Source organism: Canis lupus, chromosome 31 (genome assembly GCF_003254725.2).
Source record: "Canis lupus dingo isolate Sandy chromosome 31, ASM325472v2, whole genome shotgun sequence".
Classification (NCBI taxonomy): Eukaryota; Metazoa; Chordata; class Mammalia; order Carnivora; family Canidae; genus Canis; species Canis lupus.
In genome coordinates, this window is record NC_064273.1 from 3,960,434 (window position 1) to 4,032,522 (window position 72,089).

Here is a 72,089-nt window from a genome sequence, read left to right on the forward strand (position 1 = left end):
CCCATGCATACTTTCAGAGCATAATGCTTTGAAACTCAAAATCAATCTCCAGAATAAATTTGGAAGAAATTCAAACATGTGGAAGTTAAAGACCATCCTGCTAAAAGATGAAAGGGTCAACCAGTAAATCAGAGAAGAATTAAAAAGATTCATGGAAACTAATGAGAATGGAGATACAACCATTCAAAATCTTTGGGATACAACAAAAACCATCCTGAGGGGGAAATACATCACAATACAAGCATCCATCCAAAAACTGGAAAGAACTCAAATACAGAAGCTAACCTTGCGCCTAAAGGAGCTAAAAGAAAAACAGCAAATAGATCCTACACCCAGCAGAAGAAAATTAATAAAGATTTGAGCAGAACTCAATGAAATAGAGACCAGAAGAACTGTGGAACAGATCAACAAAACCAGGAGTTGGTTCTTTGAAAGAATTAATAAGATAGATAAACCATTAGCCAGCCTTATTAAAAAGAAGAGAGAGAAGACTCAAATTAATAAAATCATGAATGAAAAAGGATAAATCACCACCAATACGAAGGAAATACAAACGATTTTAAAAACATACTATAAGCAGCTATACGCCAATGAATAAGCAATCTAGAAGAAATGGATGCATTCCTGGGAAACCACAAACTACCAAAACTGGAACAGGAAGAAATAGAAAACCTGAACAGGCTGATAACTAGGGAGGAAATTGAAGCAGTCATCAAAAACCTCCCAAGACACAAAAGTCCAGGGCCAGATGGCTTCCCAGGGGAATTCTATCAAATGTTTAAAGAAGAAATAATACCTATTCTACTAAAGCTGTTCAGAAAGATAGAAGAGAAGAGATGGAGTACTTCCAAACTCATTTTATGAGGCCATCATCATCTTAATTCCAAAACCCGACAAAGACCCCACCAAAAAGGAGAATTATATACCAATATCCCTGATGAACACAGTTGCAAAAATACTCAACAAAATACTAGCCAATAGGATTCAGCAATACAATAAAAGACAATTCACCATGACCAAGTGGGATTTATCCCTAGGATGCAAGGCTGGTTCAAAACTTATAAAGCTATCATTGTGATTGATCATATCCGCATGAGGAAACACAAGAACTATGTGATCCTCTCAATAGATGCTGAGAAAGTATTTGATAAAATACAGCATCCATTCCTGATCAAAACTCTTCAGAGTGTAGGGATAGAGGGAACATTCCTCAGCATCTTAAAAGTCATCTATGAAAAGCCCACAGCAAATATCATTCTCAATGGGGAAACACTGGGAGCCTTTCCTCTAAGATCACGCACACAACAGGGATGTCCACTCTCCCCACTGCTATTCAACATAGTACTAGAAGTCCTAGCCTCAGCAATCAGACAACAAAAAGACATTAAAGGCATTCAGATTGGCAAAGAAGAAGTCAAACTCTCCCTCTTCGCCGATGACATGATACTCTACATAGAGAACCCAAAAGACTCCACCTCAAGATTGCTAGAACTCATACAGCAATTTGGCAGTGTGGCAGGATACAAAATCAATGCCCAGAAATCAGTGCCATTTCTCTACACTAACAATGAAACTGAAACAAGAGGAATTAAGGAGTGAATCCCATTTACAATTGCACCCAAAAGTATAAGATACCTAGGAATAAACTTAACCAAATAGGTAAAGCCCTAAAAACTACAGAACACTTCTGAAAGAAATTGAGGAAGACACCAAGAGATGGAAAAATATTCCATGCTCATGGATTGGAAGAATTAATATTGTGAAAATGTCAATGCTATCCAGGGCAATTTACACATTTAATGCAATCCCAATTAAAATACCATGACTTTCTTCAGAGAGTTGGAACAAATCATCTTAAGATTTGTGTGGAATCAGAAAAGACCCCAAATAGCCAAGGAAATATTGAAAAACAAAACTAGAGCTGGGAGCATCACAATGCCGGATTTCAGGTTGTAATATAAAGCTGTGATCATCAAGACAGTGTGGTACTGGCACAAAAACAGACACATAGATCAATGGAACAGAATAGAGAACCCAGAAGTGGACCGTCAAGTTTATAGTCAACTAATATTCAACAAAGCAGGAAAGACTATCCACTGGAAATAGACAGTCTCTTCAATAAATGGTGCTGGGAAAATTGGACATCTACATGTAGAAAAATGAAACTGGACCATTCTCTTACAGCATACACAAAGATACACTCAAGATGGTTGAAAGATCTAAATGTGAGACAAGAATCCATCAAAATCCTAGACGAGAACACAGGCAACACCCTTTTTGAACTTGGCCACAGCAATTTCTTGCAATATACATCCATGAAGGCAAGGGAAACAAAAGCAAAATGAATTATTGTGACTTCATCAAGATAAAAAGCTTCTGCACAGCAAAAGAAACAGTCAACGAAACTGAAAGACAACCTACAGAATGGGAGAAGATATTTGCAAATGACGTATCAGATAAAGTGCTAGTATCCAAGATCTATAAAGAACTTATTAAACTCAACAGCCAAGAAACAAACAATCCAATCATGAAATGGGCAGAAGACATGAACAGAAATCTCACAGAGGAAGACATAGACATGGCCAACAAGCACACGAGAAAATGCTCCACATCACTTGCCATCAGGGAAATACAAATCAAAACCACAATGAGATCCCACCTCACACCAGTGAGAATGGGGAAAAGTAACAAGACAGGGAACAACAAATGTTGGAGAGGATGTGGAGAAAGGGGAACCCTCCTGCACTGTTGGTGGGAATGTGAACTGGTGCAGCCACTCTGGAAAACTGTGGAGGTTCCTCAAAGAGTTAAAAATAGACCTGCCCTACGACCCAGCAATTGCCCTGCTGCTGTTTTACCCCAAAGATACAGATGCAGTGAAACACCGGAACACCTGCACCCCAATGTTTATAGCAGCAATGTCCACAATAGCCAAACTGTGGAAGGAGCCTCGGAGTCCATTGAAAGATGAATGGGTAAAGAAGATGTGGTCTCTGTATACAATGGAATCTAACTCAGCCATTAGAAACGAGAAATACCCACTATTTGCTTCAACGCGGATGGACCTGGAGGGTATTATGCTGAGTGAAATAAGTCAATTGGAAAAGGACAAACATTATATGGTCTTTCTCATTTGGGGAATATAAAAATTAGTGAAAGGGAATAAAGGGAAAGGAGAGAAAATGAGTGAAATTATCAGTGAGGGTGACAAAACATGAGAGACACCTAACTATGGTAAAGGAGCAAGGGATAGTGGAAGGGGAGGTGGGCGGGGGGTTGGCGTGACTGGGTGATGGGCACTGAGGGGGGCACTTGGCGGGATGAGCACCAGGTGTTAAGCTATATGTTGGCAAATTGAACTCCAAAAAAAATTTAAAAAATAAAGCATTAATTTTCTTTTAATTTTAGTAATTATTTATATTAGAAAAGAAATTGTCTGAAAAAATATATCTGAATTTTACACTTACTTTAATTTTAACTTTGGGAATGTATATACAAGTTGCACATTTTGAGTACAACTATATTAGATTCTTAGAATACTACTATCAATAGGACAAAAATTTTGTGAAAAATTTTTTTTTATATCAACAAGAAGAAATTTTGCTTCTGTGATGACAAAAAAATTTTTATGGAATAATTTATAGTAATTTATTATTTTTAAATTATCATTCTTCCAAACATTGCTACCCCCTCAATTAAACAAACATGGAACATAAATATCAAATTAAATGATCCCTGGTATTTTGCTGATTTTCAGTCATATAAATATCATAGATTTTTACATAATTTCCCTAATTTATTGGTCTGAAGGTATAATTATGACAGTTGGAAGGGATGGAATATTTTAAAAATTTGTTATATGAATTTATAATTCTTTTTAAAGGATCCCTGGGTGGCGCAGTGGTTTAGCGCCTGCTTTTGGCCCAGGGCGCGATCCTGGAGACCCGGGATGGAATCCCACGTCCGGCTCCTGGTGCATGGAGCCTGCTTCTCCCTCTGCCTATGTCTCTGCCTCTCTCTCTCTCTGTGAGACTATCATAAATAAATTAAAAAAATAAAATAAGTATATAATTCTTTTTAAAAAGATTTATTTTAAAGAAAGAGAGAGAGAGTGGGTGTGTGCATGCAAGCAAGGGGGGCAGGGAGGGAAGACTCCCTCCTCAGTGCAAAGCACAAAGTAGGGCCTGATCCCAGGACCCTGAGATCATGTCCTGAGCCAAAATCAAGAGTCAGCCACTCAACTGACTAAGCCATCCAGGCACCCCTCTAATTCTTAAATATAATTGTCTTTCTTGCTTTTGGCCTCACAAATGTAATGGCTCAATATCCATTATGTTGAAATAATGTGTTTCCTTACTTTCTGTGGCCATTTCAGTAGGAAACCAAACATAATCCCTGTCCTTGGTTAGCATAAGAAATGCAACATTCAAGCAAAATAAATTGTTCTTGGCAAGTGACCATTCCCAGCACAAAAGCACGTTTATGTGGAAACCTTTAATCTCATGTAAGCTGTTATCATTTTAAATTCTAGAGTCCAAGTTTACATTTAAAATAATTTTTATGGAAATACCTCAAGATCCTCTTTTGCCTCACTAAACCTCAGCTTCCATTTTCGGGGTTGCTTTCTTCTTTCTTTAACCCTGGGTATAAGACACCATATGAGCCAAAGTTTATTCCTCAGCATCCTTAAGCATGTGGGTGATATCTAAACAGTTTCCCTATGTGTATTCACCTGTTTCAGGAAAGTGATTGATTGAAATTTATCTTTGTGTCCTTAACACCTAGCTTAGTTCTTAACATACAGTAAGTACTAAATACAGACTTGCTAAGCAATTATATGGATAGACGAATGAATTATAGGTGATGTGACCAACCTCATTTAGGCTACATTCCCTACATGTTTTTGCTTTCATTGTTAGAGTTCTCATTTTAAATGTGAAATATACACAAATGTGCATTGAGAGATTAATAGGCAAGCTGTTTCAGACACTTTAAATGTTCTTCTTTGATAAATGACTAATAGTGCTAGGCACATCTAATGTAAAAAGAGTGAAGAGTTTTGAAAGGGATGTTATTTTTTTAAAAATATTTAAGGAGCACCTAGATGGCTCAGTCAGGTAAGTGTCTGCCTTCGGCTGAGTCATGATCCCTGGGTCCTGGGATGTAGCCCCACATTGGCTCCCTGTTCACCAAAGAGTTTTTCTCTCCCTCTGCCCTTCTGCCCACTTGTGTGTTCTCTCTCTCTCATTCAAATCAATCAAATCAATCAATCAATCTTTAAAAAAAGAAAATATTTGAATAATTCCCTTACAAAAGAACTGTGTTATTTGTATATTCCTTACATAAGCATTTTCCTGAGTTACAGTAACTAACAATTGTATTGTTCTTCTCAGTCTCAGGCCTGGGTCCTAGCAGTTCTACAAATAACTCTTTACATCTCCCTAACAACACTTTAAGGTAGTTACTTTTACTCTCCCCATTTTACTGAGATACAAAGTGCATAAGCAACAAAATCACATAGCTACTCAGGGTCAATACTCTTAACTACTGTGCACCCTGCCTCTCTTCTGTTTTATTTTTTTCGTTCTCTCTCTTTTTCTTTTCCTAGAAGATATGAATTTTATTATACTATTATTCATACAGTGAAGATTCAGGAATTAGACAATAAATAAGAATCAAGAGAGAAAGACTTGCTTTCTCATGTCCAGGCTTTGAGGAGCTGAGATTTCCCAGTGTGGGTTTTTAGTTTGTTAGGAACTTGTAGGCATATCAAAAGATCAGTAAAATAGGGCAAGCAACATCATAATGCAAATAGTTTCAGTTAAAAATCATATTATCCAATTGTATGTATAAGGTTCTAAAATGTCTGAGACTTTACTAAAATTTTCTTTGAGTATTTTATTTTTAGAATTTTCTCTTCTGGAAGTAAAATATGTTAATGAGAAGCTTATGTGTCCAAAATTAGCCCATCATACTATGTGTGACACAGAATAATTAAGGGTAATTCCAAGGAATTATGAAATATAAATCTCTAGACAAGAGGAATGGCTTGATACAGCTTAGAAATGTTCTAAAGATAGCTTAAGTCAGAAAAAAAAACACTTAATTTTGTATTTCCTAAGAAAGGTATCTACTTTCCTTATGCATTTTTATATAAAAGAGACACTTAATTGAAGGAATTTTATTTTTCTGCTATGTAGTTTCACAGGAGAAAATATTCACAAACTAAAAACTTCTAAAATTATGAACAATAATTAATAGTATAGGGCCTTTTAAACCTTCTGGAGTTTATTTTAGGGAAATGAAAAAATATTAAAGAATATTAAGCAGGTAGGTGAAATAAAATTTGTATAACTGACCTCTTTTTACTGAATTGTGGCAACATTGGATGCGGGAAGTCCTAGTAGGAAGATTTGCAAATTTGCAATAGGCAGATAATGAATGATGGTGTCCTAGGCTACAATAGTATAATAGGCATGCAGAGGAGTGGATGAACTTAGGCTACATTTAGGAAGAAGCATTAGAATTTCATGACAAATTTGGTGTTGTATGTGAGGAAGAATGAAGAATAAGGATGACACACAGATTTCTGTGCATAGTGTGAAAAATGTATCGTTTGAAATTTCCATGTGACATGTATATAAAATATTATGGTTGGAATTAGGTATAGACTTAAGGGTAGTCAGCATATAGATAGCCAATCATTTAGTAAATAGCTGTTGAGTGCTGAATGTATGTCAAGCCAGCGAGGTGTCTCTAAGATTACAATGGGCTCCAAATCTAATGCTGCTTTTACCTAGTATTTGTGTCAGCTTTAGTGAGAAAGATACATGCTATATGATATTATGTAGCCCTTAATGGTCAGGGAGGATTTCCAGAAAAAGGGACATTAGGTTGAAACATGTCATTAAATGTAATGTGTATTTATGGGTAGGGTGGGTTGGGGGAAAGGGATGGAATTCATGGAATAAGAAATGGTATATGAAAATGGACATGAACAAAATCAGAATTGGAAATAGAAAGAAATGTATTACAACTGTAGCTCAAAGAAGAAGAGAGGGAATATGATATATGGCTAGAGATTGGCAGAAGCCACATGACACAGGACTATGGGCCATGTTGGTAGCCAGTGAAATATTTCAGCTGAATATATGATTTTATTTTATACTATAAGACTTTAGCTGCTTTGTGAATAATATATTGAAGCCATGTAGAGGTAATATGGATATCCATAACTTACTTCATCTTTGTAGAGGATTGATATCCTCATACCTGCAGTAGACATAAAGGGAGGTGGATAAAATTAAAAATATTTAATATGCAGAATTTATGGGAATTTGGAATGTATTGAACCTGGGAAGTGAGGATAACCTTTTAGAATTCTGATTTGAACTTGCATATTGTCCCTTCTGGGAAAAGAAGCATTTGAGAAGTTATAGATGCTTTGATTTGGTAGAAAAAATGTAAATGGATCCATATTGGACATACTGAGCTCATGGAACTTAAAGTAAAAATCTGATTATATAGCTTTGTATACAAATCTACTGTTCAGTTTTTAAAGGGGGGGATCAATTAAATCATCAATAATCTGGAGGTCCCACTGAAGACATTGATAATTTGAGTGGGAATTCTTTATCAATCAAGATGTCACAGAAGGGAAGATTATGAGTATAGACATTTGAAAGCTTGAGTTAGTGATCTCAGAGGTGTAATGACTTTCAGATAATTTTTTTTCATGGTTTATCATTGACCCTCAGTGTATGGTAGATGAAGGTAAGTAGAGAAAGGATGTAAAAGTAAGAGGAGACTCAGGGCAGAATCCTGAGCAATTATAATTTAAAATGTGGTGGTAGGGGAGGAATCAAAGAAAAACTTGAAAGGAGATGCAAAGTATTTAGATAAAGCAAAGAAAACTTATAAATCAAACAGAAAAAAAAGATATGTAAATAAACAGATATTTATATTGTCACACAAAACAAAGTAAAGGTATTTTGGCAAAGAAAATTTAAAAAGTCAATTATTTCACATATAGCCAAATGAACAGGCAGATGAATTGCAAAGGATAATTTGGATTTTTGACCTTGGTTTATAATTAATTAAATGACTAGGAAGAAGAAATGTAGATAACCTGTGAGAATAAGAGAATGAATATCTGCCACTTGTTAGTAACTATTATTATTATTATTTATTTTATTTTATTTTATTTTATTTTTTTTAATAACTATTATTATTTCACTACATGATAAGAATACACCAATAAATACAACACATGTTATTAAGGATCTTTAAATACAGGGTAATACAACCAGGTCCTTCCTATTTATCAGTGCAATTGAAAGTTACCTGCATAAGACAGATTTTGAAGACAAAATTTGTCTTAGTATTTTGCTCCAGATATTGGAAAGGTTTAGTGTAAGATATTTAAAACATAACTTCAATATGTTAATAATGCTCAGTATCACAGAATTGTACATCTAATCTGCAAATATGTTTATTTAAATATTGATCTCCATCTAAAATAGATATTCATCATTGAATAATTATACATGATGGAAAAGTATATAATAGTATTCTGGAATATACTAATGTTTTCACATAGCCTCCTTCATATAGTGTCCTCCTTTATACATATAGGTATATATTTAATAAATCTTTCTTGTCTAGACAATGGAATGTGTTTCCCAAGATCATACAAGAAATAAAATATAGTTGTAAATAAAGTATAAAAGTTCTTGTTTACCTGAAAAACAGAACATTTCCTTCAGTCCAGATTTTTCATCAAGATACAGTTATTGCTTTTGCTCTTATCACTCATTCTTCTTTACTTTGTGTTGAAAGCATTTGTTGGTATAAACTGTGTTTTCAGAGATGGTTAGGATCAATAAAGGCCAAAGAAAGAAATAAGGTCTCCCAAGAAGAAGCCAAAGACAATACTTAGTATTTTAGAGCTTCCTAGGGGAATTGGGAATTAAGACCACTCCAGGTAGCCCTTAAAATCATCTAAAACTTTCACAGTATGGCAGTGTACTAAGAAGAAAATCATAAAAATTGAGTTCATGCTAGAAGCTTTTTTGTTTGCTAATCTTTTGAAGATTCAGCCCTATTAAAAGAGACTGTGTCCCTTTCATTTAAACAATGTTTAATTACAACCATCTGATAAAAATTCCACATATCATAGAGCCTGTGGTAAAAGTAATTTCTCATGTCCTCATCAACAGTGAAACCGTCAAAGAAGTAAATAATTTCACTGAAGAAGACAATGTATTTACCAGCCCAGAGACTTTGTTCAGTTTCCACAAGCTACTTAATGCAAATGTTGTCACCATTTTATTTCACACAATTGCAGGGAAAAATAGTGAAAATAAGTGGAGGTATATTGTTTTGGCTTGTGAAAAACTGTAGATGTCACCAATAGTTTTTTACTACTATTTACTGCTTAATTTGCATTCTAAACATTTTTCTTTCCTTCTTTCTTTTGGTAGTAGAAAAATATTTTCTTTGGGATTAGATAAAACAGTTCAATATGACTCATTAAAGATAGGAAAAATAAAAAAATGACGTAAGGTAGACTGACACTTTCAAGATATATTTTTTTTATTAAATAAGGCAAAATTTTGATTGATAAAGGTATTGACAAACCTGTCATTCATTTCAAAATCTCAAGTGTATTCTGACACTCCTATCCATCATTAACTTGTTGATGGCCTCTGAACAAAACAAATGAAACAAAAAGTTTTGGAAAGTTTTCTGCCTTTGATGCAATTTTTTCGTTGTTTTTTTCACTTCTCTAATCATTCATTTCATGTCATCATGAAAGAAGAGTCCTTCTTGACTATTTTCTTTTTTTTTTTTTTTTTTTTTTGGATTTTGGATGAGTTGGCTTATGGTTCTTGATTTTATTTATTTATTCATGAGAGAAACACAGAGAGAGGTAGAGACACAGGCAGAGGGAAAAGCAGGCTCCATGCAGGGAGCCCGATGTGGGATTCAATCCTGGGATTCCTGGACCACACCCTGGGCCAAAGGCAGGCGCTAAACTGCAGAGCCACCCAGGCATCACCTGGCTTATGGTTCTTATGCTCCTTCTTTGAACATGTCATAATTATATTCTTTTATATGCATATCATATTGCAACATATCTTTAAGTCAAAAGAAAATTTTCAACAAATATGTTACTCATTTATCATGTATTTAATAGTTGCCTACAGTGTAGTGTGGAAATAAGAGTGAAAACAGATATCTGCATTCTTTGTGAAGGTTTTATGTAGGGAAATCTTATACCTGCACATCATGGCAATGAAGAATTTGAGGACATTATTGAGCATGTTATCATTTCAAGTTAAATCTCCTTAATCAGTTACTATTTAAATATTAACCTATTATAGGAACGCCGCTCTGAAGGAAATCCAAGATGTAAAATTCCAAAATGATAACACAGAGTAATTTACTCCATAAAGTGCTCTTTATCAGATACATTCTGTTATATCATAACCAAAAAACCCTTTCAATTTAGAAATTATATATATATATATAATATATATAATTTATATATATTACAAATATATATATACTAACAAAGCAAGGTTCACCTTAAGTAACAATATTTACAAAGTAAACATTTATTTCTTTTTACAAGTATAAAGATGAAAAACAAACCACCAAGAAAATTAATAGTAAAAACATATCAAGCACTTATAATGTCAGGCAATTTAGTAGTGCTTTACACATATTACTTTATACAATGATTCTCAAAGTGTGGTTTCTAGCTCAGCACTCTCTGACTGAGAACTTGTTAGAAATGAAAAACCTCAGCAGGAACTCAGGGTGGTTGTGACAAAGTTAAAGCTTGAGAACCATTCAGCTAATATTGCTCTCTAACCTGTTTAGCACATGGTCTGCATTATCACCATCTTACAGAGAAGGAAAGAGTCATGGCTAGATAATCTATCTTGAAAGAGTCATGGCTAGATAATCTATCTTGCCCAGAAAGACCAAAAAAAAAAAAAAAAAAAAAAGAAAAAAAAATGAGGTTGAGTTAGCTTCCAAACTTAGAAAGCCAGTTTGATCCTGCCTTTGTGCCTTATCACTAGAATCTTGAACTATAAATAGAAAGGTCTTAGAGCCTTTTTAAGCAAAGAATTAACAGTAGTATAAGAATTTACAATATGGGGACGCCTGGGTGGCTTAGTGGTTAAGTTTCTGCGTTTGGATCAGGGCGTGATCTTGGTGTCCTGGGATCAAGTCCCGCATCTGGGTCCCCACAGGGAGCTTGCTTCTCCCTCTGCTTATGTCTCTGCTTCTTTCTCTGTGTCTCTCAGGAATAAATAAAATCTTAAAAAAAAAAAAAGAATTTACAGTATGGATCTTAGAATCAGTTCTCACAAATGTGATATTTAACTCACTCTCTCCCCTCTCTCTGTTTTCTTCTTCTAGGTAGACATAGTATTTTACTGTGAGTTTTAAATTAGAGGCCATATCTAATACACTTGGCTCTTAAATATTCGTTGTACAAATTTAGTCTCCTAGAAGTTTTGCAGGAAATAGTTGGACAGTCATTAGTCTATGCAAAATTTTTTATTGATTTTCCTTGACTTTTTGCTTTCTGTATTTAATCTATTTGGGTAAAATTCACCACGTTCATAAACACACACTACTTTTAATATCCAATTAGAATAGGGCTAATAGGACAAAGGAGGGTACATTCATTACAGTATTTTAGATATGTTACAGAATATATATTATTAGATATGGCCCCAAGAATGTAATTTAGTACATATCTGACATTATATATGGAGAGCATAGGGCTGTTTACATTGTATGAAGAGCCATGGAAAATCTACATCACTTTAAAAATATTTTTTTCTTTCTTTCTAAACCTGCCAGAAGTTCCACTACATTTGAGTATTTTTTTTAATGATGCTTATGTCAGAAACCTACTACACCAATGTATCCCACTATTACAATATTAAATAGAATCATCTCATCAAATACCTTTTCACATTGACCAGTCAATGAGAATCAGAAACAGCTACTACAGAGAACATATGGCTCTGCCTTGGTGTAAGACAGAGACTAGCAAATGTAGTACAGCCAAGAGTCTGGGAAAAAGAGGAGAACAGATTTGGGTAGATAGGTAGCAACCTTAGTGTGAGGGAAGCCTTTATCATGCAAACAAAATACATCCTATCTTCCCTTAACATTAAAAACCAAAATCCACTTGGTTGCTCCATTCAGCTTAAAGTCCAGGAACTTTGAACTGATGTGAATTGCTGTCGAGTGAGCTTCTTGTGGACCAGGCACTTTATGAAATAAAAGGCAAGTTATAATATTGCTTCCTTATGCCAAATACATAGTATATAAAGGTGGAGCAAGGAGAAATTAGACACAATAAAAACTGCCATCAAAAAAGGGAAGTCTAGAAAATCACAGTGGTAACTGTGGATGGAACCCTGGAAGGCATGTGTGTGTAGTCCATGTGTGTGTAGTCAAGCTACCTTGACCTGACAGATAAGAAAGTTCCTCCAAAAGACCAAAGTCACTCTCCGGAGAAACTTTCTTGATTATTATTTCTTATGGCTCCAGATCTGCCATCTGTGAAGTTCTTTTGTGTCCAATATACTCAGATGACCACATCAGAATTTGGTATCTCAGTGGATGGTCTAAATGAGGGATTGCAACTTTAAAAGCCTGCTTCCTCCTGCCGCAATTGTGCCAGAGTAGCATTTATTTTTTTGGATCACTCAATCAGTCCCAGATTCTCCCAGTGCAGGTTGTGGTAAGTTTGCAATACAGTTTCCTTGAAAACTTAGAAGGCTTCTGATCCTTTCACTTCTAGTCATTCTTTTGTGTCAGTAGCCACACTGTAACCAAATTCTTTTTCTGGCCATGCATATTACATGGGATTTATTTATTTTCTTCCTTGCCTTCATGCCTGTCTTTTCCTTTATGCCATTATCTTGAGACCACTTGAAACAATAGGTTTCAGTAGGATGACAACACTCATGTGTCTATCTTTGCTAAAAGGCTGTGTCACCATAGCAAATATAGGCCATGTTCTTATATTTGCTAAAGGGCTATTTTAGTGTGAAAATTCTTCATGGATCTCATTACTTCAAGTGATTTTTAGCTTTATCTCATCTTTTCATGGTTTAGAAGCAATGTGGCTTCTTTATGTTTCAAATAGGTTTGCAAGTTTTAGCAAATAAAAATTCAAGGTGCCCAATTACATTTGAATTTTAGATAAACAATGAATATTGTTTTATTATACCCTATGCAATTGGGATATTCTCATACTAAAACAATATTTTTTAATCTGCAATGCAAATTTACTGAGAGTTGTATATTTTATATAGTAAGCCTTACTTGTGAAGCCCTTAAATTTTTGGATTTTCTGTATTTCTCCCAATATATCCTTGTTAGCCAACTGATTCCTATCCATATTGTTATAATACCTAAAATACTTTATTACAATACTTTGCTATAAGTGACAAGGAATGATCAACACTTGCTAATATTTTTTTGTTCTTTCCAATAGTTTTGCCTAGACCTACATAATTGGCAAGCATGCAATCTGCCTTCCAAACTAAAACAGGCAATATTTTTGCCATAATACAGCAATAGCCTCCAGCTTTTCACCCCACTATATCTGCATTGTCCACCTGTAGTGTCCATTACCTGGTTTTAAAGCCAGTTCTACGTGTATGTATAGTTATTTGCTTTGGAAGATTTCTACTACAATGTATTAATACATTTATTGGTCAGGATAGACTAGCCACTTTAAAAGATACAAATAACTGAGTTTTATGAACAATGATATAATAATCCAATCAAAAAGTGTCTCCCCTATTTCATAATACAGACTAATTCCTACAGAGTATCCCAGATACAGATATTTAAACTTATTTTCTTAGTCTTTGGACTTGCCATGGTTTAACTTTACTTTGTTAACTCAAGAAAATGCCATTAGACTTCACCTTACATTTTGTATGTTTACCAATAAAATATATGCCCATAGGTGAATTCTCAGTTGGTGTTGCTTACTGGATGGGAAGCATTGATTAGTGCTTCTGTTATGAAATTCAGAGACAATTTGTGGCTGTTTGGTAGTGACTTTTATTTGAGACTAGACAAGCCACATGAATCCAAGATAAAGCCTCTAAGAGAATTCTTTGTCTTGGCCTTGATTGAAGCCCAAAATAATAAAAACAATAAGCCCTATGCTCCATATAGAATCTACAGACTTCGGAGTTTAAAACTTTTGCCTGTAGACTTGGTTGAGACATAGTAAAAGCCAAATCACTGATAATAATTTCCAGATGAGGCTTCACTGAGAAGCTTCTTGCCAGGTTTAACTGCTTCTTCAGTCTAATCTGAAATGTAATAATGCCCAACTGTGTCTACAGCCTATGTTATAAATTCTGCATGGCTGGCTTTACTAGGGTCTCCCTATTTAGTGCTTGCCAAGGCCTGAGCTCAAAACATTTATCCTAAACATATCAAAATCTCAATCATTTTGGTTGCTTTACTCCACTCCTATTTGTCAAAATGGCAAGCCTACTCACCAAATTCTGAGGTGTGTATCAATAAATAGCATTATTTTGCCAACCTCAAAGAGAGAGAAAATTGTGAGATAGAGAACTGTCAAATAAAGATACAATTTCACTGAGAGGGCATGATACAGGATTTGCTTATTATTCTGGCACAAAGTGGAAATCTTATGAGGAAGCGTTGATATGATATACTGTAAACCTTGAAAAAAATCACTTTGGCTATTACATAGGAAATGAATTGAATGGGTCAAGTGTTTAGTGACATTCTTTAGGAAGCTGTTAGAAATTCAGGTAGAGATGTTTGTGTATCAGGGTAGAAATATTTCAGTGGAGAATGAGAAAAGATTAAAGTAGGATTAAATTTAGGAAGCAATTTTGACAGGCCTTGAGGGTGGATCAAATATGAGAGTTAAAGGAAACACTAGCATCAAGGAATACTCCGTGTTTTCTAGAAAATAAAATTCATTTAGTCTAAGCAGGATGATTAGGAAGGCAGCAGATTTTATGTGGGGGTACATAAAGAAAATGAATAGTTCTGTCCCAAGCACATTAAATTTGCAATGCTTATTGGGTATACAGACTGAGAAGTTTAGGCAATTAAATATATGAGTCTGAAAATCAGGGAGTGGTCCAAGACTAAAGATACATGTTTAGGGATAATTAGCATATCGATGTTTTCTAAAATCATAAGACTGATGAGGCCATTTAGAGAAGGTATATAGAGAAGGAGACCAGGTTATAGTCATGATAAATGCTGATGTAATAGATGGAATAGTGGGAGGAACCAACAAAAAACATCGAGAAGAAGCTGAGAGTGAGGTAATAGGAATATCAAAAGAGCATAGAGTCTTGGAATTCCAGATAATTACATGTTTCATCTTGGGGCAGGTTGCAAAACATATCAAACACTGCTTAATGTAAGGTGAGGTCAGAAAATATCTATTGGTTTGTCAAGATAAAAGTCAATAAGGACTTTGATTAAAATAATTTCAGAGGAGCTGACCACCAAACAATTGGAATAGGCTAGAGAGAGAAAGAGAGGTGAGAAGATAAAATAGCAACTATAAACAGGACTGTGAACATTTTCTGATTGGGCAGCAAAATGATCATGTGGCCATTGAGGTGTTCTTTTCTTTTTTTTTTAATCGTATTTTGATGGTTAGTACTTCCTATGTTCTGCTTAAGAAATCAAGGGGCACCTGGGTAGCTCAGGCAGTTAAGCATCCAACTCTTGGTTTTGGCCAACTCTTGGCTCAGGTCATGGTTTCAGGATCATGGGATTGAACCCCTCGTTGGGCTCCATGCTTAGCATAGAGTCTGCTTAGATTCTCTCTCTCTCTCTCTCTCTGCACCTCCCCACTGTGTACTTTCTCTCAAATAGATAAATAAATATTAAAAGAAAAAAGAAATCTTATTAAAAGACAACAAGGCATTCTTATATGTTTCCTTGCAGATGCTTTATTGTTTTTCCTTTGATTTTAAGATGTACAATTCATCTGGAATTAAATTTGGGGTATAAGAGGCAAATTTGTCTTTAGAGATCATTTTCTTTTTCCTTATGTAAATACACAGTTGTGTATGTACATATATATGTAAATTGTGTGTATTTTATATAATTATATATGTAATATGACTATATACATAACATATATACATATATATACACATAACAATAACCCAGAATTCTTTATTGAAAAAACTCTCCTTTCTTCAGTGCTCTATCTATAACTTTGCCCTCAACAAAGTGTCCATTTATGTGTTGTCCTATATATGACCATTGTTTTGGAATTTTTTTCAGGGAATGCATTTTTTCAGTTCTTGCCTCAGGACCACAGTGTTCTAATTTCTCTAGTTTTATGGGAGGTCTTGATATACAGTATGGCAAATAGTTCCACTGTGTTCATCTTCTTCAGGTGTGCCTTTGTTCTTGGCCTATCATATCTTCATATACACTTTAAGTTAATAAATTGCATTCATAATCTCCCCTACTTCCCCACTCCCACACAAATGGTTTTGAGATACCCATATATGCACTACACATATTTTGTGGTTAAAACTTTTAAAGTAACAAAGGCAAAGTCTATCTAATTATAAATACCACATATTACACAATGCAAATCCTACATTAAAATCACTTATTTAATTACATATATCTCTGTGTTGGGTCTTCTGCATAGTTTAGAATCTGATAAATGTTGATATAATTACTCCTTAGAAAAATAAAAATATGCCCCAAATGATGTATGCAAAATTTGAGGATTCAGGACTTTGAAACCCATGTAAGAACCTCTGTTTAAAAGACCTAGTTTAAAAAAATAAATAAATAAAAATAAAAGACCTAGTTTTAGCAACTAATATGTCCTTCCTTCATTAGTTGAGTAAATCAATAAACTGCAGTACATACAAACAATGAAATATTATTCAACACTCAAAAGAAATGAGTCATCTAGTCATGAAAAGACATAAGAGAATCTCAAATGCATATTACTAAGTGAAAGAAGCCAATTTGAAAAGGCTACGTACTATATGGAGATAGTAAAAATATCAGTGGTTCCCATGGAAAATTGTCAGTGGTTCCAAGGGAGGGAGAGATGATAGATGGGAGAACAGAAGATTTTTAGGGGAATAAAAGCAATCTGTATGAAAAAAAAATCTATATGATACCATAACAATGGATACACATTATTATACATTTGTCCAAAATCCATATAATGTGCAGCAGCAAGACTGAACCCTAAAGTAATCTATGGTCTGTGGGTTATAATGATGTGTTAATATAGATCCATTAATTGTAACAAATGTACATGTCAATGTTGGTAGTGGAAGAGGCTATGCAAGTGTGGGCAAGGATATATGAGAATTCTCTGAACCTTCTACTCAAATAGTTAAGAATTTTAAACTACTCTAAAAATGTCTTGTTTTATATTTACTTTTCCATGCCTCACTTCTTTTAATAATTTTCCCTTATATATTTTTATCAAATAAGTATGAAAGTTATTAATTTCCTCCTTAATTTTCTAGCTATAAAGATTACATTTCAAATTAGCCTACAATCAAGATTTGATTCTAGGAGGGCTACCATATAGTTTTGATAAATGTACAACAACAGAAAGAATATATTGTAAGATATTATAGAAAAACTGTTTGTGTCAATCTTTCCCCTGCAATTGAAGGGTCATTGGCTGGAAGGTACAACAAGCCTCTAATCTTTGATAGTTTACATTGGAGACTCACTGAGAGTACAGTACTGTCGTGCTGGTGGGCATTATATTAAGCATCAACATTCCAGTAAAAATAAAAAAATCCTCTGTATTGTGATTTTGAAATTAGCAATACAATGTTTCTCTTAAGCATTTCTGTGACCAAAAGGTTCTCTTTTTAATTTTCCAAATGAAGTAAAAACCTAATAGAATTTTTTTTACTATTAGTACTAAAATTGTACATTAAATTTAGGAGACAGAAAGGTCAGTTGTTTTCAATAATGAAGACATGTTTCATAAATATATCTAAGTCATTTATTATTTGATTTCAATCAATGTATATAAGCTGTTATAGTGTGATCAATAATATCAGAATATAGTAATCATATGTACATATGACCAATTATGTCAAATATATTTATATCCAATGACAATTTCCTTATTAATATAAGGGTTTAGAAATAACCTCATTTAAAATATTTAGGTAAAGTTGCAAAATGCTGGGAGAACTACTGCAAATTCTAGAGATTGGGTAAAAATTGTTATTGTACATATAAGGACAAATCTATATGACCATATGTTTTATATTGTATTAAGAAGACTTAAGATGAGTTCTACCCTCTTAAAATTTGAAGGGAATGATTCATTATTGTTAACTACTGACATGATGCTGTATAACTGATCTCTAGAACATGTTCACCTTGTATAACTGAAACTTTATACCCATTGAATTCCCCACATCCCCCTTCCTTCCTTCCCTGGTTACCATACTCTTCTCTGCTTCTATGAATTCGGCAATTTTTAGATAGCTTATATAAGTGGAACCATGCAGTATTGTCCTTCTGTGACTGGCTTATTTCGCTTGGCATCATGTAGTCCAGATTCATTCAGGGCCATATTTCTCTTTTAAGTCAAGTGCATAAGTAAGTTGAAGTAAGTAATGTAATTTCTATTATTTTATACATTTTAAATATAAAAGAGATTTATGTATAGGACAAAAGTGACAAAACAAACAAGCAATATTTAAACCCATCTCAAGTAAAAACCTAACACAGTGCCTCATGGTCTGTCTCCCACCTTCTCCCTAGAGGAAACCACTGTTCAGTTTCCAGACACTTTATACACATATGTTTCTATATATACTCTCACTATTTTGAAAGTTCTGTTTCATTTAATAGTTTTTACCCATGTTGCAGAAAATATTACACTACATCTTTAGAGTGATATTTGTGTTTATAGATGTATGTGTTTTTGTATAAATTGAATTATAACTTTTTAAGGGAAGTTTTTCAGGATTTCCCAATGATTTTTTTTCTTATGAAAAACCTTTTCAATATTAAAAACACCAGTTTAATCTTTCAAGTTACTAACATAATGAATTATATGACTAGCATTTCTAATATTAAAATATTTTAATTCCTGAAATAAACTGTAATAAGTCAAAATGTATTCTTCTTGAATATCCTGCTACATTTTGTTAAAATCTATTGAATCTTTTTTTCTATATTCAAAGTGAGATTTTTATCCCATTTGCCTTTGTGTAGATGATCAGATGCTGGTATCTATGTTATTCTGAGTCTATATAAAGGCTTGAAGTCTGTATGGTCTGCATAAGTTTAAACAGTTCTGTATGTTTGATAGGAGGAATACATGAAATTTTCTGGCTTTCTGATTTCCTGGAACAGGACATTTTGGTAGTTTTTCCTTTTACTGTCACAGTAATTGAATAATATGAATTTCCTAGCTTCCTTGGGATCACCCTTTTATGTTATACTTTCCTAAAGAAGTATGGATTTCATTAAATTGTTCAAATTTAAAAGCTTATTATTTATACTTCTGTTACGTTTCTACTTACAATTTTATGTATTATAATTTATGTCCCCCATTTTATAATTCAATTGGCTCTAGCATATATATTTAATGCTTGTTTTTAAAAGGTGAACTTTTGGAACTCATTAATTTTCTTATTTTACAAACCATTTCTTTATATATATAATTATACTTTATTTCTGGATTATTTTGAAGTTTTATTTTTTCAGACTACCTAACTGTTTAAACAATCAATTTTATCTTTATTTTTTAAATTTACATTTGTTCAAAAATTTTACATTTGTTCTAAGAATTTTCCTCTCCTTATCCATGGGACATAATGTATAATAGGATACATATGCAATATATTCATTGTTATTATTTTCCCCACTGGTAATACTATATTCTCTTCTTTCTTCTCCTTTTCTCCTCCTTCTCCTCCTTCCTCTCCCTCTTTTTTTCTCCTCCTCTTCCTCCTCCCCTTCTTCCTCTTCCTCTTGCCTATCTCTTTCTGCTTCTTTCTTTTGTGTTTCAGATTTAGAGATCTGAGTTAATTCCACCTCAGTGCTCATGGATTACTATTATCAGTCTCTTCGATTTATCCTGTTTTCTTTTTGTGATGTATTTAACCTATTCATTCATATATTCCTGTTTTTTCTCTATTTCCTTTTTTCTTCCTCACTGTAGGCAACCTCCATTAAAGCTTTTGATGAATATTCTTAAACTCATATGTATCTTTGCCAAATGTAGTTCTGGCCCAGATATCTCCACTCTTTGGCACTGAAATCTAAATTTCTTCTAATTCCCTGCAACCACACCTGATGCTGAGATAACATTCTATTACTTTTATTGTAAAATTGTCCTTTTACTAGAGACAATACTTTAGGATTTGTAGTTGCTATATTGCTTGGCTGATTAGCTGTAGTAGTACAGTTGAGCTCCTACAGAAATACAAAGAATTGTTTATTCTTTAACAATTGAGTTTATAAATATTAATATGCACACTCATTTACTTCATTACTCATCATTCTCAGAGCTTTTAATATGACAATGCACATAGTGAATCTTTAAGAAATAGTATACTTATACAAAATGTTGCAAATCTATTTGAACATATAACCTTTATCCAGGATGCCAAATTACGTTAAATTGCTATACACTTAGGATATTATATATGGACCTCATGGTAACTACAAACCTAAAGCCTATAATAACACATGAAAAATAACAGAAAGAAATCCAAACATAACACTAAGAAACCCATGAATCTCAAAGAGAGGAAAAGAAGAAAAATGAAACAGACAAGAACCACAAAAGCAACCAGAAAACAACTAACAAAATGGCAATAAGTACGTATTTATTAATAATTTCCTTAAATAAAAACTGCCTAACTGCTCCAATCAAAAGATAGCAGAATGGATCAAAATAAGACCCATCTATCTATACGCTGCCTACAAGAGACTCGAATCAAGCCTAAAAAGACAAATAGATTCAAAGTCAAGGGATGGAAAAACGTTTACCATGAAAATGAAAATAAAAAACACCAAAAAGCCAAAGTAGCAATATTCATGCAAAATAGACTTTCAAACAAAGATGAACAAGAGGCAAAGAAGGACATTACATAATGAGAAAATGATGAATCTAACAAGAGAATATAACAGTTGTTAATATCTACTCAGTCAACACTGGAGCACCGAAATACATAAAGCAAATATTAACAGATATAAAGAGAGAGATTGATGGTATACAATAATAGTAGGGGACTTCAAAACCCATTTTCATCAATGGATATATTATCAAGGCAGAAAATCAATAAGGAAACAAATGTCTTTGAATGACACATTAGAGCAGTTGGATATATCAGATATGTACAGAACATGCCATCCAAAACCAACAGAATACACATTATTTTCAAGTGCACATGGAACATTCTCCAGAATAGATCACATGTTGGGCCACAAAACAAATCTCAACAAATTTAAAGATTAAAGTCATATTCTGTGTCTTTTCTGGCCACAGTGGTATGAAACTAGAAAAATCACTTTTAAAAAATTATTTTTCTCAGTCCAAATCTTGTGCTTTTAGTAACCATTAATTTCTTCTTCTTTAAGTGAGTCAAGGATATATTATTATAATTTTTCTGAAGAATTAATTAATGGATCAATGACTTTGTATATATATTTGCATATATACACACACACACTTCCTTCAACTTTTTAATAATCTCAAATTATCTGTAAGTAGTTCTTTTATTATTTAAAGTGGTATATTCAAGTATTCCCCTGCTACTTGGTTTTTGCCAGTAATGCTTGCTTACATACATTGATGGTATCTTTGAACTTAGATCTTTGTGCATGCTGCTTCCTTAATGAATTATTTTTCTTTATTGCTTTATTAAGTTCAGCTTTTATCATAGGATGCTCCTTATTCCCCCAAATCCTTGTTGATCCTTCAAGGATATGTTGTCTTCTTTTTAGTGATCTTTTGTGAATCACTACTGAAGCATTTAGCAAATCTATCATCATTATTATTTATTTCTATATTTTCCCTACTAGGTTCTAAATTAGAAACTATTTCTGAGAACAATTGTATTTACAAGACTAGCATTTATAGGTTCTAATAAATGTTATTGGATGAATATATTAAAAATGTATGAGTCACATATAAAAATATGCATTCTTATCCAATGACAAATATATTCTTTCCCCTTCTTACCTAAAAGCAATCACTGTTACTAGCATATTTGATATTCTTACTAGAGATATAAACATATTTACAGACTGCATATGGCATTTTGTTATTTTCTCTTTTATTCAAATATAATTATACCTTGCTATTTGGCCACTTTTTTTTTACTCAATATTATTTTTGAGCAGTTATTCATAAAGAAAATCTGACTCTACTACATTTTTGTGACTACTGTACCATATCACATTATATGAGTATACCACAAATGATATATTTCTTTTCCTACTTTTAGACATTTGAGTTGTTTTGAATTTCCTGATACTGCATATAATCGAGAGACAAACATTATATATGCATATATATGCATTCCTATTCCCATAAATATTAATCGTTTATTTATATAGATTAATATGGGGAAATTCTCATGTATATGTATAATCGTGGCTTGATTATTCTTTTGCTCTGTTCCTTTTTAATTTTATTAATTTATAGTAGCATTAATAGAGTAACATATTAATGCTAGAAAAAAATCCTTTCTATTTAAGAGAAGAGATGCAAATATAAAATCATATAACTTCAGCAGTTCTTTACTTTTAACCATAAACACAGTTATTTTTAAAAAATATTTTAAAAAAATATCACCTAACTCTGTTCACTAATAGGAGCCTAGAAGCAATAATACTTTAGTTGAAATGAGGACTCCTAATGTCCATGTTGATTTTTAAAATATCATATCCCAATAAAAAAACCCCAAGCTCCTCAGAAAATTATCTGATTCTAGACCTGGAGCCATGAAAGTGTAGGCTAAGTTTGGAGCATCTTATGCCAAAAAGCAGTGTTAGAAGATTAATGGAAGTAAAATGAATGGACACAGGCTGGCAACCACCAAATTCAAGACAATTTGAACATCAAAGGGATTGTTTTAATTGCTTTCAAAGACTGACTAAATAAAAATCGGAGTCCACTGTGTTACTCAGGTAAACCTTTAAAATTTTATGTTTCCTTTTAGATGACTATATACCAACTCTTTCATCTGAAAATTGGTCCAATTCTCTGATCCAATGGGGACTTCCCAGAATGTTATGATAGCACTCAATAATATAGACGTAACATTTCAAATATGCACAGTGTTATGAAACAACAGGCATATGCATATGCTGTTACTGTAGCTGTGCTTATAATTTGCCATCCAATGCCAATATAAAATCCTCAGTAAGTCATTAGAACTATATGTAAATATATCTTTTTCATACTTGCTCTTCACATTGTGTTGGTTATCAAACAAGACAGTTAAGAAACATGGCAACTGTAGAAGTGACTATAGTAATTATGGTGCTTGTTTTTCACTATTAAAGTTGTATGTTTCTTTACATTACAGAAACAATTTTTAGGGTTTTTTTGTACTAGGAAACACAGTTATTTGAAATACAATAAATGAAGACAATACATGGCTTTCCATTAAAAAAATAAAGATAGTTGTTAGAGGAAAAGCTATAAGCATATACTTTTTCATTTTATGAGTAATCTTTGTCATTCCAGTAGATTAAATAAGCTCTATTTTATAGAAGAATCCTAAATTATAAATATAGATGGGGAGGTAAAAAACAATTTCTTTGTAATATTCAATAAGTATATATACTGATAAGGAACACCAATGAGTGTTAAAATATTAGATACAATATGGTGGCAAACAAGGTATTCCAATAGTGTCACCTTATCACCTAATAGATGAGTAGCGAATTGCATTCAAGTTCAAACTCAGCATCAATAATCATGAGTAAACCATATGTGCATGTCTTATGATGTTATTTAATAATAAAATACATAGCATCACTTAATGATATTGTAAAAAGTACTTAAATTCAATTAAATCTTTAAGTATAAATATCATTCTATTGGAAATCAGAAGATGGAACATTGTGCAAGAAAGCATGTTGGTCTCATCAAAAAGTTAGTGTTATATTAAGAAGGTGGGGAGGGAGTCATGTTTCTAGAGTAAAAAGATGAATATCTAAAACAACATGAGCAGTTTGACTGTATATTTGATTTAACATAAAAAAAGATATGTAACACATTTTGAGAACAATTTTGAGAGTTTGAATATGGTTGAGATATTAAGTACTTAGGTTTGATAGAAGTATTTATGTAGGAGAAATGTCCTTGTCTTACAATGTGCATGATACAAAATTTAGAAACCGTCATTTTGCCTACAAATATTTTCCATAAATATAACATGGATCATGCACACACACAAATACATACAGTTCTGTGCAAGTATATAAGTTTATGTTTTATATATACATGTAAGCATATATATGCATATAAACATACACATAAAAGAATGGCAAAATATTAATAATTGTTATTATGATAATCTAGTGATTAGTATGTGGCTGACCAACCTTTCAACCTTGAGTGCTGGAATATCTTCAATTTAAACATTTTATAAATTATTTAATTTGGGTTAAAGTCATATTCTTTGTGGTAAGGTTTATTTTTGTTACCATTAAATAACAGATTTCTTTTGTATGTTGGCAACTTTGTTTTGCAGGCACTTGCTGAGTTAGGAGGGATTTTTGTTTTTCTTCCTTGTTTTAGCTGTTATTCTTCTATATGTCTATCCCTGACTTTTTCACAGTTTTGCAGTTTTGTGTTGATGATGCTACCTGGTCATAAGTCTCCATCCTAAGCCAGATATTGTAAACACAGGCTGTTGCTCCTGCTTTGTAGTGGTATTTGGGCTAGAAATTCATTTATGGGCCCAGTGTGAGAACTGATCAGTTTCTGCTTGCAAAGCTTGTTGTCTTCCACCAAAGAGAAGCTTACTTTATATTTTTTAAGATTTTATTTATTTACTCATTAGAGAGAGAGAGAGAGAGAGAGAGAGAGGCAGAGGGAGAAGCAGGCTCCATGCAGGGAGACTGATGTGGGACTTGATCCGGGACTCCAGGGTCACGCCCTGGGCCGAAGGCAGGCACTAAAATGCTGAGCCACTCAGGGATCCCGGTTTGTAGCATTCTAAGATTATTAGATTTTACCATAGATATGGTAAAGACATTGGAGTTTTATGAGCAAGGTATGATAATACTGGAAAAATAACATTTGGGCTGATGTGTTGAGAATATAGTTTAGGTGTACAGGCATGATAACAGAATCACTATTTAAGCAGCTATTGAAACACTTCAGGGGAAGAATGACCAGGATTTGAGCAGAGTTATAATACAGGATGTAGCAATTCTGGAAAACAGATGATAGCTGATAGATAGATAGATAGATAGATATAGGAATACACATATCGTACACATATCTTTAAGAAGATATGGTGGACAGAATAGCCCTCTAAATATTTTAATCTCCAGAATCTGTGAATGTATTATCTTACATGGCAAAAGGACTTTGCAGATGTGAATAAGGAACTCAAGATGGGGAAATCATAGTATATTAACAAGATATACCCAAAACATCACAATAGTTCTTAAAAATGGAAGAGAGAAAGAGATGAGAGTCAAAGGGAGATGTTACCACATAAAGAAGGCACAGGGATGTGCAATATTGCTGGCTTTAGAGGTAGTAGAAACAGGTCTCTAGAATATGGAAGAGGCATGGAAAATGCCTCTCCTACATACTTCAAAGAGGAATACAGTCTTGCTGACACCTTGATTTTAGATCAAACAGGCCTATCTAGTATGTCTGACCATTTGACAGTAAATTTATGTCATTTTAAGCCAGTAACCTTGTGGTAATTTGTTATAGCAGCAATAGAAAACTCATAAATATTTTTATTCCTGGAAGTAGAATATTGCTATAACAAATACCTACAAATGTGAATGTAGATTTGGAATTGGACAATAAATAGAAGCTGTAAAAATTTTTAACAACAAGTTAGAAAAGGCTTAGATTGCCTTAAAAGGACTGTGAGTAGAAATGTATGTGTTAAAAATATCACTATCTGAAAAGATGAAAAGATCATGGTATAGAAAACATGTATCACATCAGAGAATATCTAATTCATCTGTTGCTAGGAGCACAGATATTAAAGGCACTGCTGATTCAGAAGAAAATGAGGAGCATATTACTGGAAACTGTAGGAAAGGAAAATTCTTGGTGTATAATCACAGAAAACTTAGGAGAATTATGACCTACAGTTAAGTAGAAAGCAGCAATTGTAAACAATGAAATTGGACATGTAGCTGATGCAATTTTTAAGCAAAGTGTTAAGATATGGATTTGTTTCTTAGGCACAAACAGTAAAAAAATGATGGGGGGAAATAAATTGGGAGAAGAATTACTAAACAAAAAGAAAAGAGGAATCGATGATTTGGGAAATTCTTAGTCTATCCAGATTACAAAACATGCTAAAATTCACTGCTATGAACATATAATCTAAAAAAAAAAAAAAAGACCTAAGTGTGGCCGTACAACCTTTAGCTAATATCTTAGAAAGAGGAGAAGGTCAAAAGATTCAGTTAAAGTCTCTTTAGAGAGATTAAGGATATATCACAGATGCTCTCAATCAAATTAGAAAGAATCTTAGGAACTCGATGGATATGTTCCCTGAGTCATCTCTTTCAAAAATAGAAATGGGTTATATAGAAAAGATGTGTGTATGATCTCTTCTGTAATGGAATAAATCCTCATGATATACATAGAAAAACTATGAAGTTCTTGGTATTTTATACCAGTAGAAACGCTACCCACTAGACGGGACCAAAAAGGACAGAAAACTTTAAAAAAGGTTGTCATAACCCCAAATCTCTGTAGGCAGGAAACAGCCTCAACAAAATGTCTCAAATAGTAAATTTCATTTTATTACATTACATTTCAGAAGTCAGAGACACAAGTCCAGAGTATGGAGCCACAGCCACAAAAGAGTATTCCTAGACTATGACACCTAATAGAATTTTCCAGACTAGGTTTCAGAATTGCTTAGGACTGGTGGCTCCTTCATTTTCTCCCTTTGAGTTGGAACATCTGTGATAGTTCCCTTATGCCTGTAACACCATCACATTTTGGCAGAGGTCCACAGATGATGAAGATGTATCTTAGGATAAATCACATCCAGAAACTAGTTTAGATGATTTAGATAACTTTTTAGTTGATGATATTTAGATAAGATTTTGGACTTTGGTTAGATCCTAAGTATGGCCTTTTGGGGAACTTAGGATAAATTCATTTTGCATGTAAGTTGGACAAGAATCTTTGGGAGACAGAGAATGGAATCTGGTAGGCTGAATAATGGCCCTCAAAATATGTTCATGTCCTATTCCCTAGAACCTCTGATAGGTTACCTAAGGAACTTTGTATAAATTATTAAGTTGGAAGTGGAAAGGGGAGATTTAAAAGAGAGTCAGAAGATGCGACTATAGAAGAAAGTCATAGAATAGAATGTTGCTGGTTTAATTTATGATACCCTGTCCTAAAAGAGGAGGAGGTTAGTGCACCCCTGAATAGTCAAGAAAACCTGTAAGAAATACTTGGAGAATCAGATACTATATTACAGTGTGAATGAATGAAGAAAGTGCTCACACAGTTCCCATTCTTTTGTACCACTGCCTCCCACGGGGCTCCAAATTGCATTCGTAAGAAGGAAGAGGCCCCAGAATCATGAATATTCTAGAAAAAAATCATCTCCCTCTCTAAACTCTTTAATACTCACAGTCCAACCAATACTATCTCCATTGGTAATTAAAAAGGTTATTTCCATAATAATATTTATCTCTTTAGATATTCCTATAAGAAACCCTAGTTCCAGATTATCTATTATTCCCAAAATCCACAGTCCAAATGACATTTAACATCACCTTGTTGGATTTCATTTTCCAACTCTCCCTCTCAATTCCCATAACTATTTCCCAAAGCCTAAAGGCATGCTTAATAGGCACCAGCAAAACACCTGTGTCAACAAACTTTTCTAAGAATGTCTCTAACTTTTTGTTCTAACTGAAACCTGATGATATGCATATCTTGAAACCATTTTACTCATTTACCACTTCTCTATCATATTCTTCATTGCCAATTGACAGTGAGACAGAGGCATTTTTCTGAGCTACATCCAGATCATTGCTTTGCTCCCTTTGTAATATTAACAATCATAGCAACAATAATAAACAGTTTTGAGGGTTAGGTGATTGTTTTGTATGACCAGCTATTACCCTCCCTCTTGTATCATTTCCTGGAGATTTCAGTTTTTGAAATAAACAGTGTCCTCAATTCTTTATTGATGTAAGTCTTATTTCTGTAACTTAATTTACTTCCCTCCTAATTTTCACTTTTATTATTACATTCTGGAAGAAAATTTCTGTGTTTTTAGGTTCCTCTCACAAGTACCTAGCTGCAATAATTCTCTGACCCCACTGGGGCCTACAGCCATTTGATTTTGCAAAGCTAATTCCTTGCAAGCTAATTCCCTTCTTTATCAAACTTAAATTCTGAGGAATATTATTCTAATAGTCTTATAAGCACTTTTCACTTACTTTCTCCATCTTCTCTTTTAAGGAAAAATGCAACTCCAGTTAAACCCAACTCTCTCTTACCCTCTTACTACAAGTGTTAAGTGCACTCTTACTACACAGTGTAGAGGAAGCTACAACTGGCTGGAGAAATGCAAATGACAGTTATTCAATCTACATTTCCTTGGTCCTTAGTGGGGTTTAGAAAGCCCATATTTACTCTTCTATTCTCTTCAACAATTGTTTCTTATTATCCCTTGAATCTCAAAGGACCAATAACATTCAGCTATCTGTACTTTCACATGATTAATTTATACTTTTTGAAGATTTTGTTAGTTATATATGAAACAATTAGAAAATAATCCCTACATCTCCTACCACCACTTCTCAACAGTTTATATCTGTACCAATATATCATATGTGTGACTAAAGAGTGTGTTATCCTTTATACTTATATGGTAAATCCATACCCTCCCCTCAGGAGTGTCCTTTCAAGAATTTTCCACACTCTTGCATGTATTACCAGTTTTTCTTTCTCTTTTGCACCATTCTAATAAGAATATGAATCTATGAGTCTCTTAAATTGATTTCCTATTAATGATCTTTTTAAAATTTTCTTTAGCCTTTTATTTTGATAAGAGATAATATTATATACTTGGTGGGCCCAATAAATCATATATGCATGTAAATTCTTTACAATGAGATTGTTAAGTCAAAGGGCAAAAGCACTTGCAATTTTGATGAATATTGCCAAAAAGACCCTCCTATGACATAATAACGCTGCCTATTTACATGTAGTTATACAAAGAAAATGCTGTTAGACATTGCCCCTTTTTTTTCTGCCATTCTGTGATGTGAAAAATTTTATCTCAGTAGAGTTTTAATTTGTATTTTTATTGTGATAGATTGATAACAAAAATGACCCAAATTCTCCAATTTCCCTATATTCATACCTTTTGTAGTATGATTTTGCATTTATTACTATTAGGAAGCAAAATCTGTTTCCTCACTTGTAGAGTAGGAGCTGGCCTTATGACATACTCTGGCAATGTAATTTCACAAAAGTGACAGTGTGCCAGTTCTGAGCCTAGGCCTCAAGAGATAATGTGTATTTCTGATCTCTCTTTTGGAACTCTTCTACCACCACGTAAATAGGCCTGGGCTAGCTTGCTGGATAACGAGGCCCATTCACTTCTATTACCCTAGCCAACTAACAGCCAGCCCACAAACAACTATCCATCAACAAAGTGAGTGGTATTATTTTAGATGAGCCTAATATCCTCAGCTGTCCTAACAGCTGACCACAGATGAATGGAGCAAGCCCAGCTTGGATCTATAGATATACAAAGATAACCTGCAGGCTTGTGAATAATAGTAAAAATGTTAACTACTGACTTATGCAATGTTTATAATGCCATTTCTACATAATTGACACTTATTATTGAGTTTGAACATTTTTGCATATAAGCTTAAGAGCCATTTTTTTGTATTCCTTTTTCTTTGCACTATTATATACTTTCCTGAACTTCCTCAGTAGAATTTGTCTGTTCTTTATCAATTACTGGGAGCCATATTTCTAATGAGGAAGATTAGTCTTTTTCTGTGAATATATTTCTCCCTTTGCATCTCTTTTGATGTTCCTTAAGGCATCATCTGCCATAAAGCAGCTCTTATTTGTATATAATAAAAGTATCACTTTATAGGATTCTAGATGTCAACTGCTTTCACAGTTTGAAAGATTTCTGTTTTCTTACTTCATAAGGCAACTTGTTCATATTTTCATCTAGTACTTTAATTATTTGATTTTTTCATAAATTCAAATTTTGTTCTCCCAATTTGGAATTAAATAGAAGCAAGAGAGCATCACATTCACCCAAACCATGAGAAAAATCCATAAAACTCATTTAAGTTGTAGTGTTGCAGAACCTATTTTATTTTTTTATTTTTTAAAAAAAGATTTTATTTATTTATTCATGAGAGACAGAGAGGCAGAGACACAGGCAGACGGAGAAGCAGGCTTCGTGCAGGGAGCCAGATATGGGACTCGTCCTGGGTCTCCAGGATCACGCCCCGGACTGAAGGCGGCGCCAAACCGCTGAGCCACCGCGGCTGCCCTCAGAACCAATTTTAGTGCTGAGTTCCCAAAGCAACCAGGTGAACTAAATGTGAAAAAAGTGACATGCCTCTCAAAAAAAAAAAAAAAAAAAAAAAAAAAAAAAAGACAAGACTCAAAGAGTTTCCCCGTAGTCAGAATGCAGAAGAGAAATTGCTGCCATATATGCAGATAAGAAGAAAACTACTGAAATGTTCATAGACAGATGACAAATTTTAGCAGAGATATGACAACTATGAAAAAGTGAAAACTGGATATGCTAGAAATGAAAAATAAAATATTAGGAATAAAGAATATATATATATATATATATATTTGAAACTTTACGTCCTACCATCATTGTTTATTATAAAGGCAAACACTGATTCTGATTATATGATTATCAATAGGATTTCCAGTAGGAGCACAGACACTGTACCTCCAAACATTTTGGATTTGCTGTGATGGGGATCAGCTACCAGCAGGGCCTGTCATACTGGATGTGGATGTCTCCAATCTCCTTCTGAGAAGCCTCATCTGACTATATCAAAAGCCACCAAGGTTTTGAAAATGGACTGGCGGATTGCATAAATCTGGGCCATGCTCCTGTCAACCTTCAAGCAAACTCAGATGTTCATACTAACAAATCTCGCCTTACCCAGAAGCAGAACAGTTGGAGGAGGTTGTTTTGCAGCTTGACAGCTCCATCATCTCCAGGGGCCACTCATTCACTTTGGTGAGGCTATTGCCCTGCTTTCAGGGTTGTGACCAGTTCCTTGTGTCCAAAGATCTGCATGTCCATTTCCTGATCCCTTGGTCCCTTGGACTTCATGAAGAGATTTCGTCTCACTTAAAACCAAAAAGTCTGACCTAATTGACTCACCATCCCAATGAAATAAATTTTTTTCTCAATTAAAGCTGAAGTCCATAAAATGTACATTAAGTTCAAGTCATTTATGGTAGATAAAAAAAGAGCATAATATCATTTTGTTTATTAAAATTTTAAGTATATATATATATTTTTAAAGATTTTATTTATTTATTCATGAGAGACACAGAGAGAGAGAGAGAGGCAGAGATGGAGGCAGAGGGAGAAGCAGACTCCATGCAGGGAGCCCCACGTGGGACTTGATCCCAAGACTACAAGATTACGCCCTGAGCTGAAGACAGACGTTCAACAGCTGAGCCACCCAGGCACCCCTAATGTATATATTTTTCTTGAAATAATGATTGGAAAGAGTTTTCCCAAATACAAATAACATGAAACCAAAGATAGATTGTTTACAGCAACTTTTAAAAAATATATTGTAAAAAAAAAAAAAAATAAAAAATAAAAAAATAAAAAATATATTGTATATGAAATTATTTTAGGGAGGTTGAGCCAACATCTTACATATGAAAAGAGAAACATTCAAAATATTTCAATTAGTTGTTTATAATAGAAACAATTTTTGGTATGTCTACATCTAAAATATCGAATAAAGCAGTTAGATGTTTTAACCTGTATTGAATAGATCCTAGTTTGATTATCCCCTAAAAGTCATTTGAATATTAAATTTCAAATTAGGAGTGAAATTTTAAATTAATTATGTTCTCCTTTAGGTTTTAAAAGAAAACTATTTAAGCTGGCCTTTAAATAGTTATGCTGAAATTTAGTGTTAATAAGTTCCAGCTATGCAATATTTTTAGTAATTGTATTTTATGCAGACCTTGCTGATGTTAATGCTAGTGTTTATTTTAAAGTACATTTGATAGCACGTTTCTTAAAGCATCCATGAATATTATTCTAAGACAAGCATTTTGAATCTGTAATAAATCTGTAAGAAAAAATCACACATATTCCAAAAATTAATAGTGTTTGAGGAGCTTAAATTATACCTTTCATTGAATATCATCAAATATAATTCATAAACCTCCAAATATTCTTTGGAATTTTTTTATGATTTTCAGATGATAGCACATAACTTCAGCTTATTATTTCAAATAGTTTCATCTGCTCAAAAAGCGCACATTTCTAGCATTTTGTGACATAAAGTAGATTCAAAAGAACTGGCATAGAGGCATTTCAGAAGCGAGTCATTTAGACCAGCAAGAATTAGCACACTTTTTATACGAAGTGCCAGATAGTGAACGTTAAACCTTTCTGGGTTATTTGAATTCTGAGAAAACTACCCAAGTGTGCCATTTTCACATGATTGTAGTCATAGATTTTATATATATATATATATATATATATATATATATATATATATTAGAAAGAGAGGGGGAGAGACAGACAGAGACAGAGAGGAGCATATTTTGTTCTAATTAAATTTTATTTACCTAAATTTTTATTATCTAATTTTATATTTATTTATTTATTTATTCATTTATTTATTATTTACTTTTATTTAAATTGGCAGTGAGCTGATTTTGACTGAGGGGCCATAGCTTGCGCATCAGAGAGCCAAACTAACCTAAAATACAAAATGGAGAAAGGTTATAAGTATCTTAACTAACTGGCAACCATTTCTACACTTGTTGGTTTTGGTGGGTTTTTTTAACTTTTTAAAAAAGATTTTCCATTTGTCTCCGAAGTAAAATGCCTAAATTCCTCCATGTTCTTGTTCCTCAAGCTACATTTGTAGTTTATATCTTCATGGCTCATTATTATCTTTATCTCATTTTGCTTTTTTTTCTCATTTACACTCTCACTTAAGTTTTCCTCATTAAAAAGTGAAAAGAAAAAAACTAAATGATGGAAGTCATAGAGATGACTCTATAACATTTTATTTTTTCCTATTTGATGTCCCTTTCCCTCTTTTTATATTTGTGTTTGCCTAGTGGTTCCAATAAAGCATCAGAGAAGACAGGGCCTCAAATAACAGACTATGGCACCATAAAAGATAAATTTAGAGACAACAAATTTTATACTCTAAATGGAGTTGACACAGAGACCTATTGGTCAGGCCAGGATGAAATGATAGTGGCCTGGCAACAAGAAGGCAGGCTCATCAGTAAAGTACTTCTGGCATTTCTGGAAGTCATGTACTAACCATCATAGACCTTGTCTTACAGTGAATGACATCCGTGAAATGGCATTGTTTGGCACATTTGCACATCAGGGCAGGCATAATTTTGAGAATTTTATTAGCTTCAAAGGACTCAAATCACAATGCATATTTCAAAGGACACTATGTTCAGGTCAAAATGGCATAGAAAAATGGAGAAGTGTCAAATAATCTTTCAGGAATATACAGAAATCTAAACATCAATCTTACTTCAGTTCCTAGGATTCTGAATCAATTTTTGAAAGCAGGCTATTGATCCACCTAACGAAAAAAAATCTCACAAACACATTAAATTGGATTTTATGCCATTTTAAACTTTTTAAAATTAATTTGCACCTACATTTGAGATTTGAGATATTCATGATATATTTATATAATACCTGGTTCTAATGAAGTCCAGGTAATTTATGGATATTATCTCATTAAACATATGCTAAGGGCACCTGGATGGCCCAGTTGCTTAAGCATCTGTCTTTGGCTCAGATTATGATCTAGAGTCCTGGGATCAAGCCCCGTGTAGCGCTCCCTGCTCAGTAGGGAGTCTACTTCTCCCTCTCCCTCTGCCCCTGCAACACCGCTTGTGTGCTCTCTCTCTCTCTCTCTCAAATAAATAAATAAAATCTTAGGAAAAACAAAAACAAAAACAAAATATGTGCTTAACATTCTGTATTGCATAACCCTTGGGTATCTGTTATTCAGATTTAATGTAATAACTGATGTCCACAAATTCCAAGAGAAATAGACATATGTAAAAAACTAGACCTATTAAAACTATATATGTATTATATATGCGAATATATATATATATATATAAAATATCTGTATGTGTGCACAAGTGTATGAACCTAATTGTAATATAATCATTCAGTAGGGCTTTAGGATAACTACTTAGGTGGTATTTTAATATCCAGTTAGTTTTTTTTTTAATATATTGTGATAAGAGTTTGTCAATATTTCTCAGCTTGAATAAATGATATATAATAAAATTAGTTTATGTTTCTTGAAAAATTAATATAGAGCCTAATTTATTTTTAATTTTAGGGTACGTCTTGTGACTAATTTTATGAATTCAAAAACACAAAATTAAGTTGATAGCTTATTCATGGGCATTATTCTTTTTCAAAAATTAAAATGCACTGACATATGAATGGCTTCATATAAATATTTTGAGTTGTCAGTCACTGGAAATATCAAGATAATATTTGTTTTTAGCATAGGCATTTGAATTTTAAATTCATTATGGTCATTTTCCTTTCAGTTATAGAAATAATTAGGATGTTTATATCATTATTTAGCATTTCAGTGAATTCTGGGTTTACTGCGGCACGTAGTAATGGAAAGAGTGAGATTCTTTATACTGAATAATCCATGCAATAATAAGTATAAATGATGTATTTGGAATTGTGTTTAAAATGATGATTTAAAAAATAAATAAAAATAAAATAAAATGATTTAAGTACTGGTTACTATAATTATTTTGTATTTCCAAATACATACATATGTATGTATACATACATATACAAATACATATTTCTCAGTTTGAGAAAATCACATTACCGCTTCAGATTCCTTGTCACTAGAAAGGGAATGATGAAAGTACTTGTTTCACTGTTAGTATTTTTAGGTCACTTTGTACTTTTGTATTTTTAATCTGAGAATTTATCATCAAAATACTCTGTTCAATAGCTATTGAAGTTAGTTTGCTACCCACATCTCTAATCATTTGAAATATAGTTGGATTAACTTTTTTTTTGTCTTCTATTATAGATTTTGTTTTTCTCCAGTCTTTTTAAAAGTTTTTTTTTTTCTGAATTAGTGAATGTTGACAGAATTCTAAATGTCAAAATGATACAAAAATGTAAATTCAGTAAGAAATAGTGAAAGAGACTATAAAGGAAAGGGAGGAAACTGAGTGGGGAAAAATTAGAGAGGAAGACAAACCATAAGAGACTCCTAACTCTGGGAAACAAACAAAGGGTTACAGAAGGGAAGGAGGATTGGGGGCTTGGGGTGACTGGGTGATGGTCACTAAGGAGGGGCACTTGATGGGATGAGCACTGGGTGTTATACTATATGTTGGCAAATCAAATTTAAATAAAATGTTTTTTAAAAATGTATACTCAGAGAAGTACTGCTTTCACAAATTAATTCCACCTTATCCCCATCATTCATTCTTTTACCCATTCCCAATCAAATCCTGTAGGTAATCACTGTCAGTAGTTTCTGGTTTATCATTCTTCTCTTTCTTTTTAAGGTTATTTATTTGTTTATTTGAGAAGGAGGAGGGGCAGAGGAAGAAGGAGAGAGATAATCCCAAGCAGACTCTGCCCTAAGTGCCCAAGGTGGACCTCAATCTCATGACCTGGAGATCATGATCTGAGTAGAAATCAAGAGTTCATTGCTCAGCCAACTGAGCCCCCACTCAGGTGCTCTTCCTCTCTTTCTTTTTGGGAAAACTAATCAGATATATACATTTGTCCTTATTTCTTATACAAAAGGTATTGGTATCATACTATATGTATCTTTAAAATTTTATCATTTTCCATTAAACCTACACCTTGGGAATTACTCCCTGAAAGTTCAATTTATAAAGATAGTCCATATTTTTTAACTGTTATTTGATACTTCATTGTGAAGATGGATATACCTCAATTTAATTACTTATCTGTGTTTGAATATTTAAGTTATTTCCAATATATTGCCTTTATAAATAATGGAACAAAATTGTGGATATATAAGTGATATTTTTGGATAATTTTAATCAGGATAAATATTTACAATGATGGCTGAATCAGAAAGTAAGCACATGTATTTTATTATGCATTTTCCAATTCTCCACAAATGTACTCATTTCATCTTTCACAGGCAGTATATGAAAATAACTCTTTCCTCACAGCCTCAACAAAAGAATGATTTATCAAGCTTTTGTAATTTTCCAATATAATAGATGAAAAGTAATGTTCCAGGGTAATATTTTGTATTAAAATTTTATTGAGATAATTTTAGATTTACTTGAAGTCATAAGCAATAATACAGAGAGATCGCATGTACTCTTCTCATTTCCTCTAACAGAGGAAACATCTTGTGTAGTAAAAATATCTCAACCAGGATATTGACTAATGACATTGATATAATTCACCAGTCATATTCAGATTTCTCAAGTTTTGCTTTTCTTCATTTGTATTATGTGTGTGTATGTGAATTTAATTCTACATAACTTTATCATATATGTATTCATGAATTCACCACCATAGTGTACATACAGAACAGTTCCATCACCACAAGCACCTCTGGTGTTGTCCTTTTGTAATGACACGACTTCCCTCACCCACCTGTACTCCCATTACTAACCCGTGTAAACAAATAATCCACCCTCCATTTCTAAAACTTTGTCATTTCAAAAATGTTGTATACATATAATCATACAGTGTGATTTTGGCATCTTTCACTGAGTCAAGTTGTGTGTATGAGAAATTTGTTCTTTCATAATACTAGCATGGATTCCTTGTATTCTAGGGCATAGATGTATAACTGTTTAACCATTCACCTGTTGAAAGACATCTGGACTGTTTCTAGTTTGGGGTTATTACAAATAAAGTTTATACAAATCACAGAAAAGTTTTCGTGTAAACATAAGCTTTTATTTTTCTGGGTTAAATGTATGAGAGTATAATTGCTAGGAAACTGTTTAATTTTATATGAAATTTCCAAATCATTTTTTAAAAATAGCTATACTATTTTACATTCCAACCAGAACGCAATATTTTTTTAAAGATTTTATTTATTTATTCATGATAGACATAGAGAGAGAGAGAGACAGACAGACAGAGACAGAGACAGAGACACAGGCAGAGGGAGAAGCAGGCTCCACGCCAGGAGCCCGACGCGGGACTCGATCCCGGGATCTAGGATCGCACCCTGGGCCAAAGGCAGGTGCCAAACCGCTGAGCCACCCAGGGATCCCCCAGAACGCATTATTGATCCAATTTTTCTATATCATAACCAGCATTTAGTGATGCCACAATTTTTTAAGCCATTCTGATAGTTGTAGGGATATATCACTGTGGTTTAGTATAAATTTCCCAGATGTCAAATGCCATTGAACATATTTTTATTCATTTTTTTCCATCTGCACATCCTTTTCAGTTAAATGTTCATTCATATTTTCCCTATTTTCTGATTAGATTGTTTATTTTCACTGTTGAAAGTCTGAAGTTTTTTTAATGCATAAGTGTAGCTACTACTCTTTTGCCAGGTGTTTTGCAAATATTTTCCATAAGTTTCCAGTTTGTCTTTTTATTCTCTTCATATAGACTTTCACAAAGGTTTTTCATTTTGATCAGGTACAATTAATCTTTTTTTTAATGGACTGTGCTTTTTGGCGTGCACTCTACAAACTCTTTACTCATTCCTAGATCCTAAAGATTTTATCTTATGTGTTTTTCTAAATGTTTTATGGTTTTGTGTTTTACAGTACATGAGTATTATAAATCTTGTATGTATTTATGTTCAAGTTTTAAAGCCTATAATGTGTAGTTTGAGATGGGTTTGTTTCGTAGGTTTTGGCTATGGGTTGAATACTCTAGCTTCATGGTAAGCCTGAATATCAGCAGAGTGACTCCTCTATTCTCCTTTGTCATGAACACTTTAGCTAAACTGTAGTCTATACATTTTCATAGAAATATTACAATAAGCTTGTCTATGCTTACAGAAAATGTTACTGGGGTTCTGACAGAAATTGTTTTAAATCAATAGATCAATTTGAGGGAAGAGGATTAACATCTTTACCATATAAGGTCTTCCAATTTATGAACTCCAAACATATATCCACTTATTTCAACCTGCTCTGATTTCTTTATCAGTACTTTGTAGTTCTCAGTATGTGTTTAACTCTATGCTTATGGCTGAATATTTTACTTTTTTTGGATTGTTTATGGGAGATAGTGTATTTTTAATGTTGACTTCCTTGTATTCATTGTTAGTATGTCAAAATGTGATTCATTTTTGTGTTTTTGGCCTTGTATCCTGTGACCTTGTTGAACTCACTTATTCTAGGACTCATATCATTTTCTACTTAATAATGCCATCTGCAGCTTTAGTTTTCCATTCCAATCTATATGCATTTTATCAACATTTCTTGCCTTATTGCAATAGGTAGAACTTCCAGTGGTATTCTGAATAAGATTGATAAGAGTAGATATCCTGCCTTTTCTTGATGGTAAGGACAAATTTAGTCTTTTAATATTGAGTATATTTCAGTATAATTTTAAAGTTAATTTCTCTTTTGAGTGTAAATGAACTTTAAAAAATTTAACGGCCATTTTTTAAAGTTTTGTTTAAATTCCAGTTAGCATACAGTGTAATACTAGTTTCAAATGTACAATTTATTGATTCCATATTTACATAAAATACTTGATGCTCATCACAAGTGCCCTCCTTAATCTCCATCACCTATTTAACCAATCTCCCCACACTCACCTCCCTTATGGTAACCATCAGTTTGCTCTCTATAATTCAGAATCTGTTTCTTGGTTTGCTCCTCTCTCTTTCTCTGCTTATTGTTTTGTTTCTTAAATTCCACATACGAATGAAATCAGATGATATTTGTTATGTTAAGCAAAGTAAGTCAGACAAAGAAACATTTAATGGTATATCTTATATTATCTTTGAGACTTGTCTGTTTACCACTTGAGCCCAATTTTCTGTTGGATGTTGCTGTTCCCTCATCCTTAATATTTTAGCTTTCATATATTGGTGCTACTAGCCTTTATCTGTTTTACCTTTTTACATTTGGATTTCTGATATATATGTGTATAGTGTGTGGCATGGAACTATTTTCATCTTTTGTTCAAATAATTGTTCAGTTGTTGCATAATTATTTATTTAAATATGTAACTTTGATACATTGTTTTCATGTCACCTTTATTATGTAATTTATTTCTATATATTTGTACAGTCTGATATTTCTATTTAACTCATTGATCTGTCTATTCATGTTAGAGGAAAGTCTAAATTTCCTAGTATGTTTTAGACAGTATATATGATTTTGTATTTTATTACATACATTCTTTACTATATATTAATAGTGCATTTTAATATCTTGTGAGGCTAGTACCCCTCACTCTTTAAGAGAACAAATGTTTGTATGAATAAGAAAAAAAATGTCCATTTGTACAAGTCTACTTGCATGTTTTTCAGGGATGTTTTAAAGTTTTTTTCAGGGGCACCTGGGTGGCCGAATCAGTTAAGATTCTACCTTTAGCTCGAGTCATGATCCCGGGGTCCTGGAATCGAGCCTGGCAACAAGCCTGGCATGGAACTGGCTCCTTGCTTAGTGGGGAACCTGCTTCTCCCTCTCCCTCTACCTCCTGCTGCCCGTGCTTATGCTCTCTCTCTTTCTCTGTCAAATGATGCATAAAATCTTTTAAAAAAAATAAAGTTGTTTTCATATAAATTTTGCAAATTTCTTGTCAAGTTTATCCCTAAGTATTTCACCTTCTAGTTGACATTTAAAGGTGTGTCTTTATTACTATACTCTTACCTGGTTTTTGTTTCTGTTAAGGTTATTGATTTCCATGTCCCAGTACTTTATTTTCTTCTGACATTTCAATTATATCCTGTAAAATTATACTAATGTTAATTTCCAAAGGATATGTATCATTAACATGTAGTCACTCATGGAAATAATGAAAACGTAAACAAACGTGTAAGAGAACAAAATGACAAAAATAAATATAATGAAAATGATAAAATAAAGTGTCAATACATGTATGCATTAACCTCACTAATTAGCAAGGAAATGACAAGAGATAGTCAAACCCAAAGAAAATAAAAGGAACGAATAATAAAAATAAAATAACATTAGTAAAATAAACGAATATTTTCAAGTTAGAAAAATATCAACACCAAAATAAAGTTTTTAAAAATCATTAAATAGTTGATATAACTAAAAAAAAAGACAATAGAAAGAGAGAGGAAGAAAAGGCATAAAATATTGGTATGCAGAATAATAGTGTCAACACTGAAGATTCTAAATATATTAAAAACAAATTAAGAATAAATTACAAATAATTTTATAATTAAATTAATAGTTTGATAAAATGGTTCTTATTCTTGAAAAATACAACTTAGAGGAACTACAATAAAAATGTAAGAAATCTATATAGTGATATATGTGTATATATATGTATGCATGTGTGTATATATGTGTGTTTATATGTATATATCAAATAGAAAATAAAATTTTTGAAGTATACCATTTAAATTATCATTTAAAATGTAGAAATAGGTCTACTGAAAGATTTGCAAGACCTCAGCACAGAAAAGTGTAAAAGATTTAGTCAAACTCAGATTGATTTACAGATGCATTGGAATCCCAACCAAATGCCAGCATAGAAATTGAGGGGTAGTTTCTAGACAGAAGTTTACATTTTAAGAATAATCAAGACTATATTGAAGAAGAACAAATCAACATGATATATAACAATAAATATAAACATTTCATCTAAGGATACAATAAGACATTATGGCCTTAGCATAAAAAAAGGTAGCATAACAGAAATTACTAAACACATTCAAAATTAGGCTTACTTAATTCATGACAAAATTGATACTACAACACAGTTGAGAAGAAAATATCTTTTCAATCAATGATTCTAGGTGAATTAGACAGTCATATAAAACTTAATTTAATGCTTATCTTATATACTAATATAAAAATCATGGATTATATATCCCAAAAGTAGGCAATATATCTAAACAACAAAATAATACAATAAATACATAAGAATAAACATGGGAGACTATCATCGTATATTCAGGGCAGGCAAAGATTTCTTAAACAAGACATTAAAATGTCAATCCATAAAGAAAAAATGGGCAAAAAAGAGTTTTATCCTCTTCACAAAAGAAGACATCCTAATAGCCAAAAAATATATGACTATATGCCCTCTGCTTATTAGTAATCATGGAAATTAAAATTAAAACCACAAAAAATCCTTCATTCTATCATGATTAATAAAAATATTTAAAGATATAAAACGACATTTTAACATGGAGATACTAGAACTTTGGTACACTGCTGATGGATTTATGATTGACATAATTCCTTTGGAAAATTGTTGAGCATTTGCTACAAATGCTGAATACATCTACATTGTGACTCAGAAATTCTTTACTTGCACAGCAGAAATGCTTTCCTATTTTCACAGAAACACATGCACAAAAATGTTTATAGAAGAACTATTCATAATGGTCCTAAGTTAGAAGCAAGATAATTGGCCACCAGGAGTAAAATGTTAAGAACTTTGCTCCTTGGAAGCTAACCTATTTCTGTAACAACATGAATTTATTTCACACATTCAAAATTTGAACAAAAGGAGCCAGAATTTACAAGTGTAAATTGTATTATTCCAGTTATATGTAAATCAAAAGCAGGAAAACAAATCTATGGCATGAAAATCTAGGTACCACTTATCTTAAAGGTCAGTACCAGGAAGGAGGCACCAGGGATATATTTGGTACTGGTAATATTCTATTTCTTGATGTAGCTGCTGGTTTCATGAAAGAATTCACTTTATAAATTTTCATTGAGTTGCATAGTTATAGCTCATATTTATCTCTTCACATATGTTATACTCCAATAAAAGATATTTTTCAATCGTTTGATAACAATTGAAATCATTAATCGATAAATCGATTAGGGATAAATCGATAAATTTATCCCTTTATCCCTAATCTGTCTTTTTAAAATTTTGTGTATTGGTGAGAATAAAGTGCTCTAGTTGTTTAACTGTTGAGAACTTCCTTTTTTCTGAAGCTTATAGAAATACACTTAGAATAGACAGTAATTTTTACTTAAGAATGTTGTTTGGAGAAATTAAATGACATGATACACATGAAATTACATGGCACATAAAGGTAGGTGCTCAGTAAATCTTAGATCAGCCTTCTTATTTTGAAGTCAATTACTAAATAACCTTCTCCTTTTGGTTTTAATACCTGTCGGCTGCCAGAATAGAAATAGGGATTCCACCCTTTATTTGCAATGTTTCCTCTTTTATAGAAGTGGGAAATTCACAAGAGCAAATTTCTTGTGTTCTGTTAAGTGTATGTTGGATAAATCAGCTCTTTCATAATAGAAGCCATGACTATTATAAAACACCTGTGAAATATTAAATGTACATATTTTTAAAGATTTTATTTATTCATTTGAAAGAAAGAGAGAGCAGGCATGCACACACAAGTGGGGAAGGGATGGGTAGATAGAGAAGAAGTAGGCTTCTGCTAAGCAGGGAGCCCAGTGCAGGATTCAATATCAGGACCCTAGGATCAAGACCTGAGCTGAAGGCAGATGCTTAACTTAGTGAGCCACCTAGACACTCCTTAAATGTTCATATTTTTGAGTGAAATAATGATCTACAATTTTACTATGCTCTAACCAATTGAGGCTAATAGAATATTCTCTGACTAAAACAGGAAATTAAACCAAATATGATTTTCAGAAACACTATAGCTCCAATAAATACCAAGGAGTTTTCATTCACATATCAACATTTAGGAATTTAGGTATAAGTGCATGCAATCATGGACTCTTACAAGAACATGGGAGTGAAAGGGCATATAAGAACACTGATTAGTATTTTCCTTCTTAGAGATGATAATTTGATATGACTCCACTCATCTATTGGCAACCTCATGAAAAAAATCAGTTTATAATGTATTTCTCATGTGTTAACTTTACATCTAGTTTTCTAAGCTACATTTGTCTTATCCCATTGTTTTATGTCCTGATATTGTTGCAGCTACTGCTCTCATTATTGTTAATGTTTTGTTGCTGTTGTTTGTTTGTTTGCTTGGTTTTTAAAACATAGTATATGGAACTGTATAATGTCCTTTTTTTCATCCAGGCTGAGTTGGTCCACTTTTGGCATTGGCTTAGTGGTAATAAAAGAAGTATGATTTCAATAAAAAAACAAAAAACAAAAAAAGTAGCATAATTAGTCCTTTACAAGAAACAGTTTGGGGGCTTATTTTTAAATTTATTTTCTATTTAACATACATTTGTCAGTTAAATAGGTATGTAATTATTTTGCAATTATGGAGATTTTAAATTTAGAGAGTCTCTAAATTATTTCTTTCTTTATTATTTTTTTATACCAAACATCAATACTGTGATGCTTGGATTGTCAATTTATATCTTAATTCCCAGTCGACATTTTTTCCTAATAGCTTGAACAATACAGCAGTCCCATCGTTTATCTACTTCAAACAGTTGAATTAGTAATTTAATTTTAAAATTACTGATTGTATAATATATTATTAAATATTTATTTGACCTTTTCCTTATAAACAATTGCAAGCAAATCATAAAAATCAAAACAATACAAAAAATGTACATCACAAAACAATACCCCTTAATCTATTTAATCTAACTCCCATTTCCAAAGGCTAACACAGTTAACATTTTCTTACTAGCACATATAAGAACATACATAGAAAGCTAGCTAGAGAGATATGTGGATGGATAGGTAGATGTTGTACATATTTAAATAAATTGAGTTCCTCTTTCAGGACTGCATGTAATTTCTAATTTTGTTTTAAAACACTTCATTTCATTCAGTATTTTGAATGGTCTTCAGTAACAAATAAATATGACTGAATTAGTCAATTAGCCCTTTAAAGCTGTCTGTTAAAAGATTTAACAAACTATTTTAATTAGTAATGTTAAAGATTATTTACCTTAAAAAATATGTCTACTTACAGTTAATGGATTTCCTTCATCTATAAAAATATTAGTTTGCTCAAATAACAACATATTTTAATAAATATTTTCAAAATCTGAAAATGATAGAATTAGTCTTCATATTGATACTTACGTTAAGTAACTTTTCTATTAAAATAATCACTACATTAATTTTAATTTTATTTTCAAAGAAATTAGTTCTAGTCATATGCAGCTATGTATTTGAAAATACCAATTTATAAAATTAGGATAGTATATCAATATCTAATAATACTTAAAGAAAACAAAACTACATTTGAAACAATATGCTTGAATATGCTAAGCATAATAGTTCTTCATGCTACATTCCCACCCACCCCACTGCAAAATATTTAGATAAGATTTCAAAAACTCCTAGGTACCTAACTGGCTCAGTCACTCTTGATATCTGGGTTGTGAGTGTGACCCCCACATTTGGTATAGAGATTAAAAATAAAATCATTAGAAAAAGAATTCAAATACTCCCAATTAATTTCCTTCCATAAAATCTTCACATAGCCTTCATATAATATGTGAAAGAAATTCCTTAAAATATTGTAGTAATACAGTTTTCTAGAAAAAAAGATATTCCACTAATATATCCTGGATTAATATTGTATCTGCATCATGAAGTATCTACAACAGAACTTCTTTGGCTGTACGTGATTTTAAAAATACATTTATTCATAAGTAATTTTCCACTTTTTTAGAAAAAGGTGATTTTATTTGAGAAGGCAATTTATTTTCTGTGTCATTTAATACTTTTAGCGTCATCATGCTACATCATTCTATTAGTAAGCATAAAAATATGTGTTTATAATAATTTTCAATGTTTTTTTCATTAGAAAAAAAATTTTCAAAGGGAAGAGCAATTGAAACAGTTCTTTATGCTTCAATGTTCTTAGGCACACAAATGTCAACATGTTATATATTGGGGTTTTATTGATATAGCACTACACTTTAATACTAAAGGGAGACAAGGAAGACTCTTTAGAGAATCAGAAAATGTTTTTAACTAGGTTAAAAAAGTAGATGTATTCTTGCCTCCATTCCTTTTAACTCGTATTAATGTCTTGATTGAACTTTTGAATGAAATAGGTGCATTTACCTTTCTCTCTTGTCATAAAGAAATAGCAATATAAACATTTCCTTTGTGCTGTTTCAAGAACTATAAGAGCACTTTATTGATAAGTCCTCAACTCTCTGATGATTATTTAATCAAAAGACTTGTCAGTGTCACAATAAAAGTCCATCTTTTTCTGTTATCCAGAGGAAACTTCTTAAACATCTTATGTTAAATGCTTAAACATTAACTTTCTAGATATAATTTATAGTGGAATTTTACTATGTTGTAATATAATTTAAAATATTATTGTAGGCCAAACAAATATTTGAACTGAATTTATTTTGTTCATATTTCAGTTTTCAAAGTTATTTTTGAGGAAACTCATGGCATTGTAAGGTGTTTGGGGAGGAGAATACTTTTTAATCAGTGATGTACACCAATTAAGTTACACAGCTATTACAAATATATTATTTTATTTCTTTAAGATATAATATCAAATGTCTTTTTTTCTAGATACATATTATAAATATATATATATATATATAATGTATATGAGGATATGTAATCAAAATCATGTAATTTAAAAATTTCCTATTAGATTTCTTATTTTTTTTTAAACTTTTGGTTTTCTTTTCTTTATTTTTTTTAAGATTTTATTCATTTATTCATGAGAGACAGAGAGAGGCAGAGACACAGGCAGAGGGAGAAGCAAGCTTCTTGCAGGGAGCCCAATGTGGGACTTGATCCCAGGCCTCCATGATAACAACCTGGGCGGAAGGGAGGCACTCAACCACTGAGCCACCCAGGAGTCCGTCAATTATGTTTCTTAAATATTTTCAGTATGTTAATGTTACACGCTTTCAATAAATATCCTTGCTAAGATCTCTTTCTCCATATCTAGCCTTCACTATGTCCTTTTATATGTATGTAGAAGATGAAATACTAGATAACAAGTACGTAGGACATGTTAATAATTTTTTATAAATACTAATTCTTCTCCAAGAAATATATAAAAATCTACATCCTATGAGATCATCCATTTAAAATTTTCAGAATAATTCATAGAAAGTATATTAAATTACACATTGAATGGCTGAACTACTAACTAGAGACATTTATACATGAAGCAGCTCTTTTAAGAAATAAGACCCATAAATATGTCTGTCTTGGTATAATATATATAATTGAAATGAATAAAGTTTAAAACACCACTGTTGTTACACCATGTTCTGTTAAAATCTTTAAAACTCACACAATTAAAAAAAAAAAAAAAAAAAAAAAAAACTCACACAATTAGAATCCATTTGTACAATATTCATATGTATAAACTTACATTAAAAAAAAAACTTTAAAAAGCCTATATCCTAATAAAAACATAAAAATCCCCCTTGTACTCCACCCTCCCAACATTGTTTTTATTTTTAATTATGTCTAATTTGACACATTTTAGAGTGGGATCATATTTTAATTAGCAGCTGTTTGATATGTGAAATGTGAAGTTAGTTTTTCTCCATATGTTTATTGAATATACATTGCTATTTTTCACTTGTGTCCTCCTTCATTTTTTCTAGTAATAATTCATGTTTTTAATTTTTCAATATTTTTATATTTTATTTGTCAAAGTTTTGTGTTTATTACAGCAAATATTAATCCAATAGCTAAAATCAAGATAATTATCAGGATATAATATTGCCCCAGATGTGGCACAACTGCAATTCTCATACCTTGTTGGTAAAACAAAAAATAAAACCTCTATTTTGGAAAACAGTCTGGCAGCTTATTCTAATGTTAAACCTATCCAAGGACACAGCCATTTCACTCTGGTGAAATGAAAATATGTGTTCATAAAGTATCTTGTGTAAAAATGTTATAGGTAGCATTATTCATAAGAATCAAAAACTAGAAATAACCCAAATGTCTCTCCACCTGACAGAGAACATATGAAATGTATAGCCTCACAATGGAGCAACTAAAAAAAGAACAAGTGACTGATACAACAGAATGTATGGACTTTTCAAATGTTATTTTGAGTTTGAGACAGAAGAGCACATGTTATATGATTATATTTTCATGAACTTCATGCAGAAACAAAACTAATGTATACTTTTCGAAATCATGACTCTGGATACCTCTTACGTGAAACTTGACTTCAAAAGGAGCACAAGAGAATTCTTTGATGTGATAGAGATGTTCTAATCTTGACTTCAACATGGCTTCTATGATTATAAACATTTGTTAAAAGGCATCAAAATAAACACTTAAGATACGTATATCTCATTTCATTTAAATTATTAAAACAGAAGTTGAATTTAAAAAATAAAATAATGCCCAGAAACATGTAGAGAAAGTGGATGAGGAGCTTTTCTCTAATTCTTGCATTTAGAAAATTTATTATGGAAAGTTTTAAAATTCCTAAGTATTTTTTCTACTTAATGTATCTTCTCAATTTCTCTTCTAAAAAACGATGTATTAAGATATATATATATGTAGATGATATAGATATAGATAAAATGTTGGGAGGCATGCCTGAATTAATTCCTAAGATCTCTTCCAGTTTCATTTGATAATTTGTAGCTAACAAGGTATACCCTTTGATAGATATTATGAATTATATCCATGAAATCATATTGATCATCTCAGTTTAGTTTTAAATAATGTTACATTTCACAAACTATAACCATTTTAACTTTTATTTTGGCTCAATTTAACACATTTATGACTAATTATAAAAATTTCAAGCTTACTCTAGTTCATTTCTTACATCATTAAAGCATGGAAGAGTTGTAAAATTTACTTTGTACTAAATAGGGCTCCTTATCAGAAATGTCTATTATGGTGGAATATTTTTAATCTTAAAAATAGATTATTTAAAGAAAAAAACTATGTTTTTTTTTTTTTTTTTTTTTTACTTTTTTCATTGGTTTGGGACATCAAAATGTTAGTGCTTATCATATTATGATTATGTTCCTTTATATTTTTTCCAATCATAATGTTCAAATAATCTTAGATTTTTCCTTTTATGTATTAGTGGTGTTTGACTATCATTGTCTAATCATCAAGAGCCTATTCTATTCAGGCACCCACAGATTAGCAAATAAAAGCTCACATAAATGCTGCTATTTGTTTTTAATTATGATGAAATCTATCAAGACATTTCTATTTGCAAGTAGATAACAGTCACATTTTTCAGAAAAGTATAATGAAAAGAATAGGCATACTTGAATAATTGTGCTGTATTTGTTAGCTTTCAAACAGGAAATCATATACACTCAAACTGTCAACAATTTAATAAAGAAATCTAGGGAAACCAGAGAGGAGAGTGCAATACAATGGGAGGTAAGATAATCACTCTGCTCTTGAATGGGTAGACATGATACCATCAGAACCAGAGGAGGCTCTTGAATGGAGAGTGCTGCTTGACAGGAGTGGTGATTCTAAAGACAGACATGACCAGCCTGAGGCAGCATATTTGGAAGTGATTCCTGTGAATAATTCCTTTACCTCCTTTACTCCCAGTCTCTGATCTCCTGTAGGTTGAGGAGGCAAACCTAAATTAAACTGAGAGAGCAAGGAATCTTTGACACTCCCCGTGTGGCCTTCTAAGCCACAGAAGGAAGCTGGAGAGAGATAGAGACGCAGCATAAGAAAATGCAGTAAATGGAAGATATCTAATCATCGTGTTTTTTTTTTTTTTCTCAAGCAAATATTAGTTCATTGTTCACCACAAATCTTTCCTCAATTCAAATTCCTTTATATTACCTAAATTTCATGTGAAAACAGAACACTTTTTTAATTGATATAGTTCTGTTCACTTGAATTTCTATTTAAAAGACATTGCAGAATCTTTTTTTAAAGAAACGTTTCAGTTTCAGTCAAAATAACATATATAGTACCATTCTTGATATATAATAGGAGATTTTGCCATTATTGTATACTTGTGATTCAAAAATCGAATAATCTAATATAAGGGGTCATCTTTATGTGAGTTGATGAAAAAAAATACTTTTTATTTGGTCTATACTATCACTATCACTATCAGTCCAAAATAAAGATAATGAAGCTTCTACAGTAGACAACTATACAATATAGTTTGGGACCAAGTGATCAAGAAATAGTCATTTCTTAAAAACTCTCTGCAAAATAAGTAAAAACTTTAGTCCTTCTTGTTTGAGATGGGAGATAGAAAGAAAACGGGAGCTAATCACCATTCACCTTACATTCATATGCAACTTACTATAGACATTTACTGTAATTTTCATTCATTCAAGATGTTTCTGTCCTTTTCCATTTTACTTTTATGGATTTCCTCATAACCTAAATATGGATAAAATAATGAGAAAAGCATATCATGGATTTTCATCAATTGTTTCATTTTATGACATATATGTAACTGGCAAAGAGACAGATAATCTAACATTGAAAAAAATCACAAAATATTCTAAGGAAGTTAAGAATCTTGACTTTTGGAGCACCCAGGTGGCTCAGTGGTTGAGCATTTGCCTTTGGCTCAGGTCATGATCCCAGAGTCCTCAGATTGAGTCCCACAACAGGCTCCCCACAGGGAGCCTGCTTCTCCCTCTGTTTATGTCTCTGCCTGTCTCTGTGTCTCTCATGAATATATAAATAAAATCTTTAAAAAAATGACTTTTGTGATTTCTACTAGCAATTTACATATTAATATTTAATTTCTAAATGTTTAAAACTTTTTAAAAATATTCCAATAAAACTAATATTTTTTCACATTGAAAGAAAAAAATGTCTCTAATGAGTCTTATGAAATGTAATCTAGGAAATACATAAAAATGCCAAAAAAATACATGAAAGATACACAGAAATTCCATAGATTATAAACATAGTTTGAAAATGAATCAGTTGGATAACTAGTTAACAAAGAGACACAGTGTAAAACTTTATTTTTATCTATAAGAATTTGACAAAGTGAAATGTACAAAAACAATTCAGAAATGTAACAAATATTGGTATGTCTCTGGCACACATTATATTAAAAATGAAATGTAATAAACCTATACATGTTGATTCATCATATATACATACATACATTCACACATACAAATAGTCCATACCCAATATATTTATTATGGCACCCAATGATATGGTTACATAAGTACCACTTCACACACTCAACCAATAAATGACAGCCACGTTGCTCTACTGCACTCTTCTCAGTTTGAGAACTACTTGCCCATCTGTGTCCTCACTCGAGGTATCTCATGTACCGCTCATTTGCATTCTGGGGAATGGTGTCTGCAGAGTGAAAGTGTTCTCAGTGCTGTAAAGGTGCTCAGCAAGATATCACACTAAAAATTCGAAATGAGAACTTTATGATCGCTTGAAGTGGCTGAGCCATTTACAAGGTGAGCCAGAGTGAAGATATGATAAATCTCAGAAATGGATTAGGAAGAATTGGTGATAGTTTTTGGAAAAGTGAACTGTAAAAGCAAAAAGAAGAAATTGTGGTTGAAAGTGTATCCCCACTGCAGCAATTTAAAAAGAGACAGAAATTGCTATTAATGATTTACCATGGTAGGAACACATGTCCAAATGCTCTATGCTGGGATTTCACATGTAACTAAATTTAATTAGCACTTATTTTAAGTAAAGTGATACCCTCAGTAACAAAGAGGGGGCTTCATTTTATAACATAGACACATTCAAATAGAGGAAGATACAATTATATTTATCACTCATCATATTGAATGAAATACATTGAAATATTTTTCAGACTGAATTTAATATACCTTTTATGTCTTACAACCATTATTCTCAGGTGAATGACTCTTGTAAACTTTACAGACTGAAATGTTCTATTTTAATGTAAATATTATTTACCCATTGTACTTTTCAGAGTCAACCTCTTCTTTTGATAATCCTCTTCCTAATGACAGTCTTTAGAAATCCCATCTAGGGCAGCCCCGGTGGCTTAGCGATTTAGCGCCACCTTCAGCCCCGGGCGTGATCCTGGAGACCCAGGATGGAGTCCCACATCAGGCTCCCTGCATGGAGCCTGCTTCTCCCTCTGCCTGTGTCTTTGCCTCTCTCTCCTTCTGTATCCCTCATGAATAAATAAATAAATAAAAAAAAAAAAAAAAGAAATCCCATCTAAATTAATAAGCCACATAAAACACACTTTCCTGGTGCACCAGGGTGGCCTACAAGGGTGAGCTACTGACTCTTGTTTTTTGCTCAGATTGGAATCTCAAGGTTATGAGATTGAACCCATTTGGGGCTCAGTGATCAGTATGGAGTCGGCTTAGGACTCTCTCCCTTGCCCTCTGCCCCTCCCCCTTGTGCTTACTCTGTCTCTGTCTCTTTCTGAAACAAATCTTTAAAAAACACACTTTTCTTCCTGATATGTTCTTACATTACTCCAATTATTAGAGGTTATATCACTAGTGACTTAGGTTCAGAAAATAAATGTATGTCTATACTTAGTGCAATAAACAAAAGTCATTCTTATAAAGATTTATTGATTGATTGATTGATTGATTGATTTATGAGACACAGAGAGAGAGAGAGAGAGAGAGAGAGAGAGAACAGGGAAAGGGACAAAGGACAAGCAGACTCTCTGCTAAGCAGGGAACCAGACATGGGTCTTGTCCCCAGGACTCTGAGATCATGACCTGAGCTGAAATCAAGAGTCCATGCTTAAGTGTCTGAACTATCTAGGCACTTCCTTGTTATATTTTTTTTTTTAGGCTTGCAATAATCTTCCTTCAAAGACTCCTTCTAAGTGTATTGAAAATGTACCTCTTACTGCTAAGAGGTACTGCTTAGGGAATAGTCTAATGAAGAATTTGAAGTTGAAGATAATTGTGGGGATTAAACATAAGCAAAATAAGAAACTTAAGAGAATGAGAAATGGTTTTGTATACTGAAAACAAAAGCTATCAATAAGTTTTAATCTTCAAATTCTATAAGATTGTATCCTTTGATTCATCTTTCTTGGGGAGAAAACTTGAAAATATATTAGTTGAAACTTAGAGAAAAAAAGTAATACAAATAAGCTTCCCAAGACGCAACAGCCTTTTAAATCTAAAGCAACCTCAGAATTCAGCAAAATGTTAGAACAAGTGATTCAGAGTAAATGTGCCATCTGTCCTTTCTCAGCACTCCATATTTGATGGTCCTTGTGTCTGGTCATTTTATTTACTTGATTGATTATTTGATCAGAAATTCAATGCATCTTCAGATATAAAGTATTACACTTCATAGATTTCCCTGTTTATTCTTACAAGTTAACACTTCAATAATACTGTGATTCAAGAATTTTCCTTACAGCCATGTTCCCAACTTATTTGTGAAGATAAAAAGGAAGATCCTCTTAAAGATGTCAAGCAAAACAAACAAAACAGAAAGCAAACAAAACTTTATTACCTACAAATTCTTCTTAAACATGATACTTTAGCCGAAAGGATGCCATAATGCTTAGGAAAAAGGAATTTTCATACACTGTGGTGGGAGTTTTAATTGGTCAAGGATAGAAAAGGAGCCTTTAAAGATATGTAATCTTGGGCAGCCCCAATGGCCCAGCGGTTTGGCACCACCTCTGGCCTGGGGTGTGATCCTGGAGACCCGGGATCAAGTCCCACGTCGGGGTCCCTGCATGGGGCCTGCTTCTTCCTCTGCCTGCGTCTCTGCCCCTCTCTCTCTCTGTGTCTGTCATGAATAAATAAATAAAATCTTAAAAAAATAAAAATAAAAAAAATAAAGATACATAATCTTTTACTTTTTAATTCTGCCTTATGGGATACTTAGGGATGTACATAATGTTCATAAAATAATGAATCAATTATGATATTTATTTATTTATTTTTTAAAGATTTTATTTATTTATTCATGATAGTCACACAGAGAGAGAGAGAGAGAGAGAGAGGCAGAGACATAGGCAGAGAGAGAAGCAGGCTCCATGCAGGGAGCTCGACGTGGGATTCGATCCCGGATCCAGGATCGCGCCCTGGGCCAAAGGCAGGCGCTAAACCGCTGCGCCACCCAGGGATCCCCAATTATGATATTTATATGATGGAAGTATTTTTGAAGTGATATTTTAAATAATATACAAAATCCATTTATATAAAAAAATTAAAAAATCAAACTTATTTATAGGTATAAAAACATGCATATATATTACTAGAGCCAAATATGTTTTAATATATTTTAATTTTCCCCAATATGGTATATTTATTTTATAATTAGAAAATAAAAATCCTTAATTAAATAATAATCTAATCCATATGTATATGCAGAATTATAAATTATTTGGAAGAACATTATATGATTTGCAATTGTGCAGAATTATTTCTTATTTGTACTAATGTTTAACCAAGATACCCTTTTGCTTAAAATTAAAAATTTGAAAGTAAGATCTGCACTCAATAAATTTTGTAAATGGTATCATAACGCACATAAAATTTCATCTAACTTGTAGTCACAGTCCCACGACTTTGTGTACATAGTCTTTGTGTACCTTTCCTAAAATATTCAATGTTCATAGCTTTTTATATAGTATGAATTCTCAATCTCTCTATACAAGGAAGAACTCCCACTGTTCTACAATTTCCCTTTTTTCCATTAAGAAGTTATATTTGATATTTTAAAAAAATCAGCATGTATATATTTAACTCATTTAACTGATTCATTTTATAGATGCATCATACCTTATTTAAATCAATCTCCTTTGATGTAAATTCAAATAGCTTATTACAGATACATTCATGCAAAAAATATATAGAATAAATTACTATAATTGGCAAGAAAGAGTAAAACAAATAAAGTAAGAAATATTCTTGATTGTTCAGTTGGTTAAACTACAAAGCTTTAACTTTAAGAAACTTTGTCAATATTTGAGGTAGTGATCAGTATGACTTAAGTCCCATTAAGGATTAATTTACTTGCTGTGTGCAAAATGGGTCAATAGAAGCAATATCATGTTTTATTTTCCTTCTGTTCTACCCTTCTTACTTCTTTTTCTTCCTTCTTTCTTCTCCCTCCCTGCCTGTATTCTTCACTGCCTACTTCCCTCTCTCCCTTTTTTCTTGCTTTCTTTCTTTCTCTCTGTATTTCTAACTTTGATACATTGTATTTTACCTTTAACTCAGCCTAATATCAGAAAACTCATTTTATTATGTTTGGTATGATAAATGTGGTAAATATTACAATATTTCATGTGTGTGATGATCATAAATTGTCATAAATACATTTCATTACATTTTTATGATATTTCATGCGATTATTTTGGAGTAGAAAATTCAATTAATGGACTTAACAGATCAAAAATTTATGTCTACTTCATTCAATATACTTCTTCTTTTTGTCCTACCTTCATTCCCAATGGTAGAAATTAGAACACTCCCTATTTGTAATTGTTCCTACTAATTAAACTATATTTAAAAATATATTACTTAGACTTTTATTATATCTAGAAATTCATAGCAAATAGCATATGCCAGGAATTATATTCCAAAATCAATAGCAAAATAGAACATGAACACACATATTAGAAGGGAAGGAAATGCAAAGTCATAGGAAAAAATTAGTTTGAAAACACAGATACCTAAGAGAATTATATGTTTTGGATATCATACCATTTATTAAATAATATATACATATACTACGTATACTTTTTTCAAGGTTGCTTTGACTCTTTAGAGCTTTCAAGGTTCCATACAAATTTTAGGATTGTTTGTTCTGGTCTGTGAAAAATGCTGATGGTATTTTGATAGGGATTGCATTAATGTGTAGGTCTCTTTAGGAAGTAGAAACAGTTTTAAAAATTCAATTAATTAACATATAGTGCATTATTTATTTCAGAGGTAGAGGTCAGTGATTCATCAGGCTTAAATAATACCCAGTGCTCATTACATCACATGCCCTCCTTAATATCTGTCACCCAGTTACCCCAATTACATCCCTGTCTTATTCTTGACTTTAGAGGAAAAGCTCTCAGGTTTTCCCCATTTAGGATGAGATTAGCTGAGGGGTTTTTATAATATATATTATTATGTTGATGTATGTTCCCTCTAAACCTACTTTGTTGAGAGTTTTTATCATCAAGAGATATTATACTTTGTCAAATGCTTTTTCTTCATCTTCTGATATAACATATGGTTCCTATCCTTTATTAATGTGTATCATGTTGGTTGATTTGTGATTACTGAGCCACCCTTTCAACCCAGGAATAAATCCCACTTGATCACAGTGACTGATTTTTCTAATGCATTGTTGGATTTGGGTTGCTAGTATTTTGTTGATTTTTGCACCTATGTTCATCAGATATTGACTGGTAGTTTGCTTTGTTGTTGTTGTTGTTGTTGTGTCATTATCTGGTTTTGGTCTCAAGGTAATGCTGGCCTCATAGAGTGAATTTAGGAGTTCCTTTCCTTTTCTATATTTTGGAATAGTTTGAAAAGAATATATATTAACTCTTCTATGAATGTTCAGTAGAATTTTCCTGTGAAGCCATCTGGTACCGGATTTTAGTTTGTTGGGAGTTTTGGATTACTTATTCAATTTCTTTTCTGGTTATAGGTAGGTCTATTCAAGTTTATATTTCTTCCTGTTTCAGTTTTGGTAGTTTATATGTTTCTAGGAATTTATTCATTCCTTCAAGGTTGTCCAATCTGTTAGGATATAGTTTTTCATGCTATTTATTGTCTTATAATCCTGTGTGTTTCTGTGGTGGTGGTTACTTTTTCTCCTTTCTCATTTATGGTTTTATTTATTTGGGTCCTTTCTCTTTTCTTTTTGATAAGTCTGGCTAGGGTTTACCAATTATTAATTTTTTCAGAGAACCAGTGCCTGGTTTCTTTGACCTCTTCTATTGTTTGTTTTAGCTTCCATATCACTTATTTCTACTCAAATCTTTATTATTTCCTTCCATCTGTTGGCTTTAAGCTTTTTGTGTTCTTTATCTAGCTCCTTTAGATGTAAGGTTAGGTTGTTTATTTGAGATTAGGTTGTTTATTTGAGAATTTTTTGCTTCTTAAGGGAGGCTTGTATTGCTATAAACGTCCCTCTATTTTTCATTAAAGATTTTATTCATTTATTTGAGAGCAAGGGCACAAGCTAGGGGAGAGGCAGAGGGAGGGAGAAGCAGACTTCCTACTGAGCATGGAGCCTCATGCAGGGCTCAATCCTAGGACCCTGGGATCAAGAGTTGAGCCAGAGGCAGATGCTTAACTGACTGAGCCACCCAGTCACTCTACAATCTTCCCTTTTAAAATCACTTTTGTGGTCAGCCCGGTTGGCTCAGCAGTTTAGTGCCACCTTCAGCCTGTGCCTGATCCTGGAGACCCAGGATGGAGTCCCATGTCAGGCTCCCAGCATGTAGCCTGCTTCTCCCTCTGCCTATGTCTCTGTCTCTCTCTCTCTCTCTCTCTGTGCGTGTCTCTCATGAATAAATAAATAAAAAGTCTTTAAAAAAATCAGTTTTGCTGTATCCCAAAGGTTTGGACCATTGTGTTTTCAATTGCATTTGTTTCATGTACTTTTTAATTTTTTCTTTGATTTGCTCATTAATCCATTCATTATCTAGTAGCACATTGTTTAACCTCTGTATATTTGTGGCTTTTCCAAATTTTTTTCCTTCTGGTTTTCTAGTTTCATAGCATTGTGGTCAGAAAAGATGCAGGGTATGTCTCCAATCTTCTTGTATTCCAGAAGCCTGTGTTGTGGCCTAATGTGTGATCTATTTCGAAGAATGTTCATGTACACTTGAAAAGAATGTGTATTCTGCTATTTTAAGGTGGAATGTTCTGAATATATCTGTTAAGTTCATCTGGTCCAGTGTGTCATTGAAAGTCATTATTTCCTTTTGATGATCTGTCCATTGATATAACTTGGATATTAAAGTCCCTATTATTATATTATCAAATATTATGTTTGTTTTTAATGGTTTGTGTGTTTGTTATTATGTTTGTTTTATGTTTGTTATTAACGGTTTTATGTATTTGGGTACTCTTATGTTGGGTGCATAAATATTCACAATTAATATATCTTTTTGTTATATTGTCCCCTATATATTGAATAGACTCTTATTTTTTCTCTTGTTATAATCTTTGTTTTAAAGTCTAGTTTGTCTGATATAGTATGGGTACTCCGACTTTTGTTTGACACCTATTTGCATATAACTGTTTCTCCATCCTTCCACTTTCAATCTGCAAGAGTCTGGGTTAAAATGACTTTATTGTAGGAAGCCTATAAATGGGTCTTGTTTCTTATCCATTCTGACATGCTATGTCTTTTGATTGGAACATTTAAACCATTTATGCTCAGAATAATTATTAATAGATGTGTATTCATTGCCACTTTATTACTTGTTTTGTTTCTAGGGATTTTCTCTGATCCTTTCTTGTCTTTCATGTTTTGCTGATTTTCTTTAGTGATATGATTGCATTTATTTCTCTTCATACTTTGCAAGTTTTTCCATGGTTTTGAAATGTGGTTACCATTAGGTTTATACATAACCTCTTGCAAATAGCAGTATACATTAAGTTGGTTGTCATTTAAGTTTGAACCTATTCTTTTCTCCTCTGCTTCCCATGTTTTAGGTATATACTATTATGTTTTATATGCTTTCTTTGTGGGTTCCTTGACTGGTTTTTTAACATAAATTATTTTTTTAACATAACATTTATTTTTACTCCTTTTTTGTTTCTTGCTTTTATGCTGTCACTTTGGTCTCTCCTTTCCACTCAGAGTCCCCTTTAATATTTCTTCCAGGGCTAGTTTAGTGATAATAAAGTCCTTTAGTTTTTGTTTGTCTGGAGAACTCTTTATCTCTCCTTATATTCTGAATGGTAGCCTTTCTGGATACAGAATTCTTGGCTGCAATTTTATCCCATTTAGCACTTTGACACTCTATTATATAACATGGCATTCTATTCTGACTTATCAAGTTTCTGTTGAAAAATCTCCTTCTAGCCTTATGGGTTTTCCCTTGTAATTTAATGACATTTTTTTTTTTTGTCTTTCTGCTTTTAAGATTTTTTTCTTTATCACTATATTTTGCAAATTCAATTACAATATGTCTTGCCGTGAGCCTGTTTTTGTTGATTTTGATGGGAGTTCTCTGGGCCTCCTAGGTCTAGATGTCTGCTGCCTTCCATAAATTAAGCAAGTTTTTGGCTATTATTTCTTCAAAAGAATTTTTGCCCCTTTTCCTCTCTTTTCTTCTGAGGCTCCTATAATATGAATATTATTATGTTTGATGGGGTCACTGCATTGCATTCCCTAAGTCTATTCTTGTGTTCCATATTTTTCCCATTCTTTGTTCAACTACATTGCTTTCCATTACTTTTTCTTCTACATCATTAATTGCCTTTTCCAGCCTACTGTTCATTGCATCAAGTCTGTTTCTAATCTCATTTATTGCACTCTTCATCTTTGATTGATGTTTTTTAACTCTTTTATCTCTGTAGTAAGGATCTCACTGGGGTCTTCTATTTTTTTCTCAAGCCCAGTGAGTATCCTCATAATCATTACTTTAAATTCATCATCTGGATGTTACTTATATCTGTTTCACTTAAATCTCTGGCTGTGGCTTTATCTTACTCTTTCATACAGGATAAATTTCTCCATCTTCTCATTTTGCCTTAGTCTCTGCCTTCTCTGTGTTAGAAAAGTCAGAAAAATATATATCCTGCTCCTGAAAGTAATGGCCTTATGAAGACGAGGCCTTGTAGCACCCACAGCCTGGTATTCAGGGACTGCCATGTCCTCTACTCTTGTGTTCTGGCTATTTTATCCTTTGGGCAAGTTGTCTGCAAAGGCTCTCCTTGCCTGCTGTGGACAGTGTTTGGTCCCTGTCCTGAATGCAATGAGTTTTAAGTAGGTGTGCTTTGGTCTTCTTGTGAAATGAGACTTGTCACCACCTCCACAGGAACTGAGGCCCTGCAAAACTCTATTTAGTCAGGAAACATGGTTTCGGCAGGAGCTTATGCTGGTCTTCTGGGGGAAGTGCTTGCTGTGCAGAGATTGAGGCAAGTGTGACTCAGAAAGACAGTTCCACCAGAGTGCAGGGGAGTGGGAATTAGCATAAGGAAGTTAGGCAGCTGTGTCCAACCTGCCTGCCTCCCACAGGTAGCTCTATGTTTATGTTGAGGGATGGGGGAAGGAAATATCACCAGCCAACTCCTTTGTTCTCAGAGAGGTGTCTCCATGAATGTTGCTTCCCAGAAGAACTCTCCAAGAAAAGCACATAATCTGCCCCCTGTGTGCCTATACACTGTTCAGATTGCTATTTCCAATCTTTGTGTCCTCAGGGTTGTTTGCCTGACTTCTCTCCAGGAGCAGCCCGCTGCCTTCCATGTTCTATCCTAGCCAAGCTCTCTGATTTTTAAAACGCCAGACTTTAAGCCATGATGGTTACAAGAACTCAAGAAATTCAGCCCCTCTCCTTTACAAGACAATGGCTATGGAGAAACATTCTTGTACATTCCCCTGTATGCTCTATTCTCACTCTCTATCATACTTCTCCATGACCATAGATCCCTCCCTTCCATAGCAGCCAGGATCTGTTTCTCCCCTAAACCACCTCTCTCTACTTCCTACTTTCTTCTATGTGGCCTCTTCTCTCCCTTGACAGTTGTGGAGTTTGTTCTGTCACTGTTCAGGTAGATTTCTAAGGGTATTTAGTATGATTTGATAGTTATCTAGCTGTATTTGTGGGACAAAGAGAGCTCAGTGTCCTACTCTGCTGCCATTTTTCTATGTCTAATATTGGTAGTTTCTATCATAAACAGAAAAAAAAAATTCAAGGAACAGAGAAGACTGCAGACTTAAAAATAAAGTATGTTTTTTTTTTAATAATAGATGCTTCCTTCATGTGGTGTTATATATTTTGTTATTAAATATCTGTAATGGAGTTACTGATTTATTCTGTGTTAGCTGACTTAACAATGGAAATATGCCAGCAACAAATTATATAAGGAAGAGTAACCACTCTGATAGTTAAACATTTCCTTAAAATAACCTAGATTTGGAAGCAATTATCCAGTAGTAGTTTTACTTTCTTCTCCATCTCTAAAATATCCCCATTAAAGCATAATTCATTTAAAGCCATCTTCCAATAAAAGTGGAAGTACAGAAATAGTTATACCTTTCAGTGGAGAATTGAGCCAACCCAAGCAATTTTCTGCAGAGTTGCATTTGTGTTCAGTTTATTTCTTAACCTAACCTCTAGGGAATTGCTGTAGAAAAATTGACATAGAAATTATTCTCTAAGGGTAAATTTTCTTCTTGTCTTCTGCTTGCACTGAAATTCTGTCAGGTAAAAGGCCACCTCACCGTACTGCCTGCTTGTACTTACACCTTTAAATGGGGTGCTCTCTGGAATAACCACAAGAGAGATTTCCAGGAACCAAAGAATGATTTCCTTTTTATTTAATTTTGTATGTGACTAACCTAGTGATGAACTATTAAAAAGGAAAATGGAAAATTTAACAACCAAGAAAGTATTCAAATTGTAGCTATATTTCTGCAAAACTTTTCAATGTTTCATTATTACAGGGTTTAAAACCTTTCTGTTTAGTTTATCTAAAATTTAATAAGCCCTAAGAAATTTTACAAATAGTAGTTAACTAAGTATTACAACTAACAATTGGGACAGTGCTTAATCTGAGAGTCAATATGATGGCTTATAAAAAGGAATCCTTCTTTTCAATAGAAAAGAGAACCCATAACATTAAAATAATGGAGTCTATAGTCTGTATTCATAATCCAAATTAAAATTAAGAAATTCATAGTAGATTTCTTTCTTTTATCAGCTGATGATGTGATCTAGAGTCTCATTACAATTATCTGCAAATAGAACTAAAGATATTATGTCCCTTGCTCCTGATAAATGCAGTATGTTTTTCTGGTTTTACCAATCTCAGGTTTAAATTCCCTTAATGTCTAAAAGGAGTTATTTATCCAAAAATTGTTGTATTAAGCCCTGTAAGAAAAATAACGAGCCTTTCAATTTAGCTAAATAAATAAATAAATAAATAAATATAAATATAAATAAAAATATTTTAGGCAAACCATGTGCAGGGCAATCTGTTATGTCCTGAGCAGATGAAGATGAATAGAGCTAAGCTCCAGTCTCCAAGAACTTTATAGTCAAACTAAAATACAAGATATACAACAGTATAAATCAAACATGCTGAATGTACCACCTGTGGCAAAGTTTAAATAGCCTTGATGAGTGTTGGCAGGAAAGGATATCTAAGGTGACATTTAATGGGGGAAAGGGCATTTGTGCTAAACTATTAAGAATGTGTGAGATTTCAGCAGGTCTTGATGTAGAGAACGAATATTCTATACAAAAACAACATGGTTATATTCATTCAGTAGGATAGTGCATACCTTATAGTATTCACTTAGGAAATATTTATTGAGTCCCTATTAGTTATTGGGGAATAAGCTAAATTCATGAATCATGAATTTAGAGTACCTTTCCTCAAAATTTCAAAGTCAATTGGAGGACTATAGACAACTATCAATGATAATCCAAGACAAGAGAGTTCAATAAGGGCCTAATACAGATGGGCCCATGAGAGTCTTAGAAAAGATATTTAACCGTGTCTGAGTTAGTAACATGCAGTTATATAAAAGAAAGGTCACCTTCAATGTATACAAAATGAATTTGAAATTAATCAAAGTATAGAAACATGCCGAAGATAAGCACTGCAATCCAAAAAAGTTTAAGAATGTAATTATGTGTGACAGCATAGCTCTGGGAAATTGAAATTAGTTGATTAACAATGTGGCAGTAAGAGAGAAATATCATAAGTTGCCCAGCTATTGGAGAAAATTCATTCATTATAAAAATATTTATTGATTGCGCTCTATGTGTCAGGTTTTACAGTCAATGCTTGGGATACAACGAACAATGTTTTCTCCTTTCTCAGTGCTGTTAATAACATATTGGGAAAACTGACAAGCATGCAGGAAAGTGTAATTTAAAGTGATAATTGGATTAATCTCTAAAGAGGAAAAAGCATGAGGAAAGCTTAGTGCAGAGGAAATGTTTTATTTAATCCTACAGAACAGATTAACAAGGAAAGTGTATGGGATGGGCTGAGGAAAAAGAGACATTCCAGAAGTCAGGACTGGTTTGTGTAAAGGAATAGAAGCAAAGAAAGTGTAAACTTTTCAAGAAAGTTTTGGCTGAAAAAAAAGTGTAAAAAGTGCAAGATGAAGCTGGAACATATGAAAATAGATCCTAAAAGGCCTTTTACATTCTGATAAGGAGTTTGGGCTTTATTCTGAGGGAAACCAGAAGTCATAAATTAGGATAAATGGTGTCTTCATATTTGGTTAAAAGCATTTTCCTGTAGTGTGAATAGATACTATTAATAAAGATAAGAAGCACAACTAGGGACTATTTTTTAAGTTTTTATTTAAATCCCAGTGGGTTAACATACAGCATATTTGTTTCGGGTGTAGATTGTAGTGACCCAACACTTACACACAGCACTAGGTGCTTAACACAAGTGCCTTCTTAATCCCCATCATCCATCTAAACCATCCCTTACAACCTTCATTCTGGCAAACATCAGTTTGTTCTCTACAGTTAAGAGTCTGTTTCTTGGTTTGCCTCTCTTTCTTTTTTTCCCTTTGCTCATTTGATTTGTTTCTTAAATTCCACATAATTGAAATTATATGGTATTTGTCTTTTTCTACTATTATAACCCAGAAAAGAGAAGATGGTGGTTTGGACCAAGGTAATGGGATTCAAAATATAGATTTACCAACAAATTTTAGATACTGTCATTTGCTTGGTTGTTTAAAGAGAAAGATAAGCCTAAACTGTAACCGGGTTTGGGGCAACCGTATGAAGCTGTGCCACTAATTGAATACATGACACTTGGCAAAGAACAAGGAGTAAAACATAGTAACTTTAATTTGAATGTGCTGTTTGAGAAGAATAAAACACAAAAAGGTGGTGATTGCCAGAGGTGAGGTGTGTGTGGGGGAATTGTTGAAACAGATAAAAGGGATTAAGAGGTACAAGTTGCCAGTTATAAAATAATAAGTTATGGGGATGAAAAGTACAGCATAAGGAGTATAGTCAATAATATTGTAATAACTTTGGTGACAGATGGTGATTACATTTACCATGGTAAGCATTGAGTAATGTATAGAATTGTTCTAATCATTAGGTTGTACGCCTGAAACTAATATAAAAATGTGTGCTAATTATATTTCAATAAAATATAGGTAAGAGTAAAAACAAAGAAATAAAGCATAAGAAGGAAATACAAGGAAATATAATTTATAGGATTGTAGCTATATGATAATAGAATTTTATGATATTCAGTGAAAAATAGAATGGAATGAAGGAGGACAGTGAAAGAAACGAGGTTTTTATGTTATGGATCAAGAAAACATAAGTAGTGATGGGATAGTAGGCTACAGATGTGAAGATTGTTAATGAGGTTCCAATGATACAATTTTGTGAGGGCTGAATAAGAGGAGCAGATAAGGTTCATTTTCAGGTTTTAACCTTGGGAGAATAAAAAGATGTTGGAGACTAAGGAAATGACTTGGATGAAGAGAAATCTTGGGGGTGAAGATGAGTCCTTTTGGCCCGCATCAGTTTTAGATAGCCATGAGGTAATAAGCAGTGTCCAACTGTAAATATCAAGGAGATCCCTGGGCTGGAGATTTATTGTGTTTAGTTACTAGATCTTGAGAAAGAATGAAGTTAGTCAAGGAGCATGCATAGGTCAGTGTCAGAAAACCACCTATTTCTGACAGGATCAATGTTTGAGTCATCAATCATCCTGCTAGTTACTGGTCAGGAAAAGGAGAGAACTAGTAGCACTGTGCCATAGAAACCAAAAGGGCAGAGATCATTTCTTGAAGTAAGCCAAGTAAGCCAAATGCAGATGAAATATCTAGAAATATAAAGACAAAAAAAATGATCATTGCATTAAACAAATTGAAGGCTATTGGTGACTGGCAAAGCAGTTGCATTGGAGTGATAAGAAAAGAGTTTATATTGAAGTTTAATAATATGACTGTGAAAAGAAAGAAGAAGAATGAAGAGAGCAGAAGCAGATGGGGGAGAAGGAAGGGGAGAGAGTTATAGTTAGATTCTAAATGATAGGAATGACTGAACAAATTTATATTACAAAACAAAACAAAAAATAGTATGTAAAAGGGGTTACCTCAGCATAATATTTGAGGTTCTATAGTGAAAAGATTTGATATTCTTTCTACACAAACTGTGTATTAGAATTTATTTCAACAAAGCAAATACTCAAATAGGAATTAAGCCACTTTAAGTTATATAGTTAATGCTCTTTAAATGATGCAATCATCTAATAAAACTATTCCTTATAAAGATGCTTACTGAATCTTTTATATCAAAATATTTTTTCTTCAAAGATCTCAGGATGAGATTTTACTTTGAGAAGCATATATCCCAAACTAAGAGTTGACATACTATATAGATTATAAAAATTTCATCATTATCTTTAAATAAGAAGTATATGAATGCTCAAAAATATAAATGATGATTTTTATTTAGTAGTAAATTGTACTTGAAAGTATTAATTAAATACTAATTAAATATTTCTTCTCTCAAGAAATGAATACATAATTTATATTTTAAATTTAATTTGTTATGACATTATTATTCATCCATGCATTTTTATTTTAAAGAACCATTAAAAACAGGCTTTTTCAAATGCTATATTGCAGTACTGAAACAAATTATAAGATAAAATCTTTCTTTGAAATTGGAAAGTGAATGACTATAACTATATATTACTCTTGAAATTCAGAAAATCAAAATATGGCTTTAAAATGTTAAACTCTATATGTAAAGAAAGAAAATAAAATCAATAAGTTTGCATCTTCTAGGTACATAACCTTGGGAAATTCCTTACTATTTCTGTGTCTCAGTGTCCTTATCTGTAAAATAAAGATAAAAATACACAGAAGTCATGTAGTTATTTTGAGAAATAACCTTCACTCCCTCCCTCTACCTCTTATGTCTCTCTTCCTCAAAAATTCCCTGGACAATGGTAAATTGTATAGAAGTATCAACTATAATATATTGTAACTTAAATTGATATTAAGCACATTTCCATTATTTTATCTGTATTATATTCAGTTTTAGTCATTCAGTTTTAGTCATTTAAATTTGCCTTTCAGTTTAAATGTGCTTTCCCCCCATTTTATGCAATTATAATCCCTTCATATGACATTCAATATGAATTCAAGAGGAAAATAAAATCTATGTGGAGTCTATCTTAAATAAAATAGGCATTTGATTTTTCTCATGTATATTTTTTGTTATTAAATAATTTTGAATGCTTTTCATTGTGCTAACCAAGCAAGAATTAAAATTAAATGTGGAAGGGATGCCTGAGTGGCTCAGTGGTTGAGTGTCTGCCTTTGGCTTAGGATGTGATCCCAGGATCCGGGATTGAGTCCCACATCAGGCTCCCTGCAAGGAGTCTGCTTCCCCCTCTGCCTATGTCTCTGCCTCTCTCTCTCTGTGTCTCTCATGCATAAATAAATAAATCTTTAAGAAAATGTGGAAAAAATTGTGTGTTAAAAATTTGTTTTGGAGTAATTAATGTTATGAGGAAATTCTATAATTCGAGGCTGTTAAAGGGAAAAGAAACTTAAATGAGATTTAAATTTCAGTTTCAATTTTTAATTTGACTTAAATGGAATTTAAATTAGAATATCAGCTTATTGTATTTTAAAATTGACTCTAATCTTTGTGTAGTCAAAGTAGTAAAGTTACTGCTATATAAATTAATACTGTTTTAGGTTTTTATTAACTTTCTTATATTTAATAACTGGGAACTCAAAAAATTGCATGTATAGAAATTAAATTCTGAAATGTAAGTCTTGAAATACCAAGTAAGTGTACACATACACAACTTTGTCTGTCAAAGGTAGGTACTATCATCATTTCCATTGCATAGATTAAAAAATTGAAACTTCAAATGGATAATGATTCTTCCATGGTCAAATTAAAAAATTGAAACTTCAAATGGATAGATTCTTCCATGGTCATGTCACTGATATGTGGCAGGATTATACCAAGCACAAACTAAGGATAATAACTCTGCTTATTTTAATACCATGATCATGACATACTTCTGAAATGGATCTGTCTTCTCTACTTCTCAGTCACTATGTATTTTTTATATGACAAGCTCCACACCTAAAATGTGTTCTCATTTTAATTCCTAACTGAAACTCTTGTAAGATCAGATACTAAATATGAAAACCTGTGATGTGGCAGGAATTTATAAAGTATATGACTAAGTGAGAAGAAACATGACACCTGTTTCCACTTCTTAAGAAAGGTAAGTGCTGACATTTGGGACCAAGTGAGAATCGCTTAGTAAATGTGAAAATTGTTCAATGTTGCTAGGAGAAGCTGTAAAAGGCAGACATCAGTGCTGACTTTTGGTAAGATTTAAGCTATGGACTTCTGGCAATTGATGTTTTCAAAGCTGTTTATATTTTCCATTGTTCATTTCAGTGGCTTGGAAAAATATGAAAAGTATTTTGTTTCTTCAAAGAAAGTACCTAAATCATAAACAAACACATATACATACATATATGAAAGAAAGGTAAAAATAAAGAGATGTAAAGAATATGAAAAACAAATAGCAAATGATATTATTATTATCATTAATATTCTGTCTGTAATATTAATACCAGACAGAAAAAAACACAGTTTTGTACATAATTATAAAAGGAACAATTTAACAAGGAAATTTAATAAACTGTCAAATGAGACTTTGATGAAACATGAAGTAAAAAATCAGTACATTTATGTGTACTCATTGAATTACATAATTTCACTTACATAAATACAAACTAAAAGTGCAACTGACACAAAGAGGTTTAGAAAGAAACTCACCTGGCATATATTACTCATTCAGTTCAGCTAACAGAGGTAGTCGTGAGCAGATTTGAAGAAAATAGCCTATCTGCACTCAGGATGGTTTTAGATGTTTTATAAGTTTAATGGAAAACACTATTAATCAAGAAAACCAATTTTGCATGTTGATTAACACAGATTTTGCTTTTTGTAAATATAAATATCAAATATATATATTTATATATTGCTGAATTAAATATGTGGGGCAGAATAGCATTGTGTTCATATAACCTGTTTTTCATTCTTCCTAAATGCATAGTTACAGTACATTTCCCAGTATTTATTTCACTTTGGTTTAGCTACATATCCAGATATATGTGGTTAGAAGTGATGTATACCACTTTAGTTCAGCCTATAAAAACCAGTCTGCTGTCTACACATTAGGATGTAGGGAACTCTCAAAAATAGTCACACATTTACTGTAGTACCATAAATGGATGGATAGATAGATTATAGATGATACAGAGAGAGAGAGTGCCTGGTGTGTGTGTGTGTGTGTGTGTGCGTGTGTTGTGTGTGCATATCACAGGAGGGTTACAGATGTGAAGCTGCATTTATTTAAGTCCAGGTGCCTTCCTTATGAATATTCACTAATCTTTCTTTATTCATGACTGGATATAACCCAGTGTTCTTGAATTCTAAGGTTCTGCCAAGATATTGGAAGAGAAACACTGATCTTTGTGGAGTTGGATAAGAATAGGACATTAGCAGAAGAAAGATCAGAAACAGGAACAAAATTAGGAACTCCCCACCTTCTAGAATTTAAACCTATGAGATTCCTAGGCCTCATCACAGGTTACATCATAACATGTGGGTTTGCTTTGACAGAAAGAATTCTAAAGATATAACCTGGTCACTGGAATAAATAGAGCTTTGCATAGACAAATGAAAAGGGGCAGGGGGGAGGGGTAGTCAGCAATGATACTAAGACATGCCAGGCAGAACACTTAGGATGGTTAATTCTTGGTGAGATATAAAAAACAAAAACAAAAAACTTGTAAAAAGAAGATCAGAGTTTAATGTGTAAAGACATTTTAAAACTTAATTACAAGGAGGATTCCTGGCTGTGTGAGTCAATAGAGTATATGACTCTTGATCTCAGAGTTATGAGTTCAAGCCCCACTTGGGTAAGGGGGTTACTTTAACAAATAAACAAACAAACTTAATTACAAGAAAATATTTCCTAGAAAATGAATTTCAATTTACTAATTCAAACTAATGAGCTATGAAATTATAATTATTGTTTAGTATTAAATTATCAGCCTGAACTAAGGAAAAAAAAAAGTCATGCACAAATAAGTAAAGCAGAATCTAAAAAAAGACACAATCAATATGAATGGAGAGGAAAGATAATGAAAAAAAATAAAAATGAAAGGAAAACAGAACTTGGAGAACTTACTTGATGATAACACAAGTTTCAAAGAGAAAACAAATAGGCGATAGAGAATATACAATAAAAACATAAATAACTAGCCAATAGGATCAGGTCATTATCCTGGGGTCCTGGGATCAAAACATAATAACAGCATCTATAGCCATCAATAGATCAGGAAAAATGACAAGAATGTCCACTCTTACTGCTTTTACTTAACATAGTACTGGAAGTCCTAGCCATACCAATCAGACAAGAAAAATAATTAAAAGGCTTCCAAATTGACAAGGAAGAAGTAAAGCTTTTGCTATTTGCAAGTGACATAATACTCTATATAGAAAGTCCTAAGCACCACCAAAATCTAAGAGAACTGATAAATGAATTCAATAAGATTGTAGGATACAAAATCAAATATATGGAAAACACTGCCTTTCTATACATTAATAATTGAGTAGCAAAAAGAGAAATTAGGAAAACAATTCTATGTACAATTGCAGCAAAAATAATGAAATCCCTAGGAATAATCTTAACCAAGAAGGTGAAAGATCTGTACTCTGAAAACTATAAAACATTGATGAAAGGAATTGAAGATGATGCAAAGAAATGGAAAGATATTCCATGTTCATAAGTTGAAAAGACAAATTTTATTAAAGTGTACATACTACTCACAGCAACCTACAGATTTAATGCAATCCCTATCAAAACACCAACAGCATTTTTTTGGAGAACTAGAAAAATTTTAACATAACTGCAAAAGACCCCAAGTAGCCAAAGCAATCTTTAAAATGAAGGAAAAAAAAAACTAGAAATATCACAATACCAGATTTAAAGATATACAAAGCTGTAGTATTCAAAGCATTATGATACTGGCACAGAAATGGGCACATAGATGATCGATGCAACAGGACAGAGAGCTCAGAAATAAACCCACAGTTACATGGTCAATTAGTTTTTGACAAAGAAAGCAAGAGTATACAATGGGAAGAAGACAATCTCTTCAACAAATGGTGCTGGGTAAACCGGACAGCCACATGCAGAAAAATGACACTCGACCATTTTATTACACTATACACAAAAGTATATTCAAAATACATTAAACACCTAAATGTTTAGGTGTTTAACACATAAAGACCATGAGACCATAAAAATTTTGGAAAAATCACAGGCAGAAATTTTTCTGACATCAGCCATAGTAACATTTTTCTAGATAGGACTCCTGAGGCAAGGGAACAAAAGCAAAAATAAACAGTTGGGAATACATCAAAATTAAAAGCTTCTGCACAGCAAAGGAAATAATCAACACAAGTATAATACAACCTACTGAATGGGAGAAGTAATTTGCAAATGACATATCCAACGAAGGTTTAGTATCCAAAATATATAAAGAACTTATACATCTGAACACTAAAAAAACCCCAAATAATCCAAATAAGAAATGAGGCAGAAGACATGAACAGACATTTCTCCAAAGAAATGATGGGCAGATGGGCAATGGACACATGAAAAGATACTCAACATCACACATCAGGGAAATACAAATCAAAACTACAATGCAATATCACCTCACACCTGTCTGAACGGCTAAAATTAACAACACAAGAAATAACAAGCATTGGTGAGAATGTGGAGAATGGAGAACCCTCTTGCACTGTTGATGGGAATGCAAACTAGTGCAGCAACTCTGGAAAACAGTATAGGAAGCCCCTCAAAAAATGAAAAACAGAACTACCATATGATCTATAATCATATAACTTGAAATTTACCCCAAAGATACAAAAACACTAATTCAAAGGGACATATAAATTATTTTTGTGTATTTAAGCATTATTTACAATAGCCAAACTATGGAAGCAACCCAAGTGTCCATCAACTGATGAGTGGATAAAGAAGAGATAGATTAGATTTGATAGATTGATAGATTGATAGGTGATAGATAACCATGATAGATGATGATACATGTTAGATAGCTAGATGATAGCTAGATGATAGATGATAGATAGATAGATAGATAGATAGATAGATAGATAATAGAATATTATTCAGACATAAAAAAGAATGAAGTCTTGCCACTTGCAACAGGGATGGATCTAGGGAGTTCACTCATATGTGGAATTTAGGAAAAGAAAGAAACGAACAATAATAACAAAAAGAACAAAGCAGAAAGCAGAATAAACTCATGAGAAAAAACTCTAGAGAACAAACTCATGGTTACCAGAAGGGAGTTTGGTCAGAAAATGGGTGAAACAGGTAGAGAGGATTAAAAGTAAACTTATCTTGATAAGCACTGAGTAATGTATAAAATTGTTGAATCACTATATTTTACATCTGAAAATAATATAACACTTTATATAAACTACGAGCAAAAAGATACCAGCAAATATTAATAACAACATAATAATATCAAAGTATAATTGCCATGTTCATAGCAAATAATGTGATATTTAATGTTAAAGGCATTAAATGGATTGATGAGGAAAAATATATTATGGCCAAATTTGCAAAACATACAATATGCTAAACCATGCTTAACCGACGGAAAAAATTCCAATTAAAATGACAAAGTGATACTATTTTCATTTATCAGGCCGACTCATATTTAGTTTTTAAAGATTGATAATAGTGCCCTTATGTTATATGGGGAAATACATATTCTCTTATAGCTTGAAGGACTGAACTGATGGCAAATTTGTTGGAACAGAATTGCATAGTGTACAAAGTTTTGACTCAGAAATTTTACTCTTATATTCGTTCTATTGAATATTTTCTACTATTAATACCATTCTCGTGCTTGGACACAGGCTTGGATACATCTACACAGACTAGTGTTTTAGTAATTCTAATCTATCTGTAAGATAATCTTCTAAAGATGGATAATATACAGACAGCTTATATAATTAGATATAGTAGGAAGAGAGTAATAAAGAATCTGGTAAGCTCAATATGAAGATACAATATTTTTTCCCTGAGAATCTGTATGGCATTGTCAATATGATTTTTTGAAAAAAAAAATCTGATATTTAGTAATTTTAGGGGCAAAAACGGTTAATAGAATGTGAAGCAACAAATAAGCATTCCAATATATTTAAGTGTATTAATAAGATCCATATTCACAAAGGAATGTATAGCATAT